The sequence below is a fragment of the Anolis sagrei genome, chromosome 3, assembly GCF_037176765.1.
Source record: "Anolis sagrei isolate rAnoSag1 chromosome 3, rAnoSag1.mat, whole genome shotgun sequence".
Taxonomy (NCBI): Eukaryota; Metazoa; Chordata; class Lepidosauria; order Squamata; family Dactyloidae; genus Anolis; species Anolis sagrei.
In genome coordinates, this window is record NC_090023.1 from 228896572 (window position 1) to 228968660 (window position 72089).

At 38.4% G+C, this 72089-nt stretch overlaps 1 protein-coding gene across 1 annotated transcript; it reads right to left on the reverse strand.

The window, feature by feature from the left end:
* Positions 1-4115: 4115 nt before the first annotated feature.
* On the reverse strand, positions 4116-58116 carry CAB39 (calcium binding protein 39). Its single transcript, XM_060767929.2, has 9 exons — positions 57908-58116; positions 24346-24504; positions 17554-17718; positions 14082-14200; positions 11891-12059; positions 10675-10734; positions 8524-8589; positions 7405-7548; positions 4116-6452 (listed from the first exon to the last, which is right to left on the reverse strand). The coding sequence occupies exons 2-9, from the start codon at positions 24457-24459 to the stop codon at positions 6264-6266; spliced, it is 1026 nt and encodes a 341-aa protein (XP_060623912.1). The 5' UTR covers positions 24460-24504; positions 57908-58116; the 3' UTR covers positions 4116-6263.
* Positions 58117-72089: the final 13973 nt, after the last annotated feature.

Here is a 72089-nt window from a genome sequence, read left to right on the forward strand (position 1 = left end):
AGTCTGGATTTTAAATGTTCTAAACCTTATCCCTAAAATAAGTGGATTGCCTTGGGCAGTTCGTTTAAGATCTGGACTAAAATGTGGAGCAGATTCAACATCCCATAGCAGAGAAAATGTATTCCGTAAGAGCCCCACAAAGTCACTCATTTTAACAGGGCTTCTGTATTTCACTTTAGAAATCTTAAACTTCAAAGGTTAAACACCCTAAACACCTATGATTCTATCTGATGGCCACCAGTCTAGATAACTCTTAAAAGGATATAACACACATTTCTAGGGAGACGATGCCATGGATGACAGTTTTGTTTTTTGTGTTTGTTTTTTGGTTGTGTCAGAAGTGACTCCTGGTGTGAGAGAATTGGCCGTCTGCAAGGACGTTGCCCAGGGGACGCCTGGATGATTTGATGTTTTTATCATCCTTGTGGGAGGCTTCTCATATGTCCCCGCATGAGGAGCTGGAGCTGATAGAGGGAGCTCATCTGTCTCTCCCCGGATTCGAACCTGCGACCTGTCGGTCTTCAGTCCTGCCGGCACAGGGGTTTAACCCACTGCGCCCCCGGGGGCTCTTATGGATGACAGTAAGACATGACGACGACCATATATTGCCTCAAGTAGACAATATGTCTCTTCATACAATCTGTGTTTGGAACATGTATAATGCCATCATAGGGAAGCAGAATACTCAACCGGAAAGGTTTTATGTTCTTACATTCTAGAATGGCTCCTGAATTCTTATGGCAGCTACTCAATTAACTTCTCACGAAGTTGTATGTCAGGTGAATCTTATAGTCACATCATAGCATTGACAAGCTTTCCTGATTAGGGAAATGTAATAGCAAAAATGTATGACAACTGAAGGTATCTGGTTTCTCAGTAAATTTTATTACATTATCACAGATCTTGGAGAACTCTTTTTTTTTTTTACACTATTGCTGGCAAGGGGGATTCTGTTGTCCCAACAAAGTAATTTCCCAAAAATATGTTGTACTGTATTTGAGGCACATGAACAAGAACGTGACTTGAACTTAAGCACTGAAACCAGAATAACTGACTAGAGACTGGGCTGGGGAAACATTTCAGATAAGACTGTGAAAGAGATACTCTTGCTTAACCTATGGCACTGTGCAGTCTTGGCTCTCCAAGTCTCTTCTTAAGCACTTAAATCAGCCTAATTGAGAGCCATTATCAACTTTCTGCATCTCTCAAGTTTGTGATACTGTATAATGCACTGATAATTTCACCTCATACAAAATACAAAAGTATACCATGGAGTAATTTTTACCCAATGCTACAGGAGTCCTGTACCACAGTTCTTCTAAGCTTGCAGAAATCTTCATAAGTGCAAAAAAGGAAACACTTAAAGGCTACCCATGTGGAAGGAAACGCCTCCAAGCTCTTCAGGGTCAAAGTATGATGGGAGTTGTACTTACCAGTTCCTCTCTCTCTCTCTCTCTCTCTCTCTCTCTCTGAGGCCGCAGCATTAGCAGTTAGGATGGAGAGAGGGCTTTCTTCAGCTGCTGGGCCTTATGTCAATATATCCAGAGATCTTTTTGCACCACATGAATGATCTTGACTATGAAGAACTGTTCTCATCAGAACAATATAAAGTACAAGATGTAGGGACTTAAAAACAGTATCTATGTATACCCAATTAATTGCCACCTACAATGTGTTTAGTGTTCTAGTAGTGTTTATGCACTGGACGACGATGTCCGAGACCTCGGTTCAAACCATTGCTCGGCTATGCAAACCCACTCAATGACCTGGAGTAAGTCATACTTTGTCAGCCTCAGATGAAAGCAAAGGTAAACCCCCACTGAATAAAGTTTGCCAAGACAATCCTATGATAGGTTCACCTTGGAGTTGCCATATGTTGGAAAAGACTTGAAGGTACACTGCAGCAGGGAAGAGTGTGTCCCAAAATGTCTGATATGAAAGACGAAAGGACTACAGTAAGCTCTGAACCTAAGCACTCTTCTTAGCCTGTCAGCAGCACCAAAAGCCTTGCTCAGGTGTTTTCTAATGTAAGGAAAGATGTGCCAGCCAAACCCAACAAGATTCTTCAGCAGTCAGGCATCCTTGTGCCCAATCCTTCATTTCTGTCACCCTCTACCAATCTCTTTTCATGAAAAATAGTTAATCAGCCTCTGAAGACTCCAGGAGTGGCCTGCTAGCCATTTTGCCCCATGTTCTTTGTCATTTTCAGGACTGTACACGTCTTCTCTCCTCCCTAAACAGAAAGTAATTGATTGCCCAGATCTAAATAGGGCGTGGAGAGAACAAAATTAGGGCAAGATAGCAGAGCTCACCAGTGCAATCTTTATAGAATTATTCCAAAATAATTTTTGCCCTTAGAATTAGTTTACATTTACTTTTAAACACTTTAAAAAAGAAAAAAAAATGTATATGTTTTATGGCACACATTTGGGAGCAAAGTATTGCAGTGATAATGTAGCATTCTGCAGTTTAGTTTGAAACCTGATCTGGTGTCTTTGCAATTAATAAATGCAGGATATATGGCTGTTCTGGCTGGATGTAGTTACACATTTTCTGTTGATTGTGCTAGAAACAGTGGCAAAAGAAGATACAAAACTGAATCAAGAATCCTGCAAAAATAAAAAATGTATTTCAAGACATAGGAAACGTTATATTTAATTCAGACCCTAGTAAAATAAAAAATTAAATCGTTAACAATATGCATGGAAAGGCGATCTATAATTAATTTTTAATATGTTTTGCATATGATGCCAGCAAAGTTTGTGTTGAGGAAAAGGTGTTTTTTATTACTTATAAGCAAGTATTTTTTTTAAATGCGTGAAACTGCAAAATGTCTGCCTCTAAACAGCAAGTACTGTGGGGAAAATAAAACTCTGTGTAATGAGTGTGTATTGATCACACATGATGAAACATAGCATCTTATTATTTACTTTATTTATATACCACTTTTCTCAGCCCTCAGGCGACTGGCAATCCCCTATGGCATCTCTATGGAACCTGTTTAATCTAGGTTAACATACTCTAAAGGTACCACTCCTGATCTTGGAAGCTAAGCAGAATCAGATCTAATTAGGATTAGGATGGGAGACCATAAATAAAAACCAGGTGCTGCAGGCTGTATTTTGACAAAGGTATCACCTCTAGGTATTTCTTGCCTAAGAAACCTTAAGAAATTCATGGAGTCACCAGAAGTGACTTGAAGGCACGTCTACAAATCTACCAGTCATTTCCTCTTTCTGAGCAGCTCCTGTTGTGTAAGAAGGGGCATAGATCTCTTTTAGTTCTCAGTATCCTCTCCTTGAATAGTTTGGAGAAAATACTATCAGTAAAATAAGCATAAATTGAACATGTTTCAAGATAGTGTTAGTCCTTCCCTCTTCGAAGTGTAACTCACAGTTCCCGTTAGCTGAATCAAAGTTCAGAATACAGTAACAAAGTTCTTCTTAAAGTTTAGTTGGAATATTTTTTTCCTTCAATTTGAATCCATTGCTCGTGTCTGGAGACTAGGACACAAAGCAATGAATTCGAATTGCAGGGGGAAAAAAGATTCTAACTACCAGGAAGAACTTTCTGATACTAACAGCTTTTCAGCAGTGAAATACACTGCCTTGAATGGAGGTGAAGTCTCCTTCTCTGGAGGATTTTTAAGCAGGGCTGGATGGCCATCTGCCAGGAGTGCTTTGATTGTGTGTTCCTGCATGGCAAGGGAATGGAATGGATGGTCCTTGGGGCCTCTTCCAACTCTGTGTTCAACGAAATAGTAACATACAAAGGCTGAGAAGTTTGGCTGGTTAGTCTTTTAAATGCAGTGGCAAAAGTTTACGGTTCACAGGAAGCACAGAAGTTCAAAATACCCCTAAACAGAAATATCAGGTGAACCTTTTTCCCCCTCTATAACTATCATAGAACACACAATTGTGTTTCTTGAAAATTTTATTTCAATTTAAGTTATGGGGCCAGCCGGATTTTCTAATAAGAAATGCATTCATTTAAAAGAATGAGATGCTTCTGTGGAAGAAGAATTACAATTGCATACATCTTTTTTTTTTAAAAAAAACTCACATTAAATAACTTTTAGTCATATCTGTAAGCCTTTCACACAGATAAGAAACCACTTCCAGTACAATATTTTTTTAATATGAATAGCACATCAAATGGTCTTAAATACAACTTTTTTTAATGCCAACAATCCAAGGATTAATGTTTTTAAAAAGTTTGAGCCACTTTCCCCATGCCGAAGAGCAGAGAAGCAAAACCAATATCCAAACCCATCTTTTAACTTCTTTATATACACACATACAGAACGTTTAGCATTTCTACTTTCCCCCCCTAAAATGGAAGCCTTACACATAATGGAGAATAACTTGCCAAGGAATATTTTCCTCCTCTTAACTACGATAAACCAAAATATAAAAAAGGACAGAGTACTGAACTACAATATCTCATGGCCCGTTTTATGGTCTATGTGAATGATTTAAGAGGTTTGCGATTACAGATTCTTCTTTCAATAGACATTTGAATCACTTTGCAAAGGACAGGTTATGTATGATTTCCAAGGAAGCATGACAATGCTGAGATATCCATTATTACCAGAATCACATTTGCTGGAGATATTTTCTTACTTCCTTCATGAAGGCTTTAAAAATTTGCTAAAATGTCAATCAGGATATTAGTTTAATTATTGATGAAATAATTTAACAAGAAAGAAGCTAGAAAGCAATAAATAATTGTATAGCATTCTCAGTCAGGTTCAATCATGCAGAATCTGAACGTTCATACTTTTTATCTGTAAGGTTGGTTGGTTGTGATTTCAGAACTACTATTTAGATTAATAGATACAATTTTGATAACATAGTTTAGATACACTTAGCATTTTTGTTATGATCACAGTAACAAAAAGTGGTGCAAAATCAGTCTTTTTAAAAATAAATACTGATAGTTTGCAGCATTAAGGAACAAGATATTGACATAAAGATAGTTATGAAATTATGGGTTCTGATGTAAAGGGCAATTGTAAGTTACTTACTGTCACAACTATGATACTGAATATTAGCTATATGAACAGAAGAGAGGTTCTCTATATACTCACAAGAAAAACAAACTGATATTAATTTAGCATAATCTTCATAATTTGTAATTGGCTGAACACAGCACTAATATGAATGGATAAGGCCAACACTGAAGAATATAGGTTAGTGGGTTCCAGCGCTACGTATTAGTCTATCCTAACGGATGGCACCCATTTAGACCAGAAAATACAGGAAAAAAGGGTTCTCTTCCTTTTGATGCTGCAGTATTTAAGAAATGTGAAATCAGCATTTTCATGTGATCCATTATAATGAGCTTTCATTTTGCAAAACTCAGTTATCAGGTAAAAGTTACAGACTAATACATTAACATTCCTCTGCTGTACAAATTAAATCATTTTAAAAGAAATGAGCAGCCCAGGAGTTATATACAAAAGAAAACAACAAGCGTTGAAATGAAATGCGAAGTGTCACTGCTAAGTTCTACTGCCTGAAACGCCTTTGAAGTAAGATGAACAAAAACCCTTATAACGCATTTCCAAGTCTATAACTCAGTTCTCAGAAAAATCACTCTTTCCAAAACAAAAACAAAGAAAACCCATAAAGCAGTGAAAGGCATATATACATTTTCCTTATGAACTTGGAGATTTCACTCTTCGAGAAGTTGCTATGTTTCTGTATCAGTTTTATTTGCAAGACAACTGTTCATCCCAGTAAGCTCACATCTTAAGATACATATCCCCTTTGATTACAAATAAAGCACTGCACATTTTTTTAAAAAATCAAGGCATACAATCTTATACTATGGTGCCAAATATGCACAGATCACATTGTGCTCGCATCTCATACAAGGTTAAGTGCAAACGTACGGATTGAATCAGATTTGCAAGCATGCACCCCATCACTTAAACTACTCTAACACCTTCTCTCCTATCTCAAACTACCATCTATAGGTTTGCTTTCATGAGCCAATCATCTCCCCCTCCCCCCAGACTTCTAAAAACAAGCAGTGTGCTTGAATTCAGACACAAATACCAAGAAAAGTCCACATTGTGCAAGAAAGCAGCAGCTAGGTTTGTCAACTTGGACTAAAAAATAAAGAGAGAAAAACAAACACTGTTCACTGAACAGCAGATTAGCAGTAATGTTCCTCATGAATTGATAAGAGTGCCTGATGCTGAATATCTAACAGCAAATGCTGAATTTGGATTTAATATTTTAGGGATTTATAGGAGATTAAGCTTCTTGCTGCGCTGGTCTTTTCAAATCCCTGATCTGTTTAACTAAATAGGTCTTCTCGTCATTAAATTGTTCGTCTTCGGTCCTGTCATTCTGAAACTTGCTGAGAAACTCAATAAGTTTGGTCTGGTTCTTTAGAAGAATATCTAAGATGGGCTGCGTCTTGTTTGGGTTGGCTACAAACACCTGCAAAAAGGAGGAAAATGAATGCAAGAAATGTTCAGTTAATGTATTGGGCACCATTATGAGCTGAATACAGATTTATACTTGATATAAAATTACAAGACAAGCCTATAATATACTAAAATGCCACAAGTAATACATGCATAATTACTGGCATGTGATTTCATCATACGTAGGGCCAAATCCACTTAAATTACATAATGGATTATTATTTTCAGGAATGTCATGTATTAATGGGATAAATTTCTGCCACAAGTCTAGTACAATTTATAAAATTGTGTAGTTTTTTGAAAATATGTATTTGCATCCATTAAAAATCTTTTTATTAGAAAGACATAGTGTTTTACTGAGTAAATTAGTGTTTTACTGAGTAAACTGAGTACCATGTGTTCAAGCAGTCATTATGATAATGAAAGGACAAATGCATGCAGAAATGTGGGCGTATTATATGACACTGGAAAAACATCAGGAATTATTAAGTGGCCCAGGTTACTCTGTCTTCAACAGTAAAACATTATCCTCAAAACAATGTTTATGTTGCCATGTTTACTCATGTTTTAGTGGATGGTTCTTTCATATTTTTATATTCTGATGCTTAATTCTTCATTGTAAGTCCACTGTTATTACTGTGCTTTACCATGTATTATTTTTGATGTGTTAGTACTCATCTGAAGCACTGAATGTTTGCCTTTTGTGTATGTAAACCGCCCTGAGTCCCTTCAGGAAGAAAAGGTGGTCTAGAAATAAAGATGATGATGATTATAACAAGGCTAGATGCAAAAGGGTAACGAAGTTAAAAGAGAAACTACTTTGCGTTACAGAACTGCCTGTCTACCACTTTCAAATTAGCAAGACGTCTCAAATTAATTGTTGCATTCTGAAGTATATTTAGGCTTGTGTAAACCTAGACATCCTTTGAACATCATTACAAATAGTTGAAAAGATTTTTTTTTACCTTAAAGACATGAAAGGCCTCAAACTGAATGTTGCGACTCTTGTCTCGTAAAAGGTTCATCATGAGCTTGAGATTTTCAGGTTTACTGATGTATTTTGTCATAATTGTAAAGTTGTGCCTATCCAACAACAATTCACCAAGCAGCTATAGAAACAAAAACAGTGTGGGGTTTTTTTTGGTTCATAAAGATCTGTACAGTCCAACACACCACCAGCAACCATTAACAAAAAGCAAAAGTGACATTCATAAACATGTTAGACTACAGTTATTTTTGTTTTGCAAAAGCTAGACACTTTGCCATTATGTGGTGTCATTATTATAAAATTCCCTCTGGATGCTATCTATATGAGCACTGCAAGGCAGTTAGGTTCATTTTGATGATTTTCAGGAAGATCTGGGTATAGGTGTGCAAGTTTCTTTTAAGATTAGACAAGAAAGATTATAGTGGGAGGGGGAGTTGGTGGTGGTACATAAAGGACATTGGAGTCTTCTCTATTTACATCCTTATACACAATAAAGTTCTGGTCATCTACAGAACTTAAGAAAGTTGTAGTATGCTACACAAATCTGTTGCAGGTCGAATGGGTGCAGTATCAGCAGCAGGTGGGGAAATGATCATGTCTGTGATATCTGAGGTTGGTTCTTCTGCATAACAGTTTCTACACCTTGAATTTAGTGATCAAAATGTTTGCTCTTACAGATGAATCAGCAAGAAAAAGTGGGTGTGTAGTTCAAAAACATGATGGGTTACAAAAAAGAGCTTTTGAACACAAACCACACTTCTGACATTGCTGTTAACAACTAAAGATAAGAGTTATTAATTAACAGAACTTAATAATTTTGCAGGATATGTATACTGAAATTCTCTTTAGTAAGGAACTTTCCATGGCAGCGGTACAATATCATCACCAGAAGAAATCTGTGGAAGACTCTTGGTATAAAAACTGAGGTAAAAACTAAATGACATTTAACATACTGGTTTCCAAAAGCATGAAATCCAGTTTGACATTCTTCAAATTTTTGTAAGCAGAGGCAAACAAGTTGCTCACACCACCCAATGGAAAGCATTATTACAAGAACACTGCTACAGTTAGGCTAATACCAGAAGTATCTTTTTACCTTAAGAGACTGTCGTTTTGTCACATAGTTTTCTGAGTGAAGCAACTTCTCATATTCACTGAAGAACTGAACGGAGAAAGGAAATAAAAATCAGGACTTTCCAACCTATCCAACTGTCTGATCCAAATGATTTCAATGACCTGGAAACACAACTATGAAACCCAGAAATAAAAAGAAATGAAGACTCAAAAATTCAATTATTTTGCTTTTTAAATGTTGTCAAAGTGTATACGTAAAGTCATACAGGCTCCTAAAAAATATTTAGGTAGGAAATCAGTCAATGACAAAAAAAAATGCTATAGTGATCTCAACGGAACATTTCTGGCAAACCTTTACGCAATTAAAGACCAGAGAAAACAAGCATCTAGCTATTGTTATTATCAGACACTGCCAGTAGATGGAGCAAAGTTGTTAAACATGCACTTGTGATTAGTCAGGAGAAGAAAATAATCAATACTGTTAGCTCTTTGTATCCATGTGTTCTGCATCCAAGGATTCAAACAACCACATCTTGAAATATATTTTGGGGGGGGGGGGGGAGCACACAGAGCACTATGCTGATGTGTAGGCAGACCCAACTGTAGCCTCCCATCATTTCACTGATCTTCAGGCTCTCTCCGGCAATCAGTGAAATTGTTTGCCATTTTATATATGGGATGCCATTTTAATACACCACTGTATACAATGGGACTTAAGTGTACCCACAAATTTTGTACCCATGAATGAATGAAAAATACATTCACTTTACTGGTATTAAAATAACAAGTCTATGATGTTTCAGAAAGTGTGGTGCGGGGGCTAGAACAGAGGTAGGCAAAATGCAGTCTGCAAATCATATGCATACTCTGTATCCTTTGTTATAGCTCCCCTGAATTCTTTTTTTAAAGCTTGCATTACAATTTGCCATCAACATTCAGTGGAAAACTAATGTACTACAGTGAATGGAGAAAAGGAACTGCTATATTTACTTGTTTATAAGTTGGCTTCTTGCATAAGTGGCTGAATGGCCATCTGCTGTCAGGGGTACTTTGATTGTGCTTTTCCTGCAAGGAAGGGAGTTGGACTACATGGCCCATGTGGTCTCTTCCAACTCTATGATTCTATGACAACTTGAAGCCAGGTTGTGAGGGCTAAAATTATGGAATTATATGACCTGTAGATAAGTCAAGAATTATTCTGTAGAAAGGGGGAAACACTAATGCCACCTCAGGGGGTGTGATGCTTTTACAAAACCCTCACAATATTCCTTTCGCTCCAAATGTACACTGGATGAATGAAAAGATTTATGATTTTTATTTCTGTTTAACCAGCAGAAAGGGAAATATGATCTAGGTGGATGGGGCAGATCATACAATGGCAGAGATGCCAACAGTTCAATATCCAGCATTTCCCAAGGAAGCACAAATTTAAATTGAGGGCAGGATTTGTGGACAAAATTATGGATTTTGACATGACCCATAAATAAGTTGGAGGCCATTCTATGGCAAGCGGAAAAACACTAATGTCACCTCAGGAGACCAGTTGCCCCTGGCTGCTGCCATTTCCCCACTCAGACGTTCAAAAAGAGCAGAAGCAGAAATGTAGTGAAGAAAGTCTAGGACCTTGTTTTACATTCATCTTTTGCTAATCTACTCAGTGGAGGTGATGGTTCCTTTGTTGATAAGAGGTAAGGTGCAGTACTCACACTGATTTTTAGACTTAGACATAAGGATATAGGGTGAATGCATTCATGTTCCTTCCACAGACTCTACAAAACACTTATTTGTGCTCAGGGAAATGAGAAATAGCAAAGAGCACCAAACAGTGGATCACCCAACAGCTTCAAAGTCTCTTACAGAACATGCAAATTGTGGTGGCCCCATTGAGGAAAACACATACACACACATTACTGTGACCAACTACCAGTTTCATAACTAAGCCTTCTTCCCTTAAGTTCTCTGTACGACACCATCCCCCTAAATCCAACAAATACATCTTTTGGAGTGTTCTGATTCAATCCACTTAGGAGCAGCATCTTGGAAATTAGTTTCAATTTGGACCTTGCTTCAGGATTTGATCAAATCGAAGAATATTTATAAAAGGAAGTATTTTATTAGTATATCATAAATAGCAACACTTCTGATACATGATGTCCGAAACAGAAATACATACCCTATCGTAATGCTGTTCCAAGAACTCTGCACTCAGCAACTTGTGCCTTGTAAGTAAATCCTGCAAACCAAAGATTTCAATGTTATTTAAATGTATACTATTGTTTAAGTTTGTCCCTTTCTCATGGAAATACCATTTTTCATATTAGGCAAAGGAGAAAATTAAAATATTTTAGAATCAAATATATGCATTCAGCTTTCAAAGTATGACAAATATAATTAGGATCTAATGAATATTTAGTGAATATCTGTCAATCACATATTCCTTTTAGTTCCTATACAGTTGATCCAAAGGTTCCATTGTGGGCTACAATGTGATAGTAAAATATATAATCCTGCCCCACCATTGAGAAAGGGTTAAGGTAAAGCAATGGACTGATTATTGAGACTGAAATTTATGTTTCTACTACCAAACTAGGGCTGACTTGGAAGTGAGAGAGACTTACTTGTAAGAAACGTTTCGATAGTGTTTGTCCTTTCACTGTCTTATCACATGATTAAATAAGTGTAGATGACATTTCATTCATACAACAAGCACGGCCCTTATTATTTATTTATTTGCCATACTTGTACCCCACCCTTCTCTACCCCACAGGGTGACTTGGGGTGGACGGGGGACTCAGGCCTTGGTCTGCATTTGCTTCCTTTACCTCCAGTGAAATTAACAGAACTAAGTCTGGCTAACTATGTAGCATGTTTATATTATCTCATCCACTATGTACAACTCCAAATTGTCTGGTATCACTTACAGTATATGACTACATGGGACTATTTAACAAAATTAGTAAATACCAGTTTGTTTTTGTTTGCTTAGCTCTTACGCTACAATAACCTTTTATGTTCATTCACAATGTTGGTGTCTTGTATACATCAAGTGGTAACACTGCCAGTTAAATCCATTTCAATTTTAGGTTTTGACACAACAAAATGTAGAAAAATCAAATGCTGTGGCTGAATACTTCTGTAAAGCATTGTGTCTTCTGGACAAGAAATCCATGTTCTAACAAGCTTTTCTGGTAAAATAAAATCCCTCCTAATGTTATTGCTATGATTTCATTAATACTAGTCTATAGCTGTTATCTTTCCTGGCATGAAAAGGCTAGTGTTATGCAATTTCCATATTTTTTAATCTGTTGTATAGTGTTTCTGGAGGTTAGTGGATAAAGCTTAGTATGTTTTTTAAATAAGCAGTTGTTTTTAAAAAAAGACCACACTACCTTAAAAGTGGCAAATGCATCTGAAGCAATATCAAATGTTGACATTTCCACGTATCTGAAGAAGTCATAAAACTGTTCCGACCACAAGATTATTTTTGCCAGTGGTTCGTGTCTGATGCACTCTCTTAACATGATTCCACAATTCAAAGCAATTTCTGGAGACTCGTATCTGTGAAATGAGAAATCAACATAAATACATGACATGACATGCAATCATAGCAAGATATCATATACATTTCCCAGAATAGACTGTACCTTACCTGTTTTAGTGTTTTTTTTAAACGAAATGTTATTTTTACAATACAAAAAATACATACCGTGCACACACAAAACATTTACAATTCCCACCACCAGCATGAGGATTATTTTCTTTCACATATTCATTTCTTTTTGAGACAATAATTATATCTTTATCTTTATACATTTCCATCCTGTATACTATATAACATGTGTATCTTATTTCTTATGGCTTGATCTCCAGAATGATTCATAATATAGTTCTTTACCTGTTTTAGTAACCTTAGATTTTAGTATACTCTTATCAGTATTAACACACTGGGATAAGGGGAGTAAAGAGTTTGAATGGATAAATAACATTTCATATATTTGGTGCTCACGTTGATCTTATAATTGTGCTTTGGGATAAAGCAGCATCCTAGTCAGGAAATAAAGGCTAGTATTCTAAAAAAGAGTGTCTTTCCCAGAATAAGAACTATAGTAACGATTGACAGAGTCACAAAAGTAAATCCTATGCCTTTCTTTATAGATAAAAGAAAGGAGGAGATGAACATTATTTATTTATTTATATCCCGTTTTTTTCTCTTTTTAAGGAGAGTAGCTACTATAAACACCATTACAATACAATTTAAAATATACAAATATTTATTGTAACTCTGATCACTATGTGACAAAAAACAAACAGTAAAGGAAAATAATTTGTTTCCAATTTATAAATAGCTTCCAACAGTCTTTTTAAATTGACAAATGTTTATAATTATGTGATTTCTTGAATTAATAAACTGACTTTATAGATTTTTAAACGAGAAATCAAGATTTCATATCCCTTTGGAACAAAACGAAGCTAAACATCTCTATGTTCCAAACAGACCCAAAACACTGAAGCTCACTTTTGTTTCATTGTGAAAGGATGCATAACAAAATATCAAGCATGATGCTCTGGTAGAACAATGCAGATGATATACGGAGAGGAAAACAGCAATCTGGCAGGGAGTATACACAATGAATTGCCCTTTATTTAGGCAAGCTTGGAGAAATAGTGTTATCATAGTTATGAGGATATGAGTTGTATAAAAAACCATGGGGTGAAATTGCGGTGTAAGATTTTATTCCTAAATCCTGCTTGGTGAACAAAAGACAAATAGCCAGTGTTTAAAGGCCAAGTTGTGCAACAAATTATACAAACAACTCTGGATGTTACATTTCCAAAGTCAAGCTTCAGCAACAGTGACTCCATCCACAAAGACAATCCAGGAGAGTTCATACAAAGGTATATTTCAGCTATATCTTTTTTATATCTGAATGGCACAGTGAACTGTCTTAGATTGAGAACATAAGCAAAATTTTCTAGACTCCTCCTTATAGCTGTTTTGATGCATGGTCATGCATACTATGAACCAGGAGTTCGGTTTAGCATTAATTTTGTTACTGTGTTGTTCACTGTATATTTTAGCTCTATTCCTCTTTTGTTTCTCCCAATCAGCTATAAGCAATGCACATCACACAGTAGGCATGTGTCTCTTGGTCAACTTTTAAGAACCCCAGTGGTCCGTCCTACCACAGATTTTTTCCACCAAACACTTAGTGGTGCAAGAGTGGGAAGAGCAGCATTTTAATAACTTTAATCAAGAGGGTTTCCAAGGGGATTCAGAAAATGTCCCCATCCCCAGACTTGAAGCAGCTCATCCTGCTCTGCATGAAGACTGACAACAGTAATGTCTATCATCACGATCTGTTTGTTTGTTTTCCCTTAAAAGCAGTGACAGAAGTGATATTGTATTAGTAAAGCCTAGATGTACAGATATAAGTAGACTGTATCAATTTTTACAACTCTGGGCGATGTAGAGAACTGCAGAGTAGGTCTCAAGATGCACTTGTAGAACACAGCTGCTTTATTAACTAATCTTATATAGAAACCACAGCAGTTACTAGTTACACAATATATTATACATACCCCTTCAACAGCATGAACAGTATATTTTGCTGAGTGCAGATATATTCAACTGTGGGTGTTCTTGTACCAATCTGTCTTCTCAGAATGTTGTTGAATATCTGAGCCACATCTTTTTTACCCTATCAAAATGCAAGCAATACAGCATTTTAACATTTGGGCTCCTATGAGGAGGAGTAACATTAGAATCAGGTTAACATCATGCCCTTAAAGTAGGAAACTGAATTAGCTCAGTACAATGCCTTGCATTTGCCAGTGCCCAAGAAAACTCCAAGCATGTGCTGAAGTGATAGCCATTTTAACATTATGTAAGCTTACAGTTAAACAAATGATATGCTTTCAGCCTACAGGATTTTATCTTCTAGGATAAAAATTACTATAATAGCTGCAGAAGCTTTCATTCTACAGCTATAAAAAAATGTTCCTGGTTGCTACTGGGAAAATCCTCCTTTTTCCAGCATGACTGAATTATGTTGAAAAGAGAAAAAACTTGTTATCGTTCAAGGTTTTATCCCATGACTTGTCATGGGTTGTTTTCTATTTATAAGGCAAACTTTGTGTTCTATGGTTATTCATATCAAAATGCAGCATTTATCATCTTTACGAGACAATTAGTAAAAACCATTTGGTTATCTTTTTACCTGAACACAATCCAGTCCACTGCGGGCAAATCTGCATGTGGATGGACTATATCAATTCAGATTTGTTTAGCTCTCTCTCCCTGTTTCTAAACCCAAGTGATAGTAGAAACAATTTTTTCATGCCCAGGATAAAAATTCATTTATGCCCATAATGCCCTTCAGAGAGTATGAGGCATTTTATTATGTTTTTTGTCTCCTGGACCAATCTGAGTCCAAGAGAGCCTTTCGATAAAACAGGAAGGGACATTCTTCACTTCCTGTTGTTTAAAAAGGCTTCTCATGGGCCTTTAAACATGAGGAAAATATCTCCCACACTCCTGAAGGGACATATCTTTTTATCATCCTTTTGTGGAGGGGTGCATTGGGGAATGCGGCCCTCAGTCTGCCACAGTCAGTGTAAATTATGGGGCTAGCAGCTTGTGAAAGATGAGAGGCTGCTTCCCTGAGAGAAAGACACAACATTAGCACTTTTCTAATTAAACAATACTGAAACAATGTCATGACTGCTCACAAGGCAGCAGTTAAAGTGTCACACCCAGCCAAAAGAGCTAAACATTTGACTAAGGTCAACATGCTCACCCTTTGCCGACCAGGCTGTTTTTTAAATTTTACTTCTATTGTAAGCTTGTCCTGAGCAGCACTAAAATTCTTTGTTCTACCAATGAGTACGGCAGTGTTTCTGAAAATTCCTCACCCAAACTCCGCATATCACAACAATCCTCCGTCATTCAGAAACTCGGCCAACTTTGCCCAGAATCCCATTATTTGTCCTGGACTTGCCACTAGCAACAGCATTTCCTTGTTAGTTACATAATGAACTTTGTGACGGTTCACAATAATAAACAATTCATTATTTGTATGAACTAGTTATTACTTCTAAGTGATGTAACTGTGGTCATGATGATAAGCATACCGTACTAGGAGAGGTGAAGAGTAAAAGTTACATGAACTGATCTAAACAGCAGAAGATGTTTAACAAATAATTTCCAGAGGAACCCATGAAAGATCATAACAGTAACTGAAACAGTACATATGGTAATTTATTTTCAATAGAGATAAAAGGCTTTCCTTTTATTTATATGCTGCATTCATGGAAGAATACAGAATATACACTTCAAATTTAAGCCATTTAACATTACAAAAGGAAATTAAACTAAACCTTTCTTTCAAAAGGGGGCTGCAATGAATTAGAAACACAAAATTCAAAACAATTCAAACAAAGGTCAAAGAGTTCTAAAGCCTTTGTAAGACCAATTCCAGGCAGTAAAAAACTACCCAACCATGTTTCATTATCTGCTAAGATCTCATATTGAAGTTGGAGAAGGCTTGTTTCTGCTGTTCTAGAGGCTAGGACATGGAGCAATGTATTCAAACTGCAGGAAAAAAGATTATACTTGAATATTAGGAAAAACTTTCTCATGGTTTGATGCTGCATCAAAGTATAATGAAGTCTACTTCTCTGGAGGTTTATAAGGGGAGGGTGGAAGGCCATCTATCAGAAATGCTTTGATTGATGGCTGAGGGCTGGACTGAATGGCCCTTGTGGTCTTTTCCAACTCTATAAATCTATGATTCTGTGATTCTAATTAATATACATGGTGGCACAGGGGATTAAACCACAGAGCTGCTGAACTTGCTGACTGAAAGGCCAGTGGTTCGAATTCAGGGAGCAGGGTGAGCTCCTGCTGTTAGCCCAGCTCCTGCCAACCTAGCAGTTCAAAAACATGCAAATGTGAGTAGATCAATAGGTATCACTTCTGTGGGAAGGTAAAGGCGCTTCATGCAGTCATGCTAGCCACATAACCTAGGAGGTATCTAAGCTCTTTAGCTTAGAAATGGAGGTGCGCACCTCTCCCCAGAGTCGGACACGACTAGATTAAACGTCAAGGGGAAAGTTTTATCTTTACCTTTACCATAAATGAAGTAGCCAGAATCTGAATCAGTAGAAAAGTTGGAGCTGAAGGTTTAATGTACTGACCCAATAACCCTGCATAAGACACTAATAATTAAGACACATGGTTCACTTCCTTATTAATCAATTCTGGAATGCACATCCAAGAGAAAACTGTCATTCATAATGATATCAAGTATAAAAAAGGCCAGAGAGACCTGACATTCCAAAGTAAATCCATCATTCCAAGGTTCATTTAAAGGAGAAACTTCAGCCTAGCTCACAGGGAGTGAAGCAATACTATTTCTCGGTACACCAGGATGGTTATAAAATTTCTCATGAGTACTTTTTGAAGCACTGCAGTAACAAAAAATACAGTGCATCAAGACAGAGAATCTAAACTATAGAGTTGACACCACCACATGAAAAAAGTCTGATGAACACCAAGAAGAACAATAAACATGCTTGTCACATTACCTTGAAGGCAGAAACATTCCAGCATATATTTGAGCTACCTAACCTTTAGGGCTTTTCTTTTAATTTAAACAAATGATTTTGCTCACATTAAAAAAGACATGGACATGCTCCCTCTATGGAGGCTAGTAAAGAGAGCAAATTCACTTTAGAATTGCCAGCCTAAGAATGGCAAGACCTATTGAAAAATATGATGGGGAAAACAGATATACAAAACTCCAACATATGCATCTACATATTAGTACGTTTTATTTCCGATCTTTGTGGATTCTGGGTGGCACATCTTTCCACTACAAGGTATTAAAATGCAAGGGGACTTAATACAGTGTAAAATAATTCAGTTTCTTGGTAGTTACTGACACAAATTTTGAAATACTGTATATTTGGTGTTTACAATTCCTAAACCCATAAACAGAAATTTGGAAAGATTACCTGAAACTAGTTTAAGTGCACGATAATATTTTCTTACCTCGAAATCAATCAGCTGCAGATCAGCCACAAGGGTGCTAAGAAGACCACTGTTGTATAGCTCCTGAGCTAGCTGGGCCACAGCTTCTGTCTGAGGCTCCTTTTCATTCGTGCCATATAAAATTTCTTTCATGGCAACTAGATTTTTTGAAACTTCTTCAGTTGCCTGAATAAAACAAAACAAAACAGAAATAACTCTATTTCTAAATCTAGCAACCATTATGCTGATTAGCATGTACTTTCCACTGCATTTTTAATAGCAATGTGCCATAGATACCATTTTGAGAACTAAGACAATGGCCAGAATGCTGTCAGGATACTAGATCAGCATAAAAATATTTGTACAAAGAGATACACTTTCTCAAAGAATGGGAAGCACTATAAACTAGTGCTGTCCATTCTCTAACCAGTAGCTGTCGCTACATTGTATTGAATATTTTATTTAAACTGAGTTGGGCTTTTATCTTTTATAAGTGTCTTTTATTGCAATGATGATGAATTTTACTTGCATTTTATGTGTTTTATGTGACTACTGCAACATGCTCTATGTGGAGCTGCCTTTGAAGACAGCCCCACATAAGAGCGATACAAAAGATACAAGTAGTCCAACGGGCGGCAGCCAGGCTGCTCACCAGAGCAACATACAGGGAGCATACAACCCCCCTACTACATCAGCTCCACTGCCTGCCAGTTTGCTATCGAGCACAATTCAATTAAATGGTTCTGGTCAACTTACCTGTTCGAACGTATCTCCCTCTATTAACCAATTAGAACATTCTGATCTGCCAAGGAGGCCCTGCTCTCAGTCCCACCCCCTTCACAAACGCCACTGGTGGGGACGAGAGACAAGGCCTTCATAGTGGTGGCCCCTCGGCTGTAGAACTCCCTCCCCAGTAACAGTAGATTGGCTCCCTCCCTCCTGGTGTTCAGGAAAAAGCTAAAGACCTGGCTCTGGAACCAGGTATTCAGGGAGGAGTGCAATATGGATTTGAATTAAACCCAGCACCATGAATAATGACTATGAGACTAGGCATTATGTTTTAATCTGTTTTAATTGTATTTATATGTTTTATTATTGCTTAATGTGTTGTATTTGTATTTATAATGCAGCATTGGGGTTTTCTTTAAGCTGCTCTGAGTCCCCTTTGGGGTGAGAACAGCAGGGTAGAAATGTAGTAAATAAAAATAAATAGATTTTATGAAACTATTATGTGTTGTCTGTAAGCTCCCGCAGTCCCTCTGGAGAGACTGTGGCAGTATATAAATAAAGTTGTTGTTGTTGTTATATTATTATTATTATTATTATTATTATTATTATAGATTATGCAAGTGGAGTCCCTAGAAGAGTCAATGACATTCACAGTCCTCTCTCACCTTTGAGTAAATGGGTGGGAACCTACATGATCAATTATGGATGCAAAAACCCCAACTGTCATATTAGTACATTCTAACAGAGGAATAAAGAATGACAGACTTTAGTTGAAAGACAGAACACAGCAGACTGATACAAGGTCAAAGAGAAAGAGGAGACAGAATGCTAGCAAAGCCTGGTTTATGACTAAGTAAATATTTACAGCACCAAGAGCAATTAAGTATACCACAGACCAGCACACTGGGAGCATAAAAATAAATGCTGAGGTAAACCAAGAAGATGGGAATAGATCAACATACATTTAAAAAGCAGGCTAAAATCTACCCTAACTGTTGATTTTTTTAAATCCAACGATTACATCCTATTAATGTCTGTGACAACTGACACAAAATGCCAGCTCATGGGATGAAAAAAAGGGCTGTCTGCATTGGCTGAACTGATGCAAGAACCTCAAATTCAAGTATTTTTGCCACTCTATGCAGAGCAGGTATCTAAAAATGCAAGATTAGTACCTGAGAGCAGCAATTTTTATACGAATTCCATAAGACGACAGTCTTCTCTACTCAACAAAGTGCCAACTCCACACCTTATCTGCAACCAGGGCCAGACAGTAATGAGCAAACACCTCTTGGCTTCCCTTGCCCCATCAGTTTGTCTCCATCACCCCCTCTCCAGTAATCTGTGACAGATTCACCCTTCACAAGACAACCAATTCACCTATCTTTCTGCATAGGGAGACATTATTAGTAACAATCACATAAAAAGGGATATGGATCTAACATGAAATACTGAATTCTGTTTTGTATTTTCATTTTGTTTATTTGATTTATACCACACTTTTCTCCCCAATAAAATTCAAAGTGTCTTACAATACTGTATTGTAAGACCCCTGTAACTATGGAAAACATATCAATTGTTTGCACCTGTGAAAAATAGACCAAAAATTGCTAGATTCTCCTGTTGATCCTAGGGTATACCAGAGGTTGCCACAGAGTCATACTGGAGGACCTAGCAAATGGCATTTTGTCGTATTCACAGTTTCATGTAACTTTCTCAGTCCAGCTGAGAAAGTATTTCCTGTGAATACGAGGGTTGTACTGTACTTTACTGTACTAACATGAGACACCCCCACACACATAAACATATGGACAAAACCTCACTATTTTTAGGCATGGAAGATTGCTATCTCTCCACAAATATGAACAAGTTGACTTAGAATTAATTCCAGAAAAATACTTTCTGAACACGTGACACTCTCTCCACTCAGCAGCGAATTATCTGGCTAATCAAGGTTTTGATTACCATAACAGAGCACAATAACAACCAGAAAGAGGAAGTACCAACTTCCTTTTAAAAGATCTAGCCCTCCCTTAACGAATTTGTAACCAAAAATATTTGTGACTATAGGACTAATAATCTGATATTCAAAATATCATTTTTACATCATGAAGAACAACTGAAAAGACCACTGCCAATACTGGATTAAGTAAAGAAAACAGGCTGCTTGAAAAAAATAGTCCAATCAATACACATAAGCATTCTGAAACAGGGCCCCAAAATGGTCTTATCTCCCTTAGGCTTCCTGCTTTCCCTTCTTTAAATAACAACTAGCTCCCCTGCCACAAAAATTTCAAGTTGCTACATTTCTTTCATAGCCAGAGTTGTAATAATCTCTTAATTTGATTGCACATTACAAGATGTTTCTAACCTAGTCTAAATCATATACTGTATATGATGGAGTGCTATGCCTGTGTAATTTTGTGTAATTGTACAAGGCTGTAACTTGTACAATTACACAGTTTACATTTGCATTGTATATATTTGTGGGCCTATCAAAGAACCTGTTGCTTGAGGAGAGGAGACCTGAGACACCAGAACCACAAAAAGTTCAAAAACTCTGTAGTGTAACATTGCAAGCACTGCAGTGAGGCTATTTATTCCTGTTAATGGAAAATTGCTCAGTTGGCTTACAGAAGAGCTGTTCAGTCTTGCCAGCAGTTAAGGGATCAGCATAATTCCATGTACAGTAGTTCAGTTGCATAATTTGTCAACAGGCAGGTTTATTCACAGAAAATATGTTAAATATTAGAGCCCAGGCCTTCCTCTGCCAATCTGATTCCATTGTTCCACCAGTGAAAGTGACCCACTGAAAAGCACCCAGTATTCCAGGTAGTGCAACAGAGCTTGGGTCACTTACAGGACTACATTATACAGTAATTAATGAGCATCGGTTAGGAAGACTATTTTTAAATGGTCACTCTTCCTCCAGGGAACTTATAGTGCTGTTTCTGCATCACTTAGTACTCTGCATTAAATCCCATGTTTGGAGGAAGGTGAGTTATAAATTAAACAATATTTTTAAAAAGCAAAGGCAATATTTGTCAATTAAGAAGAAGGAAAACTCAACAATAATTTTAATAGAAAAGGGTAGTTATATATTTATGGTTCCCTCCCTTTTTTCCCAATCTGGGCTTCTGTTATTCAGGCAAATAAGGAAGAACTTTAGATTGTGTTTGTTTCCCAAGATTGGATGCTAGCATGATTAACATCTTAGCAGCCAGAAACGAAAAGTCCATCTTGTATTATTATGAGATCCAAGTGAAATGGGAGATAGCTTACTGAGTGCAACATAAAACTCAGTGCACAAATTTCTTTTTAAATGTTTAATTCCCTGGTGTGATGTTTAGATATGGTTGTAGAAGCAGGTGAATTCAACTCCAAGGCAATGTAATTTAACTTTCCAAGACACAACCGGGATCAACAATTAGTAGCCACTAGGGTAGCAACCTCCATTCAAATGTTTCATTGAATGCATCTCTAAGAAACAAGAGCCCATAAGAAAGTTCCTCATTCTATAGAGGGGAATATTGTTATTCCCCCCCCCCCCCCCACACACACACACATCATGAATGCCTCTGCTTTGCAGTATTTGTGTATACCTGAAACATTTCCTGGTTACTGTCAAACAGTTTTTGATGAACATTTAACATGAAATATGTGGTTGGTTTTGCCTGTTTCTTTGTTTTCAGTCTACTATATTACTATTTCATTTTTTAGAAACAAGCAACAATGTAATGCCAGCAACATAATTCAATTCTTTTTTTTTTCTGCAGCCACAATTCACTGTAGCATTTGGTTGAAGATTACAATGAGGTTCAGAGAAGGCAATGTGTTACTCTTCCAAACTGTAATGACCGGTTGAGTGAAAATTTAACTTTACACATACCAGAGTGTAAATATTTTCCTCTTTAATCAATTGGGACACATTTAAAAACCTTTCCAAACAAGCAAAACAAAGTGAGAGAACTGCAATTTGTTGGAATACTGATTTTCTTGATAGCTCTTTTATTTCTTGTCTTCAAAAATTATTTTTGGACTGTTTTGTTACTAATAACTTAAAAATGTGTATGAGTCAAAGGACCAGTAGGAGAAATTCTGAACACAAGTCAAATTTGTTTAGGATATGTCGCCACAACTAAAAATAGATTCAAATTAAGCAACAAACCTTGGTCCTCAGTAGTGAACCTGGAAGTAACCTAGCATGTGCTTTGAAGGGAAAACTAATAAGTTTAAAAAGCTATTATGATGGCAGTGGCCTTCTTTGTTAAATGCTATTCTAATTTTTGAAACCTTTTCAAGTGAACTATCACCTTAAATTCCACTTTTTGGAGGGGTACTAAAAACAATTCCAGAGGAAGAAACTCCCTTCACTGGATACATCTCCCTGGACCCCAAACTTCCTGCGTTAGTCCTTTTCAAACAGCTCCTTTGTTCCCTTCTCTCAATTTCACCACCATCACCAACCAGTTGGTGAGGACGCAAGAGAACGCCTTCTCAGTGGCTTCCCCTGTACTCCCTTTCCAGAGAGACCAGAATGCCCAGAAGCAAGCTAACATCCTAACATCTCTTTATTCACACAAGCTTTAAAGTTTTTAAAGAACAAGCTGGGGGGGGGGGGGGGGCGCATTGCTGTAATGAAACATCTTTTTATATATTTATCTTAACTGAATTGTTGTAATAATTGTAACAAGTTTCGTTGTATTTTAGTATTGACCTTCTGTATGTTTTAATTGTATTGCTTTTAAAGTTGTGAACCGCTTTCAGTCTCAAAACCTGAGGAAAAAGGCAGAATGATGATGATACCTGAATAGGAAACACAGTGGTGTCCTTGGTATCAAAAACTATAGATGTTGAAATCCCATTATATACAAGAACACAATAAATGCCATACCTTATATAAAAAGGCATAATTAAAAGTTTGCCTTTTGGATTAAAAATATATTATTAACAGGTCCTAGATGGTTGGATTCATGGGTTTGTAGTTCTGATTGTATTAATCCTGTTGGACATTTCAAACTTCATCCCCCAAAGTGTCACACCCAAAGCTGTCCAGGAGTTCTAGCACTCTACTCTTCCCTTTCAATGATCCCAGTGCACTTATGAAACCACAGTTCAGGAAACAAACACTGATCTCAATTTTTATAAATGTTCTGCTGTTTGAATCTGAGCCCTGTTCTTATCTGATACCACCACTATGTCCCCAAACTGCTGAAGCTGACTTTAGAGTGGGGGTTCTTAACCCTTGGGTCCCCAGATGTTTTGGCCTTCAACTCTCAGGAATCCTAACAGCTGATAAACTAACTGGGATTTCTGGGAGTTGTAGGCCAAAACACCTGGGAACCCACAGGTTGAGAACCACTGCTTTAGAGCCACACTTTCTCTAGTTCAGCAATCCAGCCTGTGCACCTGTTTCAAAAACATATGTAGTCTCTTTTGAAGGGCAGCAAGTGGCAGTGATGGTACTGCAAATTTAATACTAGCTGAATATTTTAGGGCCTTGGGCTATATGAATAATAGAATAGGGAATTAGTGGCTAAGCATGAGAATTCACAAATCAGCCTGTTCTAAAGTGGTTCCTTGAACTCTTTTCTACAGTGTGATGCATTTGTGACTTAAGCAGAATAGACACTTGAACTCCCATCTAAAAATGGTGAGCAAATTCCATTCATTGACTAAGGGGAAGTATTCTGAGACATAAGAAAATCAAGGAACAATCAACATACATACAACATAAGGCTAAGGAAAGGTTTTACAGAAGAGCAGATTTTGATGTATTTATAAAAGTGGTTCAACAAACTGAGAGCAGAGACATTGTCCCAAACAGAAAACAGCACTGTAGAAAATGTGAAGATAGTGCTGATAGCAAGTAAGTGTGGGTTGGGAAGAACATCAGTATGAAGATTGTAATCACTTAGTTGCCAAGGTCAACAAGCAGATAGGCTGTAAGTAGACAGAAATGCTACTTTTAAAAGAGGAAAGGAGACATGAGTTTAGTGCATACATATAAAACAATTAAGCAGCCCTGCACTTCCTCTTCATATCAAGAGAAATACCCAAATAAGGAAATTAAAAAATATATACCTTTTCTACCTTCTTGTCAGAAATATCTTGCTTTTCTAGTACCGCCATACTCTCCTTTAGATTCTTCACTATGTCTGCAGGAGACTTGTGTGATTTGCCAAAGGGAAATGGCATGGTTGCAAGCTACTTGTGCCTCTTCTTCTAGAATTCCTCCTTCACCTGCAAAAACATTTTTAAAAGTATGTTAGGAATAATAAGATACAGTTCAGAACTGCGGAGCAAATAATGGACATTGTAATTTAACTCATTTTTTTTTTCAGGGGAAAAACAAACATTTCCAGTTCTAAAAGATAAAGCACATATGCAGTCATATTTAGAATGTCTATTTTTTCAGCATGAAATTCTGCAATTACACCCAGAATTTGGTGAAAGAGATAAATTCTGTATTATGTGGAAGACAAATGAATGTATTATGCTGCCTATGTCAATTTATTAATTAGATGTTTTGAGCAATGAAACCTACTGAATGTAGGGTCATTAAGTTCACATAATAAGTGGTCTTAATACCAGAAAAAGCCATTTGAAAGAAACATTTGCCTTTCCCTTGGGCCCATCACTAAAGGGAATATGGAATATTGTACTCATGTGGGATTTCAGTGCATAAGAGTGCCCCACAGAGATAGGATCAGATTATTTACATTATATCATATCCCAACCCTTTTATGATTAACATACTATGTCTTTAAAAAAAAGGGGGGGCCAACTTTTATTACTATTTTGGACAGAAAACTCTAATATGAGTCACAAAAGTCAGCTGTACTTCAATTGGCTGAAATGTACATCACAGGCATTTCAAACATGTAAAGTATTCTGTATCCTACCAAATCTTTCAAGGCAATGTTTACAGTCTGTTTATTTTAGTATATCGAGAATAATTTAAAAAATGCTTTAGCTGTCCCACTGTTAAATGTGTCTGTCCTAATTAATAAATAGCACATTCCCTTAGACTACTTAATGACTGGACCTCTAGAATTCTCGACGGGATATAAAGGAACAGAAAAGCCTGCTCTTCAAAAATGCTGATGGGTTGTTACTCCTGCAGCAAACAAAAGGATGGTTGAAGCTGACAGAGCAGAGGTCACAATGTCATTACAAAGAATGGCTGTCCCCACCTGACACAAATGAAAATATCCCACAGTCTGGGTCAGGAAGCAAATTGCTATTGCCCAGTTTAAAAATAAACAAAGATCTTCAGTAAAACAAAGTGGACAATGAAGAAACTTGGCAGAATTATCTGAACTTTATGGATTCCCAATTTCAAGCCTCAGTATATCCATCAGCCATTGAGTTGTTTTGAAATGATAATTTGCAAATACAATAAATGGGCACAAGTGAGGCAGCAGAATCACAGGTAGAGCCATTACATTTATGGAAGTCTCAAAAATTATCTTTACCCAGCTTTTTAATATAAAAACATCAACCGATGAAGCTTTTACTTTCAGCACTGTGAACATTTGCTCCCACATTTCAACATGACGTAAAAGAGAGGTGCATGAAATAAAGTATTGCAGTGCTTTAGAAACTAACAAAATACCACAACATGTTGTGGAAACTGGAGGAGAATTACTCAGCTCCCCACTAGGTGTTGTTACTTGCAGCAAGGGAATGTGCACATCACACCTTGCAACGCAATGAACATCCCTAGCATTTTTGGAAAGTACATCTCTAGCATTGGGATAATGTACATGTTGCTCTTTCAGATATCATACCAGGAGTACAAAAACATGTCTGCTACTTACACATTCCTTTAAAGTTGGAAGTAGATTCAAAAGAAAACAAACCAACAACAAAGAAAAAATGAGAGGGAGGGAAACTTTTTATACTTACTCCCTATTATTGTCCAAGAATCCAACAGCTCACAGACTCATGCAAGAAGCTTATGCTAGCTTGGATATTTTTAAGACCTTCTTTGAACAACAGCCTACCAGATGATTATATCGTCAACTGTTTTCAAACTCATTGTAGTCTCTGAAGCAGTTTGTTTTGATATAGGATGTTGATGTTCAAGAAAAACAAGTGCAACACACTCTTTTGCTCAACAAACTGATGCTGGGATTCTCTAGATATGAGCCACAGCCTACAAGTAAGAAAAACTTTTTGGACTGTGTTTTGTATCCCCAGCCCTATCTACAAAAATCAAGGATATTTAATTCTCAACCTGCAAATCTCAACCTGTATGTATTATAATTTCTGGCCAAACAACAGTGTAATGTGTCACTGGTGGCACTACCATACTATCACTAAATGCCCACAACTACTCACATCAACATTCATAAATAAGCTGCAGCCACTGAAAACAATGTATAACCCAAATAAAAATATATTTATCTACTCAAATTATCTTTTATATGCCTGCAATGGATAGCTTCCTATAGCAAACAAAACCAGGAAGGGAATCTTTCCATATATAACATTAAGGCTATCACATATAACTTTACATATAAGAAAAACATGCAGCAAGGACAGCTAAGGAAAAAGAAACTAAAATAAGTTTTAAGGACTGATTCTCTGCTTCTCAGAATAGTAAGCAATTCCAAATCCTAATTAAAACAACAGTTTTTTTAGAGCTGGAGTAATGCCTCTTTTCCAAAACAGCTGTCAATCGGTATTATGCATTTTTCAGACACCCATATTACATAGCACTGTGTGCACTATATTGGGATATGTGCATGAATGTTTTCTGTGTGAAGATTAAGCAACTGAATAGACTTATGTCCTAAATATCTGCTTATTTCTATGTATGCAGAATGGAATACAGAAAGGGAGGAAAAGTGATAGATAGTTAGAAGATACCTATGATTCTTTCTGGAGAAGGTGAAAAGGACCAAGTCATGATGTACAGTGTGATTTATGGCAACATTTGATGTTGTGAAAGAATACAATCCTGAAGTCAATCTGACAGAAAGAGGAATATGATGGCAGGCACCAGGATCAATTTGCTATTTCATGGAAAACAGCAAAACAAACACACCAAAGCGATATTTTACCAGACTTAGCTCCCAAATCTTTAAAACAGACTAACAGGAAGCCATCAAATTTATCAAAACATCACCATGTGCAGACACATGCTTTTCTATTTGGCATAATGCAAGGATGTCACAAACCTAATACTGATGATATTGGAGTCTAATGTAATAAACTGTTGGTTTGAAAATCAACATATGAGTTTATACTACAGATACTCTGACAAACACACACACAACTGTTACAACTTTTCAGAGTTCAATTTCTTCTTTTTGGTTTCTAAGGATATACATGTGCCACACTTAAGAGCTAGGAGGCATGTTCCTTCTGCAACAGCTCTTCAGAATGGCTTGCAATGTCTCCTTGAGCATATCCATTTAAAAAACAATGCAGTAAAAGCATATTTTCCCTTCAGCAATTATCAGTCCTCCAATGAAAAAAAATCACTTCCAGTAATAAACAACAGTATCCTTTTTTGGGACTTGACACAGTCTATAGCAGGCATGGGCAAACGTTTTATGCCTTGGGGCCATATTTTGGGCCTGGTCGTGAGGGCAGCCAGGCACTTGCTGGGTGGGACAGGCTTGGGAGGAGGAGGGCCTGGGAGAGGGAGAGCCAGGGTCACCCTCAGGTTGTGCTCCTGTCATAAGGACGGGGCTGCTCACCCCATCCTTATGTCGGGAGGAAAACTAGTCATGCAGTGATTGCCCTGATCCTTCTCCCTAATCATAATGCTGAGAGGACCGTCCCTCGATTTTCGGACTGTCCTCTCAGCATTATGCTAGGAGGAAGGAGCGACATGCAACGCCCAAGAGCACTCTGGAGAGCTCTCAAATGCTGCGTGTCTTCCTCGAGCTGTCCCCCCGGCATAAGGACAGGGCCGCTCACACCGTCCTTATGCCGGGAGGAGAGTGAGACATGTGGTGGCTGGGAGCACTCCAGAGGGCTCTCAACTGCTGTGTGCCTTGCTCCTCTGTCTTTTCTGCTGCATCCTTATGCCGAGAGAATAGGGAAAATGAGGGTCTGAGTTAAGCACCCAAGGGGCCGCATCCAACCCCCAGGCCTTACTTTGCCCATGCCTAGTCTATAGTATATACAAACCTGTGTAAAAGGTGACGCAGAAGTCCATATAAAATTCAAACCACACACGTTAATTCTTCTTTCTGCAATTCAATTCTTTTAACTTTAATAAGGTTACCTGACCAAAAAAGGATACACTCTTGAAGGACTCCACAATACTATTAAACCTCCTCTGAAATAAATGAAGTGGAAGCATAATACGATTTCAGTCCCATTGCACTACATTCATAGTATGGAATTCAAGGAGTGAAAAGATTACAAGAAAATCTGGAAGTGTTTGCTTATGGGTTGTTGTAGGTTTTTTTGGGCTATATGGCCATGTTCTAGAGTCATTCTCTCCTGACCTTTCACCTGCATCTATGGCAAGCATCCTCAGAGGTAGTGAGGTCTCTGGTAGTGAGGACCTCACTACCTCTGAGGATGCTTGCTATAGATGCAGGCGAAACATGAGGAGAGAATGCCTCTAGAACATGGCCATATAGCCCGAAAAAACCTACAACAACCCAGTGATTCCAGCCATGAAAGCCTTCGAAAATACATTGTTTGCTAATGTATATTACTACTCAAGAGAAGAGGAGATAAGGTAGCAGGCTTGAAAAGCCCCTATCTTTTCCATGCCAAACATAAATCAGTTTAAGGGTAACATGTTTCTATTCATAAGTAGCAATATGTGTTTTTTGACTGAGAATAGTAGCTCAGAACTGGTGAAACAAGCATTCGCTATCCATAAACATTTTCTCCATCACAAAGTTCAATTTTTACTCTGGAGAGTGAAAAACTGACTTTGGTTTGTAGAGTATAACAGTTGGTTCCCAAGCCCAGTGGCCACTGGAAAATCTCTAAAAATGGCAATATTCCTGATGGAAAGACACAAAATCTAGGATGACCAAAATTGGGTTGGCCTTAAACTTCCTTTTAAAGAGTCAGAGTCACAGTATGGGAATGCTTATTCTTCCAATTAACTGGGTTCGTTAATTGAAAACAATCAGTTTTATCAGCAGTTATGACCGTGTTTTAGGAATTTAGAATTTTAATTTTATTATGCGACATTTTATGGATGTCTGCTCATGCTTTTATCACTTTGATTTCTATGTAATTGTTTTTATTTTATGTGCGGCACTTTGGAATGTTTTGTTAGCCACCTTGAGTCAATTCGGGGAGATGGTGGCGGGGTACAAATAACATCTATTATTATCATTTTTCCATCATTATCATTAGCAGCTGAATCGATCACTGTGCCCTGAAGAACCTTTTATCAGTTTCAGCTTATATGTTAGCCGTGACCTTACTTGTATGGGGACTGTGTAACCTATGTTATTTAAGCTCTGATAAATAAAGTTAGTAGTTTGCTTGAGAGTTTATTTAAGCATTTAACTTATTTAACAATTTTAATATGTTTTACAATTTAGACTTTTAGATTGTATTTACTGCTGTAATGATGAACCACCCGGGGGGGGGGGGGGGAACGCTTTTGTTACGGTGCAGATAAATTCCAAAACAAATAAGGGTAAAGAACAGTCTGGAAGTGCAGAGAGATGTTACTCTGTGGGTTTTATATGAACAGTGTCATTGGTATGACCTGGATTCGCCACAAGGGAACCATGCTGAGGAGAATAGTATTCTACCACGAGATACAAACTCAAACATTTTTTCCTAAGCTGTTGTAAATGAATTAATAAAAGTTGTTGTACAACCAGTGCCTACAGAAGGAACACATACAAGTGGAACTCAAGGCAAGTATCAGACAAATGAACAGAAGCAATGATTGATACAATGTACAAATAAATGTTTAAATGTACACAATTGTGCAAAAAGTGACTCAAGATAATCACAAAATGTAATTCATTTTGAAGCCATAGAATTTAAACAGTTACAATCATTATAAAACATTTAAAGACAAAAGAGACTCAAACACGAAAGAAAAGTCAAACGTACAGAGATGTAACGGGTGCCCTGATAGCCTGACTTTTATAGCATTCATCTGATGGACCATAGAATCACAGAGTTGAAAGAGACCACAAGGACTATCTAGTTCAATCCCTAGCAGACAGAGCACTTATCACTTTTAAAATAATGTTAAGTTATAAATGGATCTAATGAACAGAAAATAGACATGTTCATTGGTATTACCTTTTTACCAGTACATTTAGTACAGCGTTTAGAAAGAAATAACATGGAAAGAAGACGGAAAGGTTCCCACATCACAAACATGAAAAGCTGCCCAACAGCATGTTTCAGCAAACTTTTAATGGGTTGGAATCATGTAGTAGTTAGAGATCTATCACCCAATGAGGGTGACCAGTGGGCAACGCTTCCAGATTCTTCAGAACTTTATATAATCCACAAGGAAACATGAGACTGGAGAGGACAAAGGAGGACAAATCCCTGGAGGGTCCTGTGTCTCACCTGGGGGAGATGTTCCTAGATTGAATATACCTAGGTTCCCAAGAAAATATCACATCCACAGGAGCAATTGTAGTTGTAAGTCATACCAGGGAAATTATAATTCTCTCAACCTCTGGCTGGATATGATTGAGACTGTTTTGAAACTTGGTAATTTCTAAGTATTCCTGATGGGTACTTCATGTAAGAGATATCTTTTTTGCCAATTAAAAGCGTCCTTTTCAAACTCCCCATCTCTCTTATTTATTTATTTACTTACTTACTTACAGTATTTATATCCCGCCCTTCTCACCCCACAGGGGACACAAGGAGGATTAGAATGCATATATACGTGGCAAACATTCAAAGCCAATTAGATATAACACATATATAGACAGACACAGAGGCAATTTAACATTTCAGCCTTCCAGCTTTATGAGAGTATGCTAGATTCCGGCCACAGGGGGAGCTGCCACTTTTCACCATTCACTTGTGACTCTGAGTCCTTGATGGAGTACTTCTTCTTACACACACTGCTGGAAGGTTTTATGGTGTCATTAATTAGTTAAATTAACCTCCCCACATAAAATGGTACCTAAATTTCCTACTTGACAGATGCAACTGTCTTTCAGGCTGCATAGGTCAACAGCAAGCTAGACTATTAATGATCAAGAGCTCACTCTGACCCGGGCTGGCTTCAAACTCATGACCTCTTGGTCAGTAGTGATCTAATGCATCTGGCTACTAACTAGCTGCGCCACAGCCCAGTCATATTCACCTTTCATGTGCCTTTTTTGCTCAATGGGCATGGCATATAGGATCTGTCCTTCCCCAATAATTTACCACTTAATTACTAATCAAGAAGTTTATTGATGTTGTTTTTATATTGAATGGCATTGAATTGTTGCCGACTGTTAGCCACTTTGAGTCCCTCAATTGAGGAGAGGGCAAGATATAAAAAAGTAAGTAAGTAAATAAATAAATAAATAAGTTTTAGATCAATGGCTCGTGGCAGCTAGTATACAGACAGTCCCTGAGTTACTAACATCTGACTTACAAAAGACTCATAGTTAAGAACAGGGTTGATAGAACAGAAAGTGAGAGAAATTTCCCTAGGAAGGGAAATTCACTCCTGAAGGAGTTATGAGGAAAAGGTCTCTCCATTGAAGCTTTATCATCAATCCTTGTTTCCACAACAAGCCAAAATTCTCAGAGGTACAAAATCCAATTCTCAGAGGTACAGAAAGTGAAGTGAAAGAGAGCAAAACTAGAACCACAGGTGTGATAACCCTTCTAATATATACATATCTTGTTCATAACTTGGGGAATAGAATAGAAATAAAAAGCCCATACAGGCTCTCTAGATGGTTTTGGACTGTAATCTCCACAGTCCCCTACTGGCTAATGAAAAGTATATTTCAATAGCCATAATTGCCAACCCTAAGTATTGCGGTGGCTGCAGCCCTTTGGATGTTTTTTGACAATAACATCAAACAGCTCTAGTCAGCATAGCAAATGATGAAGATGGATGGGGGTCATAGAGGGGCATCAAGAGGGGCACATATTCCCCACCCCTTCTTGTTTCTGGTTAAAGCCAAGTAGTGAACTTTCAAAGCCCAACTATTCTCCTTCACCAAGCACAAGTTCTACTTCACCACATTTCCTTCTAATTCCTCCTCTCTTTTTCTGTAGAATTGTCAAGGATCTCAAGTCATTACGTGTAATTAGGATGACATCACAAAAATCGAGCTAGCATTTCTCTGTGTATTAAGCAGAGAGTGTATCATATTGCACATACATACTATACCTTACATATCTTGTAATACAGTGCAGGAAAGAAGAAAGTATTTCCCTTTCTTTTTTCTGTTACAAAATCTTAGGATGGAGCTTCAGAATTGCTTCAAATTATATCAAGATGAAAATTCCTCAACCACATCACAAGGGAATGGAATACCGCCTGGATCAGGACTCTTGTTTGTCCTCTAAATCCCCGATTTAGTAAACCAACTTGCAATGACTTCTTGTGCCACTTTTCTTATTTCAGTATTCCCTTCACATAATCTTATTTCTGCCCAAGGGGCTGTTCACATAAACCAAGGCTGTTATCCAGGAGAAGCACATGTATTTTTGAAATAATTTAGTGTGCAGGTCACGAACCCACTAAAGGAAGGGGATTAAAATGTTATTATAAGAGCATCAAATCTTTACCATGGGTTATATTTTTTTCTGTTAAAGGCCACAATGGGAAAGAATAACTCTTGAACATTATATTGTTTTCTTAAACATGGCTTAAAGTGAGCTGTCAGTGACTAGTCATTTTGAAAATTTACTTATCTCTTATTTTGTTACATTCTATTTATTTTCTCTTCCCTACACCAAGTACAGTACTTAATATGTATTTGGTAGGTTTTAAACCTGCATTTCATCTACTACAGAAGTCATGATAGCACTCATGAGTTACTAGATGGTCCAGACCTGTTTAGTTTCACCAAGACAGTTGCATCATGTGCCCTCAGACACTTACGTATGCATATCTGTATACAATACATCAACTGTATCTTCAATATTTATAAGTGATCACTGTCCTTTTGGCAGTGTTTATAATCTTAACTGTGCAAAATTAGTAAATGTAACCACCAATACCTTCTGACATATGGAAAAAGCGGTCTTCTGTCAAAGACTTAAATAAAAGGGCTTAGATGTTAAGCTATGTTAGCTTAAGAAAGTTTGCCATTTCCTCCTCCTGCCAGCAACCCACTGTTCCCCTGAGAAAAAAATTCTTCAGAAGCCCAGGGGACTCTGTTATTTCAAATGGAATTGGGTTAGGAAAAGGGATAGAAATTTTTCTGTACACAAGAACTGAAGCTTAACTGAAAGTAAATCCTGTTGAACACAGTGGTACTTCCATTTGATAAGCATATACCTATATCCAGTTAGGCATCCCTTATCCAGAATTCTAAAATCCAAAATGGATGGATGAGATAGTGAGACTTTTGCTTTGTGATAGTTCAATGTAAAAAAAAATGTTTTATGGGCAAAATTATTGAGAATATTGTATAAAGCAGAATCCAGGGCAATGTTTTAAAAGCACATAAACATTCTGAAGTGATAATTTTCCTACTTTCTTAAAAAAGGAGGGCGCCAGCTTTGCTACCTACTCAGTGAATAAAATTGAAATGAATGAGGAATGGAGAATGGTTAAACAAAATCCTTATCTCTCCAAAATATACTATAACCTACCGAAAAGCTGATTCTGATACTGAGACAATGTATCTATAAACAGAATAAGCTGCTGATTGAAGTGAGCAAACTTTGGATTTACATGTCATGATATTTTACTCCATCCAGTAAATTCAGATATCTTTGTTACTTCCTTTTGAGCATCTCAATTCATCTACAAGAGGCTGGATGGTGTTAAATAACCGATGTTCTGAGTTTGTTGGGCAAGCAGGTAAAATTACAGAAAATTCAATACTAAAGGAGAAAGTTGGCTACATAAATGGGAATGGCACAAAAATAAGCAACTGAAGCAGAAACTGACAGAAAACAGTACTCTGGGTCCTTATGAAGTGAGGGAAGAGTGGATCTGCAGTGCTATTCAAAGAGCAATTTATGTACTTTTGCTGTTCAGATATTACAAAACAAGTCTCAAATTCAAATATCTTTGTGTTTAATTTCTCAATTGTAATGAAGTATATGTTATCGGTGTACTTTGTACACATTAAAAACTCACAATAAACTAAATGCCAACAATCATTATCACTATTAGTTTAGGGCGTGCACTGACATTTTAAAAGAAAAGTGGTGTATTGTTACTCTGGAGTTGATTTACCTGAACACTGCAAGCCACAAAGTTACTTAATATAGATATTCCAAATTACCTTCAAGGATACGATTTTAAAATGATATTTTAGATCAAGACATGATTACCTTGAGGTCAATAATATCAGATAAACAACATGGCACCATCTAGTTGTTTTAGACTACAATGCCCGTCATTTTCAAATATTGGATGTGCTGACGCGAGTTGGCATTTTATTCCAAAATGTATGGAGAACACAGGCCGCCAAACCCTGTATGGCACACTGCTAGACAAGATGAATAAATAAGCTACAAAACATACAGGTGCTAAAATGCATTTTCTAGTGTATATTATTACACAATGAGTTTTAGCTGTTCTTAAAATGACGGGGGAGGGGGGGGGAACAGTAGAGAGTCTTAGGGCTATTTATGTGTAGTATTGTAAAAGAAAATAAACACACACCGTATATAACTATTCCTCTCCAAATATCTTATTTTCTTTGTGGAACTTATCAGTGTAATCTGTAGCTTTACTGCAAGGCATGATAAAATGTCTTTAAGGGGAAAAAGCATTGACCAAACTACAACTTTTTTAAAAAAAACTTACTAAATTTTCAGTTTAGCAATTAAAACAATCCACAGTTATTTCTTTTTTCCATGTTCCAGCTCACCAAAATAGCACATCCATTAAATTCAACTGACTTGGAACTATCAAATAAGGAAGATTCAGTGTGAACGCACACAACAGATCATAGACACAAAGGAAAAGGCCATCAAGAAAGAATAAAATGTGTGCAAGTGAACAATTTACCAAGAGAAAAATTTAAGTCCTAGGTAATGGCATTTTAATAGAGCTGGACAAGATGGCACTACTAATCACACAAAACACTGTGGTTTCCCACAACAAACTAGCTCAACACATATAATTATAGCTTACGAGACTGAGCTAAGTCATTTTGACAGAGATAAAAGCTCATGGTGGACAAAATAATTTCATGCCTGTCGTCTATTTTCTTGAGAGCCACTCCCAAAATTCTTTTTGAGGAAGGGTTGTAACTACCGTTAAATAAACACTGCACATTTATGTTTATTATGCAACCAAAGTGGTCCATCCAAAGTTTTAGCACTCTTGTATGCACACATTATAGATTTTAAAATAAAATATAAAGTAGATTTCCAATCATTAGTAAAACATTAAGTCAGGACTACTAAATCAAATCAGGAATATAGAAATGGTATAGCTAATGATATAGCCAGAAAAAAAGAGTATAATATAATATCCATATAATCATCATGGCACAGAGTTTTAGAGTTATTTTAACAGCAACAAGGCTGAGTCTTTTCTACATTCATTCACTTGATCACCCATTCAGACAGCAACTTTTAGGCTATGTCAGCAGATAGAAATGCAAAGGTAAACAAGTGCTGAGACACTGGAAATTAAAAAAGTGTTCAACAACTAACTTTAATGCTTAGCATAGATTAGTCAGACTCAAGGCTTGTGCAGCTGTTTCTCTTGTGCTGGTAGAATTTTACACAGAGTTATATTTTTATCCACTGGCCCATCTTCATCATCTTTAACTGTTAGGCATAGCTTTTCTGCAACGATTGCAGATGGTTAGCCAGTGCTTGACATGTTAAATATAATAGCAGTTGTCTAGTACTAAACTCATTGCTACTTTTAAGAGATTAGGTAATGCAGAATGAGTCTCCCTTATCCAAAAGGCTTGAGATTTGAAGTTTCTGGATATTTGATTTTAAATATTTCTTTTGGAATACCTGCATTCTATTTACTAGTAGTGAATGAAAAATATGAGGGGAAAGGGGGCTAGTTATAAGTCCAGTGTCCACTGAGCTCTTCTTCAAGGAACCCTGACAGGGGAAAAGAGGAAACAGTGAGGGGGGGGTGAGAGAGTCTGCTGTACGAACCCTAAAAGCAGACATCGCTGATGCTTCCCCAGCTGTCCGTACACTTTCAACTCCTTTAGCCAAGTAGCCAGGAAGGAAGGAGGAACTCCTACCCTGAACTCCCTGTGAGCCTTTTTCATTTTCTCAGGGATTAATTTTAGTTTAATTTTTGATGGCATGTTTTTGTTTTAGCACAAAATAGCACCAAAAGATAGGAGTGTCATTCTGTACTAGTCTTGAAACATTCTGCATGTTATTTACAACAGTCCAAAAATGACGATGATGTAAATATCACAGAAGTATTGTGTTCATTATTCCAAAGAGGAATGTATCTAGAAATTTAGACCTTATCAACTGCAGTTTCTGTCTTTGCTCCACCACTACTTGGTATTGTACAAAGATGACATATAGGAGCTTACATAAGGTCAAAATCAGCTTTCTGTAATACTTCAGGATTGAACTGAAACGTACATTTCAGACATCCTCATTGAATTCAAAATCCTGAAAGAGAATACCATTCCAGACATCCCCTGAATTTATGGCTGATTACTTAAATTAAAAAGTTCTCAGATAAGCATGGATCAAAGCACCATGGTTCACTATGGCAAGTGTTTCACTGGGTAAAGGAACAATTTGGAGTTTATGCTGGACTTTACAAACACTGCGTGAATCTTTTACTCATTTCAGTGTGATCCAAAAAACACCTTACTTCTCCCTGCTATGGAATAGGCCAGGATAACTAAAGATTGAGTATTAGGGCCATCCAAAATCTGTGAAGCACAACTGAGAACCCAAGGCACTTGAATTCGAAAATACTACTGAGTAAGCCTTACTACAGTACCAGTGCTCTCCATGCCTTAAAACAATTTTATATTGCAAAAATCTGCCCAAGAATGTCACCAACCCCCACTCTTGGTGGCATTCAGTACTTTTTTTCAGGAATGATCTGATCAGTAATTAAGCCTGAACCGATCAGAGCTAAGCATCTGCTTTGCACAATCACATTTACTGCAATACATGGTAAAAATTCTAAGACAAGTAATGTCTTTCTTTCTCAATTGAAAGATATTTTAAAAGCAACCAGGGGAGAGGGGTCTCATGTTATTTTGTTAAAGAGAAATCATTCCCCAAACACAATTTTGATCACAACTTTCTTGCTTACTGTGTCAATGGGATATCTGTTTACATAGGCTTTGAGCAGACAGTTATAATTTAAACGTGAATGCACTGAAACATAACAAAACCTGATTTAGCATTATTTGCTTTAATGTTTCTAATCTTTAGCAGCTTTACACTTGAATTTTAGGCCAAATTACTGGGTTAAATTTTAAAAGCAATATGAATCCAACTTTATTTATTTTCATTCCGAAACTCATTATTGCATTCTCTTCAAGGTCAACAGAAAGCTAAGGTACATCTGTTATAAAGTTGAAACTTGGCATAGAAGTACAAATCTTTATGCTGTATGTTCCTACAAGCTTCTGTAGGTTTGTTCTTAAGTTGACTTTGTTTGTAAGTTGGAATAGGCATATTTCTTAAGTATAACTCTAGCCTCCCCCCCCCCCCCCCCACACACACACACACTTTGAGTAATATAGTGAAGGGTTAACATCCTTGTGGTGATTATATTGCTGTCTGGAATTCCCCCAATTTTTTGTTTCTGTAATAATTAGATTTTGAAAAATGTGGCTTATTGTGGAAACAAGGACTGGTAATAAAGTGGAGATACCTATGATAACAAGTGGAGATACCTATGATTTCCCCATGATAACAATTCCAGGAGAGAATTTCCTTTCTGAGGAGTAGATTTCTCCCATTTCCTGTTGTGTCACCTCCATTCTTAACTATGAGACATTTATAAGTCAGATGTTTGAAACTCGGGGACTGCCTGTATAGCATAATAAAGAACTGATCTCCTCAAAACAATATGAGCTATAAAAAAAAATGGGAGTCCACGCTATAATGTGTGATGGAAAGCAATGACTGCAATGACGCAGCTGCCCAACCAATGTCCTCAAAAGGCCCCCCAGGAAAGCAGATGACATGGCATCGGCTCATTTGAAATGGACTTGATTTTAAGCCAGAAGGTATTTTTGGACTAGTTCATAGGCAAGATTGATAGCCAATGTTACCCACTTCAAAAACTGCTGAGGTGAAAAAGCCAGCTTATTTGTTTGTTGTTGTTGTTATTGTTAGTATTGCTGCTGAGGCGGCAGAGGCCCTCTTTCCAAAATATAGCTGGCTCTCTATATGTGTGGATTCAACCATCCACAGCCTCAAAATATTTTTTAAGTATTCCAAAAGGGAAACCTTGATTTTGCAATTTTATATAGGAATCCTATTTTCCTACATCATTATAAATCATTGGAGCTGGGCACCCACAGATTTCAGTATACATGGAAGTAATTTAACCAAACCTCATAGACATCAAGGGCCCACTTGATGCCTTATTTTTCATGTTTTCTGCAGAAAGTCATACAGATGCAACAGGGAAATGGCTGTGATGGGCCATGAAATGAAATGGCGAATTGTTTAAATGTATTTATAATTGCTTTTAATGTAGGTTAAGTGTATTTTATGTTGTGTATTGTTTGACACCGAATGGTGCCTGCTGGTAGCCGTCCTGAGTCCCTCTTCGGAGGTGAGAAGGATGGGATACAAATGCTCTTAATAAATAAATAAATCACACATACATCAGCTATAGGAAATATGGAAAAAAATGAAGATTGTTTTGTCAATGTCTAATGGCCTCCAAGAAACTGAGAAGATAACATCAAGTCGATGAATCTACTCCAATCACAACCAGTCACATGCAAGATTTCAGTTCAAATCCCTTTACCTAACTTTAAGACTTCGTAAAAAGGAAACTAGAAAAAAAATCAAAAATGAAAAAAAAAATGATAGTAAACATATCAGAAATAGCAGAAATTGAAATTCTGACAGGATATCTTTAGATAAAAGACCCTTCAATATTCAAGAAAGACTGGGAGTCCTTCAAAAAAAATCCTGGAAGAAAAGAAAATTCCACTGGGGATTTCCTGTTGAAAATGTGAATCTATTACATTCTATTTTACACAATGAACTATGTAATATGGAAGCAACAAAAATTCTTATGTATATGAAAGAAGGATATATACAATGTTACAAGATATTTCAACTTCGAAAAAGAAACTAAAATAGACTTTGTATAAAGGAATAATGGTTGCTAATATTCTAATTCACTTAGTTGTCAGAATGAACCAATAGTTTAGAGATGGCAATAATGAAACATAAACTGCAAGGAAGGTGTGGCATCATCACCTCATCATGCGTAAGAAACATCATAGGCTTCTGTATTTCCAGCAGCAAAATACTTACCAAGATCACATATGAAGTGATAAGTAGCAACACTGTCAAGGTATGTCACAGGAGACTTACTTATAAAGATGTTTGACCAGTAGCACTTCTGGGAACCAAACATGCTGGTTAGTAATAGGTACATTTTTACATTGGCTCATTTACCCAGCTATTTTTTAAGGCACAAAGAGCACAAAGAAGTCTCTCCCAGTCTTCATATTGACTTCACAATTGATCTGAAAAAGACTGGTCTGAATGTTGGCCTGTTGCTTGGCAGGACAAGGTGAAGCCCCTCACCAGCCAGCTTAGGATTGGTTTCTCCACAATTCTGGTGGACTATGGAGGCAATGTAACCATCTTCAAAGCTAAATATGACATCATAATCAAAGACATACTGCTCTCGTTTTGGCCAAACAAAATGTGTAGATTTCCATATACATTAGTAATAAATACCTAGATGAAGAAATATGGTCTGATAGCAATGCTGTTGTCCACCATATTATGACTGATTAGTGGAGCAGTGATCAGAGGTAAAATCTGGTGGCACTGATGGGGAGCAATGTATGTTACATCATAGAACAAGCAGTAATAACAGCTACTCATCCAAGCTTTAAATGTTAAGCTGGCAGATGGCAATGCTGACACAATGATAGTATTCAGTGCCTTTGAGATTGCTGGTCATGGTCATCATGTGGCAACTGTTGGCAAGGATACAGATTCACTTTCTATTGTTTTGTATGCAGATTCAAAACAAGTAACCTTCCTGTTGAAGTCTGAAATAAACAGGCCAGAATACCTCTATAATTCACAAACAATGAAAAAAGATAGCAGAAAAATACTCCCATGTCCTTTGTGTTCATACTGCTACTGAGTGTCTTAGAACACTAATGCTGTTCAACCAAGGCGGGAAGGAAGCCACTGTTCCTGCAGAAAGAACTAGAGCTAGGTCTTTTCGCTTGCTATACCTAGTGTTTCCCAACCTTCAAACCACACAAGGCCATAGAAACTGCAGAAGTAGCCTTTTTTTTTTTTTTTTGCAAACAACACACCACGATGTAGATCAGCATCTCTCAACCTGGGGGTCAGGACCTGGGGGGGGGGGGGGCTGCGGAGGGTGTCAGAGAGGTCACCAAAGACCATCAGAAAACACAGTATTTTCTGTTGATCATGAGGGTTCTATGTGGTCAAGTCTGGCCCAATTTCATTATTTGTGGGGTTCAGAATGCTCTTTGATTGTAGATAAACTATAAATCCTGGCAACTGTAAGTCCCAAATATTAAGGTCTATTTTCCCTAAACTCCACTAGTATTCAAATTTGGACATATTGAGTATTCGTGTCAAGTTTGATCCAGATATATCATTGTTTGATTCTACGATGCAGTCTGGATGTAGATGAATTATAACTCCAAAACCAGACCCTTTCAGTATTTTCTGTTGGTCATGGGAGTCCTGTGTGCCAAGTTTGGTTCAATTCCATAATTGGCGGAGTTTAAAATGCTCTTTGATTGTAGGTGAACTATAAATCCCAGCAACTACAACTCCCAAATGACAAAATCAATCCCCCTCAACCCCAACAGTATTCAAATGTGGGCATATTGGGTATTTGTGCCAAATTTGATCCAGTGAATGAAAATATATCCCACATATCAGATATTTACATTACAATTCATATCAGTAGCAAAATTACAGTTATGAAGTAGCAATGAAAATAATGTTTATGGTTGGGGGTCACCACAACATGAGCATTAGGCATTAGGAAGGTTGAGAACCACTGATGTAGATACTTGTGACAAGTATCTCCCTACTTATGTCATCCCTGTCTTGACATGTGAATTCTACCATTACTTTTGCAACTACAGGACACATATGCAGGATTTGGCTTCCATGGGCATTTGTGAAAACAATGCAGTGGAATCTGGCTCAATAATGGCTAGTTAACACAGTTATTAGCATTGCAACTGTTAACTCTCCAAGAAACTCCTTAAACTATCTGTGTTTTTACAGTACATCTTCAACACATAACTGATATACCATCAATGGATATGAACTACGGTCCTCTGAGAGCTTGTAGAAACAATTCATGGCTGCACTGGACAACTAATCAATTAACACAAAGTAAATGCCATGATGACACCCAGAGTGGTATAGTGGTTTGAGTGCTGGGCTATGATTCTGGAGTCTATGTTTCAAATCCCTGCTTAGCCTGGGTGGCATTGTGTAATTCGCACTCTCTCAGCCTCAGAGGAAGGCAAAAGCAAACTTCTTCTGAACAAATCCTGCCACAAAACTCCATAAGAACTGCTCAAAATGATACTCCTTAGGGTTGCCATAAGTCAGAAAGGATTTTAAGGCATACAGTATACATAAGATGGTGATACCAATATCACTTTTCTTGAAACTCCCTTACTAGTTTACTGCATCAAATTATAACCTAAGCCTTAATCAATGCTATGCAATTTAGATTTATTGTAGACAGTGTAAACTAGCTATTTCTGCAACATATACTCAAGTGCTAATAATTTACTTGTGATATGTAAGTTAACATTTACGACTCGCATATTCTATCCACTTTTTCCTTGTATTTGAAGTTAGATCAATATTTAGTCTACTTAAACAATGAATTTTAAATTGTGGAGCAGAAGCAGATGTTTGAATCAAGTTAATAATGAATAGATGACATATGAGCAATGTGATGGATATAATGGCGAAAGCACAATTGACATTTTAATATGAGCCTAAGACCATCTGCAACAACTGGCTATGCAATTTTTCCCATGTTATGACTCAACATATTTTCATTCTATTGAGACTGGCTCTTCCCACATATTTTCCAAGCTTCCATACTAGAATTCAGAAAGAATAACAATGCAATTTCAAACACAACTAAAAAAAATTAACAAGTCATTTATTCAAATATCTAATTTACTTATCAGCACACTGCACATCTTTAGAGTACACCATATAACCTAACACAAAACATTATAATAACTTGACTAACAAGCTTTTAAATTGAAATATGCAACAGACCAATTAACAAGCTGATAAATCCTTGCACTACCAAGAGAGATAAAGGACACTAGAAGATTCAACTCAGGATGTAAAGTTTAACAATAGAGAATTCTGATAATCTTCCTTTAAAACATGTGAAAGGAAAAAGGTTTGAGTGGTATAGGCTTATTCTACTGCTAAGCAATTTCCCTTCTTTCATGGGTACCATCCTGTAATAAAACTACCTTTTTAGTCGGCTAGGCCGAAGCCTGCATAGCAGTGTTTGGCCTCCTGGTTGTTGAACAGAGAAGGAGGAGGAGTCAGGCTGACTGCAACAATGAGGGGTGGAGTCAGCTGGATGGAGGGAAAGGGAGCTGTCTTATCTGACAGGAGGAGAAGAGTCTGGGAGTGAGAAAGAGAGAGTTGGATTTTTAGAGCAGGGAACTGACAGAAGTGAGAGAACTTTTAGAGAATCTCTGAGGTTTTGGAATAAGGGGAAGGCAGGAAGCCAGAGCTTTACTGAGTTAGGAGAACTAGTAAAGGAGGGTTGTGATCGTGGTGTCCACCCTGCCTCGATATATCCTTCAACTTTATTATATTGGTGGCAGCGGTGGGATACCACGATCACACCTCCGCCCTTAGGTATAGCGTGGAACAAAAGGCTGACCCTAAGTGACCGAAGCACTTGAAAAAAATAATAACTGCCACCACCTCAGAAATACCGGCCTGAGGAACCAAAAAGGGTGTGATTATATTTAAAGTAAAAAGACGTTTGAGCACTGAGACTTTTATGGCTGACTGGAGAGTAAAGGTGTGTTGCGAAAATGATTTTTGGAGGGAAACGAATGGATTGAGGCGAACAACAGTTAAGAGTAAACTAATAAAGAGTTTATTTATAACTTGAGAATAACAACAACTCGTTGGAATTGAGTGGTACAAAATCTTGATGCAGTTGCAGTAACTTGGTTGCTTGAACACAAACAGTTCTCCTGACAGAATAACTTTTATATCTGAGAATCTCTTTAAACCACTGTTCTACTATTAGACACAGTATTCACTGGGATACAGACCCAAGACAAATGGCAATAAGGTATCTGTGAAACCTTTACAAGGCTCACTAAGGCACAACCCTCCTTTACTAGTTCTCCTAACTCAGTAAAGCTCTGGCTTCCTGCCTTCCCCTTATTCCAAAACCTCAGAGATTCTCTAAAAGTTCTCTCACTTCTGTCAGTTCCCTGCTCTAAAAATCCAACTCTCTCTGTCTCACTCCCAGACTCTTCTCCTCCTGTCAGATAAGACAGCTCCCTTTCCCTCCATCCAGCTGACTCCACCCCTCATTGTTGCAGTCAGCCTGACTCCTCCTCCTTCTCTGTTCAACAACCAGGAGGCCAAACACTGCTATGCAGGCTTCGGCCTAGCCGACTAAAAAGGTAGTTTTATTACACATCCCAACAAACCAAAGAAAGGAAGCTGCCCAGTGTCATAACAATACAGCTAAGCTCCATCATTTTTAGCTGCTGCTTCAGGCTGCTGCTACAATTGTGCATTCATGGTAAACCTTGACCCGTTTTGTGTCCCAGCTTTTGGTGGGGGTCCTGATCTGTTTTTTTGGAAGCCTCCCAAAATCAGGAGGGTAGCCATTTGTTTTTGGTTTGGGGCCCCAAAAGATTGGTTTTCTATTGGACCACCTACGTGTTCCATCTATTTTGGATGTATGTTCAGCAGAGCAGGCAATTGGACTGGGTGGCCCTTATGGTTTCTTCAAACACCATGATTCTATGAGCTGCCTAAGGAAGACATTGAGGAATTCCACTGTGTCCACCTCAACCCAGATTTTGAAAACTAGTAAATCAGAATTCCTCAATCTTAACACTAACATGTCTGAGTAAATTAGCAGACCACATATTTCACACCTATAAAGATGAAGGTGTACAATATTTTAAAAACTGTTCAGTGTTTGGATCTGTATTATGTTGCTTTAATATTGGGGTGGGCAAATTGCAGCCCACCAATGCTTTTTTTTGCCACCCACAACTACCTCATATCCAGACATGTCTATTCTCATTCCAATGTCATGGCTGAAGACTTTTCCTAAAGAAAGATATATCCTTTTTAATGGAAGCAGTTCAAATTATGTTTAAGACATGGTTATGGTAAAGGGATGCATCAATATTGTAGATTACAGTATGACACCACTTCAACTGCTAAGGCTCAATACAATGTGATTATGAGATTTGTAGTTTAGTGAGGCACTAACACTCTTTGGCAGCAAAGTCTAAAAACTTTGCAAAGCTACAACTCCCACGATTCCATAGAGCTTTGAATATAAGCAGTGGACACATTAGTGCAAAATATTAACTAACATTTATTTTGATAAGGTACAAATATTAACACCATAAAGATGTTTATCAATACTCTGCAAATTCTTTTAGTTATGCAATATGTCTAACAAGGCTAAAAGAAATTAAGTTGAAGAACAGAGATCAATGGTAATACGGAAGAATCTGGAATATGTAGCCCAAATTGGTAAAGCTGGAGGGCAATATGAATGAATACCTATCTATAAACAAAACATAGAACTATGACTACTATGCAGGCCTATTTTATTCATGTTTCCTCTTCCCTAACCTTGCTTTTATCACATGGAATGCAACTTTCTCTCCGAGCAGTTTTCACTTTGGAAGCCTGTACTTCTTGTCACAGTGTATGATGTGAATTTTTACATAGTTGATAAATCAAGCATTGAATAATGGTAATAGTTATACACTAAATGAATTACTCCAAAATACAGGTCTGTGAGTTCACAGAAAATGAACCACTATGTAAAGAATTATGTATAAAATAAATATGTTACTTTTTTGTAATCCACAGTAGCTGCTTTAGAATTTTTTTTAAAAAATCATGAGCATTGAAAACCCTTGGCTCTATGCGCTCATGCACTCAGAAATTCAATATGCTTTAAATTGGGGTGTCCTCTAGGTCCATTCAGAAACTTCAACTAGTGTATGGTGTAGGCTTTCTAACTCAATCAAGCTTGTGACTCGTTATTTGTTTAAGTTGCTTGAGGCAAGTAAAAATAATCCTTAGACAATTCTGGAGATTTTAGTAAATTAGTTGCTTTTCTCCTTACAACCATGTTTGAAATATAAATGAATAAAGCAAAAGCAAGCAGACATTGGCAACAGGCTAGCAATACTATACGGGAGCAGGTAATATATGTGAGTTGATGGCCTTTATGAGCTTGCTTGCAATGATGTGGTCTTTCTATCTGATTCTGAAGTCCAATTAAAATGGTAAATGGCATGTGTCTTCATTAAGCCTCCTTTAGTAGGAACAGCTGAATGGGCCTCACTTAGAATGTTTCTTTTGTAGAATATCTAGTTTGGGATAAAGGGTTTGTTCTGTGGTAATCTACTGACACTGAGTTCTTAAGCTGTTATGTGAGCCATCTCATATATTTTTCCAAATATACATGTTTTATGTCCACCATTCTAGACACTTAACAATTTTAGTAACCACTAGCCATTAAACAACTTCATGCAAACATTTCAACATGAACACCAGCATTTTTGATATTACATTCACAGTCCTAAAATAATGCTATATGTTTCTTCTCTTCTTCTTTCTATTACACAGAGGAACCCAAAAACTATTTTAACAAATGCAATTTGTATTTAATTGACAGCAGTTCCTTGATCTCTCACCCTAACATTTAATTCTCAAACTTTCAATAATAATTTCTTTATGAAGCAAGGCAGTGACCCCAGAAAAACAGGTGATCCTAAAGTAAAAGAGATACTATATATTCATGCCTCCTGAACAAAATGTTAGCAATTTACAATAGAACTAACAACAAAAACTGCAAAACATACAAGAAGACAAAGTTTTAACAAAATATTTATTAAGACTAAGTCAATATTTATCACTATTTGTTAATTTTTTTCACTTGGAAACATTTATGAACATTTTGACCTAGGAAATTTTAACATTATGATAAAGAAACTGAAGGAACTTTAACTCTCATGTGAAATACCACGGCTATCTCTCTCGGCCATAATGTAATTACTTGAGATCTCCGTAGATCTCAAGTATTAGAACCAAAGATCAAAAGGTGGACTTTGAGACACTTTCTGAATTTCCTTTTATAAGTTATAGAAGAAAGTTTCTAATTGTACTGAGGAATTTTGTAGGTGCATTAGAAACTCCATTCCTTCTAGATTGGGGTGGGGGGAATAAATATGGGACAAATCATAGCTCAATCGGACACTTCTGATATTTCTCCATCCTTCAACTAGAAATAACCGCCCGTAATTGACATCACTAAGACTGTGTAAATGAAGTCTCTTAATGGTCAGAATTATCATCAGAAGTAAACTCCAACTGAAGTTGAATTTAATGTAGATTAAGAATGAAGCTGATTCTTTTTTCAGGCTGCCAAGATGTCACAAACAACTAACACGTATTTTTAGAAAAGAGGTGGAGGGGAAGGAGGGAAGGGAAGACAAGTTTGCTTATAGCTGCTGAGGTCAAAAACTCACCACTGCACAGGTAAGTACAAATGTAACTGGCAGTCTGAGTTTAGGAAGTGAAAGGGCCACTTGGGAGTCTTTGGTGTTAGAGAGGATACCACAAATTCCACATTGTTTCAGTATTTGTTATTTTTAAAGTGCATATGCCAAAATTAGACAGATTGCTTCAAAAGCACCCCCTGTAGTTGAACTACACAGTACATCTCTCTAGCTGGGGATATGAGGCACAATTTTTCAGCTTTCCTAGACATCCTGGAGCCAGATGTCCAAGTTGCAAATAGTACAAGTTTCAAAGCAAAAACAGTACATCTTGCTCTGCTGCACAAAAGAATATCAGTGGAGTTACAGTATAAAGCCCTGCATAATTTGGTATTTGCAATTACAATTGTAATTCAGTATTTTTGGTTGCCTAAGGTGAATAATCTCCTGTAGGCAACAACTGCATCTTTACTTCATACTGCTGACACCATAAATGAGCCAGTAAATTGCCCTAACATAGCTAGATTGGTAAATCAATTCTCACTGTAGCCCTACTGCCAATCTGTGCTTAAAAGACCCATGAATAACCTTAAAGGAGGAAGCTGGTTACATGGACTAAACAGAAGTAGAAAAAAGAGAATGGACACAGGGAAACAAAGGAACAGATGGCCAATCACCCCTGCATTTTCTATAAAGCTGTGCAAAAGTACACTATATTCAGAAACCTTAGTTTTTAGTAATCAGCTTCCCGACATAAATTCACAGGTGGCTGACATCTTTGTGTTTATCTGAACAAGATGGAGTCCATATGAGAAATCAAATGGTATAACCACTCATGATCAGATCATAACCAGGTCACAGGAGGGAACTTCCCAAGTTACTAGCCTGGGGATCTTTAAAAAAAAAAAAAAAGGTTTCCCTCAGTCCCACAGAAGTTCTTTATTAACAGATTCCTGTACAGTTAGTTGTTGGATTAAATGGCCTATAGAGATTATTCCAACTTTATAATTCCTAGTTGGATATGTTTAAAATACACTGATTATAGGTACTTTAGAAGCTTTTAGCTCCAAAGATCTATGGTGAAATCCTCTGAACATTTACTCAGGAGACAGCAAAGCCTAGAGAAGACAATTATGCTGGGGAAAGTAGAAGGAAAAAGGAAGAGGGGCCGACCAAGGGCAAGATGGATGGATGGTATCCTTGAAGTGACTGGACTGACCTTGAAGGAGCTGGGGGTGGCGACGGCCGACAGGGAGCTCTGGCGTGGGCTGGTCCATGAGGTCACGAAGAGTCGGAGACGACTGAACGAATGAACAACAACAAAGTCCCAATTTAATGAGACCTAACCTAATGTGTGCATAGGACTGTAGGCTTAGAATACCAAACTTGAGGAAATTTCTGTTCTGACAGCTCAAAGTTTTTCATGCCTGATTTAGATTTAAGAGTTATTCTATTACCTTTCACCAGTATGATATTATGATTTAAGAGCCGCAGTGTTTGAATGTACTTCATGTGATGTAAGACATGAATGGCCAAGCAGAAAAACAAGTATTACAGGCAGAACAAGTTTCTGACATTCACAGATAGATATAGAAGGCCCCATGTGCCTGGCTAATGTGCTAGTGACTGTTCTACAGTTGAAACAAGAGAAAAACCACCTGTGGCTAGGAAAGTTGCCAACTTGTAATCATTGTATTGAGAAGACAGATTTGACTAAGTTATGATGTTTAGGTGCAAGATGACTTGATTGTCATTTCCATCAAAAATTCAACTACAACTCGGAAATGTAAGCTTCTCTCTGCATGCAGAGTGCTTTTTAAATGTAAGTTTATTTCTACGTACAGGATTTCAATTTAAGATAGAACAGGTGTCAAGAATGAATACAGTATTTCCATGTATATTCTTAGGCGATATTACTGTTAGGTGACTGTTTCCGAACAAAGATAAACAGATGTGGTGGTCATTTTGGGACTATGTGTAATGCAGTACAGTATTAAAACTGTACACATTAAAACCTCAGTATAATAAAAGGAACTCAGCGGTTTCCCTGAAATGTATGTCAACTTAATTTGAACTTTTCTTTATTTTAAGGCTTTTAACAAAAATCCTTCAATTAAAAAGACCTTCAAATCCCATCTATAAAAGGATTGCACTCCAAAATATCCAGAGTAATAAACACTTCAAATGAAACCAATAGCGCAAGACTGTCATTACTAAGGCCTATAAAAACAGCAATGCTGAATCTACGATTATTTGGATTGAGTTAATATTGCTTGAACTTTAAAACAACTAAAAAGGTACACTGAGTAACTGATCAGTTTGTTTTAAAGTATTAGTTCTACTGAGTCAATCTGCTGTTGCTGTGTGCCTTCAGGTTGTTTTTGGCTTATAGGAACTCTAAGGTAAAGTTATTGTGGTGTTTTCTTGACAAGATTTGTTCAGAGATGGTTTGCTTTTCCTTCCCTCCAAGGATAAAAAGTGTGTCTTGTCCAGATCACCCAATGGGTTTTCGTTGCAACAAATGTAACCAATTGACCAAAGTTATCTAAAAGTAATATAATTAAAAGATTACAATTTCTCTAAACAGATTGCATGCTTAACTTCCACATTTGTTTTCAAAACTCGCTACAAGAGAAAACACCCTTTCTAGAAATAGGAAATTCAGTGACAATATGTATTTTTCTTTCCATTATGCACTATACACTTGCCTTTTATAGCTGTTAAGTAGCATCTTAAGACTGGAATACCTCAGAACTACTCCACTATTTTCCAGCACAATTCTGTGTGTTTTATGTTACACTGCAAAAAACAGTGCTAACTTGCTAGAAGATTAATTCTCAATTGTAGATCTACAGATGGTGGCCTACAAGATCCTGTTTATAATGTGTGAGGCATCTGGAATCTGAACCATAACAAAATTAATTTATGACAATTTGAGTAACCCGTATTTAAAATGCTTGGGATAAGAAAGGTTTTGGATTTTGGATAAGGGATACGCAATCTGTATACTCAATCTGTAAAGGTAATTTGTTTTGATACATACTGTATATTACAGATGAAGTTGAGTGTGGGGGGGGGGCAGAGGGGTGAGAGACTGGTATGATGAAAATGAGTGGTGACTGAAGAAAGGTCTGAGAGGATTTGAATAAGGATAGTGAATGGTCAGGTAGATGTTCCTAGACAGTAAGGGTAGTTAGAAAAAAGTGAGGGAATCAGTGAATCAGGGGTAAAAATGTATTATTTCTGTATTTATCTGCCATTGTGTCTGTGGTGGCAATAGTGAATAAAGAGGGGTGGTGACCAGTGAGGTAGAAATTTCATAATAACTCACACAGGTACCTTTAGGTGGTGGCCACAGCAACAGGATAGAAGGAGGTCCTTGGTAGCAGATAGGTAGACATGGGAAAATGCACCCAATGTGATATGTGGAAGACTTACATTTGGTAGCTGTAAAGGTTTAAGCAGAAAAGTGGTAAGCCCTTACAGCTGCCCTAAAAACTATGCTTAGTAGAACATATAAAGCCTTCAACCCAAAACTCAACTACAATTGATCATCCATATCCATGATTCAACAACCCACAGCTTGAAAATATTCTCAAAAATTCCAAAAAGCAAATATAGATTTCATATAATTAACACCATTTTACTACACCATTGCATTTAATGGGACTTGGGCATCCATGGATTTTGCCATCGACAGAACCAAACCCCAGCAGATACCAAGGAATCACTGTATGCAGTTTTAAGAGACATTCAGCTGTTTTTAAAAATGAAGACAGTATATAGAACTGGGCACAACACAATTATCTCCTCTGCCCTAAATAGATCTCACATGTTTGAGAAACTGCTACAGTCATTTCTGCATAAATTAAGAGGCTCTCCCTTTTTGGCACAATTCTGAATCTGGTCATTTACACAACATTAAGGGGCTGATTTAAACTAGGAACATAACTAATAAAGCACAAATCCTAAGTTTAAAATACGGATCTCGTTTTCTATTTATACTGCTTTAATAACAATAAATAACACTGATTTACAAGTGAAATAGTACCTCTGCACTACATCTTTCATGTATTCATTAACTAAGAGGGCTTATCTACTTCATCTATTTGAGCAATGTTTCATGAATCATGCTCCTCTCCCTCAGCTCCCAGGCTAACAGAGGAGTTGCTGCTAAGGGCCACAGCCACTGCCACTGCCAGTTCTGAAGCTCATCATAGGTGTCCTGCTGACCAAGGGAAATGCGCCAGTGTCAAAACAGGAGCATGCGTACAGGGCCTTGCCAACCAAAGAACAGCAGCAGCAATTGGTGTGAGATGGAAGGCAATCTGGACAAAGGGAAGAAGAGAAACATGCCTTTTATTTGCTTACTCATGAGTAAACATTCCAATTCTGAGCAGCCCAGAAGTGAAGATTCAGCAAAGTGATTGTGGTACAAGAAGATGTCCATAGGAACGAAACCTACCCTAGTGACACCACTGTCTTTTGCCACTCTACTCAGGAAAGGGAGTGGTTCCATCTTTTTGGTAAGTTTATACTGTATCTTTCCCTCTATTAAAAAAAAACCCCATTCTATTCTAGTTGAGTGATGAAAGGCAAGAACTTAATCTACCCCAAGAGTAATTTAGTCTGTCCTGGGGGAAAGCACCAACTCCCTCTACTCTTTCTGGCATGGTAACAAAGTGCTTAAGAGCCATTGCCGCCATCACTTTCATCACCCAAGATAATACTGTACCTTACATTGAGTCATGGATACAATGACCCAAATTTTGAGGTTGCTTTTTTTTTGTCTAAAATTATTCAACTTAGTTTACCTACACCTACATTCATTCTGATGAAACCTTAAGATTATACAAAACCGAACACTAAGTCTAATATCTCTTTAAAGATGAACTTTTCCAAATAGTTTTGTTTTGAGTATATGCTTTAAGGAATTCATAGGCAACTTATAATTTTAAATGAATATATGTATTTCTCATTTATGAACCAGAGAGTGACAAGAGTACAATATATTTAGAATCAGCCAAATCTTTACCATTGAGATAGTATACTGCCAAATGTTAAAAAGCTCCTTATAAGAAGGCTCAGTATAGGATACTGAAACAAGTTTATTTGAACTAAATTAGTGAATGTTTATTATTGATAGTAAACTGCCTTACAATGACTTAAGTTTAGTTAAGGAAACCGTCAACATGATCCTATATACTTATACTACTGTGCCTGCCAGAAGTGAACCAGAATGGTACAGGAATAATAATAATAATAATAATACATTATTTGTATACCGCCCTATCTCCTCAAGGGGACTCGGGGCAGTTTCCAACATATAAGCAAAACATTCAATTGCCAGAAAAGAAAACCATACAGACAAATTAAAATAAATATCATAAAACATAAAACCTGCTAAAATACACACACACACAATTAAAAAAACTATCTGAGCATTGGACTAGGACCCAAGGAGACCACTGTTTAAATCCACTGCCACAGGAACTCACCGGGTTACCTTGAGCAAATTACATTCTCTTGACTTCAGCAGAAAGGAATCTGAAAAAATCTCAACAAGAAAACCCTGTGATATAATTACTACAGTTACTAGACTAGCAACTGGAAATGGCAGATGTTGCTTATCATATAACCAGGAATCAAGCAACATCTGCTGGAATGCTCTCTTATACAAAACAACTGAAGGTGTAAAAGCCCTTTTCAGTTTTCACCTGGCACACTTAGGAGAATCTCAACTGGAAATGAGGGCACCAAGAAATGTCTGCCAGTAACCTCATACTTTGTGGCCTTGTACTAGAATAACAATTGTGTATTCAAGGCACTTGTTGATAGGTGTAGGATGCGTTCCTGATTTTAAGAAGAAAGAGGTCTTCCTTCACATTCTTATTGATGATTGTGTTTTATTGTTAAAAAAGGTTTTGTGATTATTCAATAATAAATGCACTGAGCTTTTAACATAACAGGATAAGTATGAAACCTTTTTAAAGAATATAATACAACAATCAATAAGCACGTGAAGGCCTCTTTCTTCTTTTACCTAATACATGCTTTCCAGTACCTGACTGTGATCTCAATGTTAAGAAGTCTACTGTCCTTAATTGTGAAAAATAGCTATAAGGAGTGAATTCATTGTAAACTCTGAAGTAATTTCTTTATTCCTAACAATTTTGTGAATTTAAAGAAGAATGTTGCTTTTAAATGAGGTTTTAAATGTCACTATGCTTATCTCGATGTTCTTTTTAATGCTAGGTTTATTCCTTTAAAAGGCAAATTAATTACTGCACAGCAATAGGTTACATCTGGCTCTTCTGAAATTATTAATCTTGCTTTGACACTAATAAGTCAGGTCATAAGCAAAGAAGTAGAAAAAATAGCACATACACCATTCAGGATAACTATTTTCTGGGAAAATTCCTTTAGGGCGTAAGTGTCAGCCTGCTGCTGAAAAAAAAAGCCTTCTGACAATAAAGCCTATTTCATCAGCTCTGAAGAAGTAGGGTTTAGTCCTTGAAACTATGATGTATCATTGTTTTGAAGTAATTTAGTTATATAACCTTAAGTATATTGGTGATCCCCACTACTCTTTAATTATGGGAAAGTGCTATTGTGTATACCGAGCATTATTTAAAATCAGAAGTACTGAACAATCATTACTAAGGCCTGTAACTGCAATGTGAACACTCACAAAAATCAATGAGATATAGTTTCAAGTCTGACTTGAAACTCAAATCTGATAAGTCACAAGATCTCCATCTCCCAAAGAGACCTTGAAAACGTTTGTAAGACTAAACTATCCAGAACCAGGCCTTCTCATGTATTAAATAAGTGACATATTACATTCATTTAACAATCTGAAGGATCTAGTTTTTGAATAATTGATAAACACAGAACTCGACGAACTATATATAGCACCACAAAACAAATGTCAAGGAAAAGCAGTAGTACGAGTAGTACAATTTGTTATTCTAGCATTACAAACATCTACCATTTCAGAATATAAAAAATAGAAATCCTTCCGTGCTCAAACAAACATTCTATATTAGGTATCTAGACATTTTAAGGAGGGGGGCATTTTTGACATTTCATAGAAACAGGCATAGCCTCATGTCTGTGAGTAAGTCTTAAGAAAACAGCATTTTCATATAACACTTGAATAGCTGATGGGTAAATACAAAGGAGTATATTACACAAGAATGTAATGGTTGTAGGTTCTCCAATCTAAATGTATCTGCTTAACAAATATTTACAGAAACACTACAAATATCATGGATCTAAAAACAACACATCAAAGAACCTTTTGATGAACCCATAAGTGCAGGCATTCAGACACACCCTGAAAAACCACCCCATGGATCGATCTATAGCAATGAGGCACTAGAATAGTAAACTCTGCTTCTTGAATGTTAAATGCAAACACACAATATATTAATGAACTAGAGACAATGATTTTGTTTTAAGCAGTACACAGTTGCTAATTATGATTTCTACCAGAATCAAGACAAAAATAAGACACTTCCATCTATACCTCTGATCATGCTTATCAAGGTAATAATATCACCTCAAACAACAAAGTACTGTTTTATTTGAAATGTTACTATACTTAACTGACTTGTCACACTACCCATTGTTAACTCTAAAACAAACTTCTTCTTCTATAAAGCAAAACTTCAACAATTCTGTTAACAGGCTGGTAACATTTTATGAACACCGACAATCTTGTCATCTTACAATCTTGTCACCTTCAGTAACAACTGTGATGTGGCAAATAGAATAACTAAAAGGTTATGCTTCTGAAGTCTGAATTCTACTTAGGTTTGTGAACTAAATCCAACTCTTGGTTCCAAGCAGAACAGATTTACTGGAACAACATTATTTTAATAGTTATATTCAAGTTTCCTCTTCCTGAACTTTAAATAATTTAGTTTGATGAATTTCAAATCATGTTTACATTATTATGCTTTATTTAGTTATAAAAACCCATTTCCATAGCCACGGGGATCTACTAGAAGCCATGAGAATTTTACTACTAGTGCTTTGGAGTGTCCATTATTTTATCAGAATTTTATAATATGACAATCTAGAACATTCCTGTGTAGTATTAAAACAGTTGGATTCAAAAATGTATAAGCCACTTTGCATTAGTACTCTAGAAACGTATCAGTTTAAAACATCAGCAGCTGGTTTATAAACAATATAAACTTTCTCTTACATTATACGTTATCTTGGAATGAATGCTTCAACAAGCAAATCCTGCATAACATTTTGCATGTGAATTTATTTAGGAATACATTTTCATTAACTGTGTAGGCTTCAGATTTAGAAAACCTAACTAAGGCTTAAAATGAACAACATATATTCTTAATACAGCAGTATTATTCTTCGAGCAATTTCACAAGAATTAAAGAAGTATCTTGTATTGATCATCACATACTATTTTTGCAGAGCACTCAAGTGTCATTTCCCCCTTAAGTTTACAGTGGGATGCTACGAAATAAAACAGGCCAATTAAATAGAAAGGAAACCAACACTGTCCAAAAGATCTTGGGAATTACTTTCACTCTTATGATTTCCTATGATGATGCAATGATTTGGGGGGGGGGGGATGACTGAAAAAGTGTACAAGCCTAAGAATTCATAATACATATGGAAATATCCTAGCAGTTCAGAAGAGTGCAGTGAAATTAACTCAAACTGGGCCTCTTCCTGGACAATGCAGTATTGCAAAAGCAAAGCAAATAGGCTTTCATTTTTCTTTGGTGTTGGCTGTATAAAAGGCCATGTTGAAAAAAAACAGAGGGAAAGAAAGAAAGAAAGAAAGAAAGAAAGAAAGAAAGAAAAGGTTACTAATATTTCCGGTTTGGAGTAATCACCTCACCACCTCCCTTCCTCCTTCAATCCTGACATGTTTTGAGATGTGAGCTCCTTCAGCCAAGAAAGTTTATTTAAAAATGGAGGCACTCACAAAGACAACAACGCTGAGAAGGAGGCACTGGGTGTTCCACGCCACCAAAAGGGACGTCTACACTGTAGAAGATGTTTTGGCCTTCAACTCCCAGGAATCCTAACAGCTGGTAAACTGGCTGGGATTTCTGGGAGTAGTAGCCCAATACACCTAGAGACCCACAGGTCGAGAACTGCTGCTGTAGAAGGAAAACAGCCTGGCATTTTTAAATGCTACTTATAATAATTTATATTTATAATAATAATAACAACAACTTTATCGAAGGCTTTCATGGCTGGAATCACTGGGTTGTTGTAGGTTTTTTCATGCTGTATGGCCATGTTCTAGAGGCATTCTCTCCTGACGTTTTGCCTGCATCTTTGGCAAGCATCCTTAGAGATGGGAGTCCCCGGTGGCGCAGTGGATTAAACTCCTGTGCCGGCAGGACTGAAGACTGACAGGTTGCAGGTTTGAATCCAGGGAGAGGTGGATGAGCTCCCTCTATCAGCTCCAGCTCCTCATACGGGTACATGAGAGAAGCCTTCCACAAGGATGATAAAAACTTCAAATCATCCGGGCGTCCCCTGGGCAACGTCCTTGCAGACAGCCAATTTTCTCACACCAGAAGCAACTTGCAGTTTCTCAAGTTGCTCCTGACACAACAACAAAAAATATCCTCAGAGATTGTGAGGTCTACATAGATGTAGCGAAACGTCAGGAGAGAATGCCTCTAGAACATGGACATATAGCCCGAAAAAACCTACAACAACAACCCAATAACAACTTTATTTTTGTACCACACCTCCATCTCTCCAAAGGGATTCAGGGTGGCTTACATATGGCACAAAGTGCCTAAAACAACACATAAAACAAACACACAATACATTACAAGATAAACCAGTAGTATATAAAACAACAATTTGACGCCCAATAACCTATAGTGTCGACTGTCCTAAAAACATGGTCAACTGTAAACAAGAAGAAGAGAAAGAGATAATGCAAGTTGTAGCTAAGAAGCAAGGGCATAAGATGAAAGTGGAGTACGTTTTACTAATGGCTTCTTATGTTTTTTTATTTGTGTCTTTGATGGTTGACGATTTTGCGTTGTATTTTAACATGTTGGAAGCCACTTGGTGGGAGAAAAGTGGGAAATAAATGAAGATTTATTATGATTATGAATCCCCTCAGTTCCAGTTAGGATGTGGAGAAGGTTAAAGGAAGACCCACAGGCCTGGGCCAACTTGGGCCCTCCAGGCGTTTTGGACTTCAACTCCCACAATTCCTAACAGCCTACCGGCTGTTAGGAATTGTGGGAGTTGAAGTCCAAAACGCCTGGAGGGCCCAAGTTGGCCCAGGCCTGGTCTCTAGCGTTCATTTTCCAAACGGCGTTATCTGGCAGCGTCGGCGGCGAGACAAGGTTACCTAATGGAAGGGGAGAGGGAGGAGGGGTGACGACACCGAACGCGCGTCAAGTTCCCGTGAGGACACACCCTGTGCTTTCCCTCAGACAAGGGGCCTCCTCCGCCGCCGCCGCCGCTACTGTCCTCGAAAGGAGGAAGAGGCGCTCCCTTTCCTTCCGAGGCCAGACTAGGCCTCGACGAGCCCTCAGAGCGAACGCCACCCACAAGGCCCGAAGCCAGGACGGTACCTTCGCTGGTGGCGAGGAGACGTCCAAAGGCGCCCTCTCCCTTCTGCCTTCTCTTCCTCCTCCTCCTCGTCTCCTCGTCGTCGTCGTCGTCTGCGGGCCTTCTCGCGACGCCTCGGCCGCCCTCCTCCTCCTCCTCCTCCTCTTCTCCTGCCGGGCTGCTGGTGTTTGCTGCCTGCCTGCTTGCCTAGCCCCTCCCTCCCCCGCCCCGCGCGCCTCCGCTCTTCCCTTCCCTTCCCTTCCCGGCGGCGGATACCAGCGGATGAGACAGCGGACGACGAGAGGCGGCTAAGCAAGAGGGAGCCCGCCAGCGCATTCCGCGCGCTCTCTGCCGCCCCCTGCGGCCGGGAGGGAGAAGTGCCGCCAGCGTTTCCCACGCTGAACTGCATTCCATGGTCATTCGAGACCAGGCGTGGTGTTTCAGATCTGAAGGTGTTTGAGATCTAGGAGGGAGGTGCTAGGCCTGTAGCTGGAGGGGAGGGGGGGTGTTGGTGTGTTAGGGGTTCACCCCCCCCCCCAATTTTTCAGGTTAAAAAAAAATGGTTTACTCATGAATTTTAACTGGTTAACCCAATCCCCATGCTAAGTCTATTAGACACAAAAAATTAAGACTCCCTCCAGAACTGTCAGCACTATTATTATTAATATTATTATTAACTTTATTTGTACCCCGCTAGCATCTCCCGAAGGACTCGATGCGGCTTACAAAGGCCAAGGCCTCAAAACACAACACAACAATATAACACCAAAAGCAAAATTAGAAACAGTAAAGCAATATTGACGACATGCAATAAACAGTACATCAAGACACAATACAAACTGGGCCGGGCCAGAGTAATGGGTACAGGATTAAAAGTGCTGATGTGGCAGGTGGTATACGAGGATTATAGGGCAAGTGCAGTGTGTGGTGTGCAATAATCTTAGTTCTACTAAAAGTGCTTTGAGGACTTGTTATTGGAGATTCCTATTCTGGAAAGGCACATCGGAACAGCCAGGTCTTCAAGTTCTTTCTAAAGACTGCCAATGTAGGGGCCTGTCTAAGATCTTTTGGGAGGGTGTTCCAGAGTTGGGGGGGCCACCACAGACAAGGCCCTGTCTCGTGTCCCCACCAGCCACGCTTGTGACGCAGGCGGAATCACGAGCAGGGCCTCACCAGATGACCGAAGTGAACGTGTGGGTTCGTAGATGGAGATGCGGTCATGCAGATAGGATGGTCCCAAACCATTCAGGGCTTTGTAGGTAAGCACCTGCACCTTGAATTGGGCTCGGAAAATAAATGGCAGCCAGTGGAGCTCCTTGAACAGGAGGGTTGACCTCTCTCTGTAAGGACATAATTGACAATTTATTCCCACTGTCATTGTGCTGGTACAGCTATACCAGAAGCTCCAATTTTGTTTGCTTTGCATTGAATGTTTGTTGCAGTCCTAAGTTTCAGGGACTCTGCAGATAGGTGGCTTCTTTTGGCTGCAATCATAGGGCAAGCCACCTGTCAATTATCGTTAGGTTCCCTGGTCCCGCCCCCTTTGGGTTTTTGGAGGGAATAGGAGCATTTTTGAGTCAGTCCACACAGAGAAGCCTTTCACACAGGACATAAAACGAAAAGCTCCTGTAGAAAGCTTCGTCTTCTACGGCTTGGCCGGGGAGATACAGCCCACAGCTTGGCTGAGGATTTTGCAGCCTTACAGCTCCTTTGCTGAGAGACTTCAGCCAGCCGTCACCGAAACCTGAACTCCTTTCCCCTGGAAGTCTACAAAGCTCTGCTTGGTAAGGGTCACTCACGGAAGCCAGACGCAGTTGGTACCGGGTGCAGGGGCTCCACGCCAACAGAGGCAAAGACAGACTGCCCAGATTAGAAGTTAAGGATTTCCCCATTAGTTAATTACAGTTAAGAAGATAGTGCCTGTTCCCAGTGAACAAGATTGCAAGAGCCAATAGACTGTTAAGAAAGCTTGAAAGTACCTGTTTGTTTTCATCAATAAAGAACTTTGTTGGATTTACTTTAAGCAATCTAAAGACTCTGTTTGGGGGAATCTAAGGGCTTTTAATCTGTGGCAGCCCCCGCATCCCGTTGGGCACACAGAATTTATGTCCTGTCTACAGTCTAATGCACAGGCCCAGCGTGTGACAGCACAGTCATTACTTGCAGTGATAGCCGATGTAGCAAAGCAACCAAGTTTGGGGGGGGGGGGGTGTTGAATGCTCTCATTAAGGAGGCCAGACTTGGTGGAGGTGGTGGACAGGGGCGGAGCTGCAGGCTATTAAAGGCTGCTCTGTCCCCTGCTGTGCTTTTTGCTTCAGCGTGAGCTAGGAGGCAGGTTTCAACCCCCCACACACACCAAAATTTAACCCCCCCTGAAATTTTCAACCCCCCCCCCCCAATTTTCAAACCCCTCCCCATTTTTTTCTGGCTACGGCCTTGGGAGGTGCTGTGGTTTTGTGTGCTTTTATGGTTTTAACGTGAATTGTTTTAAAAAACGGATGATGTTTAATACCGTCTTAATATTTGTATATGTGTATATATTAAATTGCATTGTAATGCAATAGATAATCTATCTATATAAATAAAAATGTAATGTTTGTTTGTGGGATTAACATAACTCAAAAACCACAGGACGAATTGACACCAAATTTGGACAACGTACACCTAACAACCCAATGTATGTCCTTCACTCAAAAAACTGATTTCGTCATTTGGGAGTTGTAGTTGCTGGGATTTATAGTTCACCTATAAATCCCAAAGAGCATTCTGAACCCCACCAACGATGGAATTGAGCCAAACTTGGCACACAGTTCTCCCATGACCAACAGAAAATACTGGAAGGGTTTGGTGGGCATTGACCTTGAGTTTTGGAGTTGTAGTTCACCTACATCCAGAAAGCACCGTGGACTCAAACAATGATGGATCTGGACCACGTTTGGCATGAATATTCCATATGCCCAAATACGAACACAGATGGAGTTTGGGGAAAATAGACCTTGACATTTGGGAGTTATAGTTACTGGGATTTATAAATCACCTATAATCAAAGAGCATTCTGAACCCCACCACTGACAGAATTGGGGCAAATTTCCCACACAGAATCCCCATACTTAAGGCCATCCAGTCCAACTCCCTTCACCAGGACAAGAAAACGTAATCAAAGCCCTCCTGACAAAGAACCATCCAGCCATAGGTATAGTTAGATATATACGATTCACACACACACGTAGTATCATAGATTTGAAAGGGACCCCTAAAGAAGGACAATTATATGTTGCCTGTTCCAGAGTAGGCTGGCAGTCTTTGCTTCTTCCAGCATGCTGACATTTGTCTGCCTGTCTTCCCAAGAGATTTCCAGAATTTTTCGGAGGCAACGCTGATGGAATCATTCTAGAAGTTGCATGTGACGTCTTCCACTGTTCCACCAGGGGCTCCATTTAGCTGGATTTACACTTATTTCTCATGCCAATAAGGTAGTGGTTCCCAACCTTTTTTTGACCAGGGACCACTTTGAAAAGGGAACACTCTCCAACATTAGTACCAAAAGGGCTACAAAACAGTTTTTGGTCAACTTTAGATTCGTTTTGGGATTCTGATTCAGATGATTTTCGTCCTCGTTGCCCACTGGTGGTCCACGGCCCACAGGTTAAGAACCACTGCAGTAAGGCAGGCATGTAGCCGGGGGGGGGGGGGGGGCTTGAGGGGCTTCATGGTGGTTTGCAAAAAGGTGGTGCATTATTTAAACTGCTATGTTTATTCATATCATGATCTGATCACTATACTCAATATATCCCATATGCATGGGGGTATTGGGGTAACGATACTAAAGGTTTGCTAAAGTAGACCCTCTTTCACTCAGACTCAGCCCCCCCCCCCGAAACAAACTCAGCCCCCCCCCCCCCCGAATTGAAGTCCTGGCTACAGGCCTGCAGTAAGGTAATGCTCAAGATCCTGCAAGGTAGACTCAAGATCCTGCAAGGTAGACTCTCCAATGCATGGAGAGAGAAAGTTGCCAGATGTAAAAACTAGATTTAGAAAAGGCAGAGGAACGAGAGACCAAATGGCAAATATCCGCTGGATAATGGAGAAAGGCAGGGAGTTTCAGAGAAGCATCTATTGCTGTTTTATTTACTATTGTAAATCCTTGGACCGTGTGGATCATAATAAGTTCTTGGTGGTATGAGAATACCAAGCTACCCTGTCTGTCTCCTGAGGAATCTGTATAACGATCAAGTAGCAACATTAAGAACATACCACAGAACAACAGACTTGTTCAAGATTGGGAAAGGAGTATGGCAGGGCCATATTCCAGGAAATAATACCCAACTGCTCACTGGAGGGAAGGATTTTAGAGGTAAAAATGAAGTACGTTGGTCACAAAATAAGACAGGAAAGGTTGGAGAAGATAAGGATGCTGGAGGAAATGGAAGGAAAGGGGAAGAGGGGCCGAACAAGGGCAAGATGAATGGATGGTATCTTGGAAGTGGCTGGCTTGATCTTGAAGGAGCTGGGGGTGGCGATGGCTGACAGGGAGCTCTGGCATGGGCTGGTCCGTGAGGTCAAGAAGAGTCGGAAGCAACAACAAAAACACACTTAAGAAATGTACCTGTTCCAACTTACATACAAATTCAACTTCAGAGCAAACCTATAGAACCTATCTTGTTTGTAACTTGGGGACTGCCCGTATATGGTCATTATAGACCCATATAATTCAGTTCAAATCTCATAGGGGTCTACACTGGCCATATCATACTGTTCAAACTGCATTCTATGGCAGTGTAGATCCAGCCTAAGGGTGCCTCTACTATAGAACGAATGCAGTTTGACATACCTGAACTGCCACAGCTCAGTGCTATGGAAACATGGGAGTTTAGTTTTGCAAAGATCTTGAGCCTTCTCTGTCAAAGAGTGTTGGCCATTAGCATTAAGTCACAGCCGTTGAAGTGGTGTCGAACTGCGTTCAATCTACAGTGTAGATGTACCCTTAGAGGGATCCGCGAATTGCACCAGATAACACCACGGGTGCACCTCTACATTGTAGAATGAGAATGTGGATTGCGATCTTTTACGTGCTAATCTGGAAATAAACACCATTGAATTCAATGGTTCCTATCATTCCAAGTAGACTGATTTGAAGTAGATTGCAGTTTTCACTGAAATAAAACGTTACGTAAAAATGCTTCATTTTGTTTGGATCATGCCCATTGTTTTTACCGATCCCTTTACAAGAAGAAAAGGTAGTTGGATAATTCACTTTCCAAAACAGACTGATAACAACGTTTTCACCTCTGTGAGGGCGTTCCTCTGCAGGTGTGTTTCACTCTCCTGGGACTCAGGCTGTTGTTTTCAATCTTTCTCCACTGTATTTGTGAGAGGGAGGCCAACGCTTTCAAAGGCAACATTGCAAGGGTGTGTATGCATGATTTAAAACACTATTAGGTTGTCATTATGGTAAAACGTTCAAGTTTAAACAAATACTGTATCTGGAGTTGAATGGGAAGTATATAGTAAAGTCAAGAAGAAACTATGATTAATTTATTTTCAAACGGTAACTTTCAAACTTAAAGCTAGGTTTTCTTCCCTCATTATTTTTCAGAAAGTCAAACAAATTGCATTTGATGGAAAACTTTCTGCTAGTTGTACAGGTCTCCAAAATCTGAAGGGTCATGAGAACAACCTTTCTCTTTTACTTGGATGTAGATATTCCCAGAATATATGCTTCCATACGTACCCCATATACATTCCTGAACTTACAGTGGAAACCAATAACCGTGGATAATAGCAAACCCTACTGAAATGAATATTTTTCAGATGTTAATGTAGAGTCACCCTGGAGGACCTCAAAAACCTTTTGACAGTTATCTTCTAAAAGTTTGCTAGGTCTTCCAATGTGACTCTGTGGTAACTTCAGGCAGAAATATACCATCAAATCACATGGAGGATGTTGAAAATTTGACATATTTCTCTGCTCAGAAAAACCGCTTGTATTTCTGTGCTTAATATCTTGAATCTTATAATTACTGCTACTTTCTCCCCCTTTCAGGCACAAAATGAATAAAAATTACTAATATTAAATATCACAAAACTCTACTTTGTAAAGTTTACTCAGCAAACTGTCATGTCATCTACTGCCATAGGAATCACAAAACCATTCTGATGCATTAGGAAAAGACCTATCAACCCCCGCCCCCCAGGAGTCACACTGAGTTGCAGAACCCATAAGAACTGGTGTTCTAGTGTAGACACAGATAGCATCTCCTGCACAGTTGTAAACACTGTGCTCAAATATGTAGCTTGTTTTTTTATTATTTCCAGAGAAAATAATTGAATCAGACACAAAAAAAAAAAAAACCCCTCTCCCAAATGTTTTGATTCATGCCATTGGGAGAATTTTCTTGGCCTAGCCAATGTGACGTATTGGGCTGCAGGGGAATGTCCCGTGTTGTTTTTCAGTAAACTGTAATGCACCCAAACAGAAGTAATATGCTTTGGTTGTCAGCAGGTTATCAGCATTCAGGGAATTCAGCATTTCTTCCATGGAGGAATCACTGGAATTTATTAGAGCCAGGAAATATATCACAATACACGGAGAATATGTTTTGCTTTACTATTATTCTACCTTGAGTTTTATAGCTATAAATATTTGTGTGGAATGCATTTTATTCTGTCATGTAAACACTCCTACTGTCATGGGGTATTTTATACCCTACTACTTGAATGCAGGTTTGTGTTTCATCCTATTGCAGGAAGATTAATAAAAGTTATAGAAAGCCACTAGCCAAATTTCCAAAGTATTTCCAAATATCTTGCTGGTACAGTGGGTCAGAACCTTAAACAAGATAAAGGCTTAAAGTCTTGATGCCACTTTTTGATGAAAATAATCTAATTGGCATCACCTGGCATTACAAGATAGCAGTTGGGTCTCATCATCACTCATCCTCTAACTGTCCCAATTGGGCACTTTAGTTCTTTCTGGTACCACTCTTCCAGATCTTTCAGACTTCCTACTTTCTTCCATCATTTCCAACTTATCATACTTCAGCGCTTGCCATTTGATTTTCCCAGTAAGCTCAGGCAAAAGCAAATTGCTATAGCCTCTCCTATCTCATGCCTCATTAATAGCAGTTTCTGTGTTGACTACACCAATGTTGCTTCACATACATGCCCTGGTTTTCACCTGTGTAATATTAAAGGCATGAATTCATCATTACTGGAGCATTCACAACATACAATTGGCTCTATAAAGATTGGTGCTGTGCACCTTCAAGCTGTCTCCAATTTTGGGTGACTGACTGTATCTTGGGTTTTTCTTATCAAGATCTATTCAGAAGAGGTTTTTCATTTGCTTCCTCTTAGACTAAGAGAATACAAGTTGCTCCAGGTCCACCACTGGGCTTCCATTTTTGAATGGAGATTCAATATCTAATATCCCAGAGTCCTATAATCTCATCACATGGTCTTTCAGCCCCGTCCTAGGATGCTGCTGTGATGGAGGCAGGATGGAACCCAATGGAGCCCATCACATGATGCAGGGCTACTTCTGGCAGGACTCTGTGCAGGCTCTGTTTATGCTGCGTCTCGGTAGTCCTGAGAACACAGGTGACTACTTGTGTTCTCATAGGACAAGCTGGGGTTAGATGGATAACAGTGTGGGATGGCAAGAGGGCGATGCAGGGTGCTGCCCAATGATTCACCCTGCTGCCAAATGCTGCCCCACAGATGCCTCCCCCCCCCCTGTCCCCCGGCTTAAAGACCTCCATGTCATGAGGTCTCTAGTCCCATCACTCAAACTACTATACCTCACTGGCTGTCTACCACCACTATCATCAAATGAAACCGAAGATTCGGAACATAAAGAGTCCTACTAGACTAGAGTAACTAGAGGGCACATGGATTTTGTATAGACTGCAGCTGGTCCTAAATGCAAACATTGCTCCCATCATGCACCATGTTCCCAATGAGCTGCATTTGAAAGCTGCAGCGAGTAACAGTGCAGATGAAGCTTTCCTACACTGAATCAGAGCCATGATCATAATCCTCAAGCACCCATTGTGTACTTTAGATTAATCATTGTGTTCAACCCAAAATGCATGGTATTCAGGGGTAAGTTATTTTCCAAGGCATGGGTCAAGATCCGCCCCCACCTCCACCCCCACCCCCATTCAACCTACACATATGCTAGCCTAAAGGTCACGGGACTGACAAGATTCTCATACTTCCCACAATCTATACACCCTCCAGTTTTTCTGATTTGGCAAAGACTGAGCGCATATACAGTGTATAATGAATGCAGTTTGACACCACTTTAACTGCCATGGCTCAGTGCTATGGAATCATGGGAAGTGTAGTTTTACAAGGCTTCAGCCTTCTCTGCCAAAGAGCGTTGGTGCCTACAGATCCCAGGATTCCATAGCTTCGAGCCTACAGTCCTGATTAAACCACTGCAGACCCGCTTTTGAAGATGCTGTAAATAATGTCCCAATTTCTGTTTTCCCCTTCTCACATTTCTACCTTGTCTTCAGCTTATTTCAGTTATTGCAAATTGAGTTCAAGATGCGAAACCACTTCATTTATTAATTTTTATTATTTGCAGTATTTATATTCCACCCTTCTCACCCTGCAGGCAACTCAGGGCAGAATACAATGCACATATATATGGCACACATTCAATGACAATTAGACATACAACATATATAGACAGACACAGAGGCAATTTAACATTCCAGCTTTTTCCAGCTTCATGAAGGTATGCTCAATTCCAGCCACAGGGGGAGCTGCTGCTTCACCGTCCATTTGTGACACCGAGTCCTTTGATGGAGTACTTCCTCATTCTTCTGCACACTGCTGGAAGGTTTTTATGGCATCATAAATTAGTTAAATTAGTCTCCTCACATAAAGCAGTGCCTAAATTTCCTACTTGACAGATGCAACTGTCTTTTGGGCTGTATAGGTCAACAGCAAGCTAGACTAATGGCCAGAATTTCACTCTGACCCGGGCTGGCTTCGAACTCATAACCTCTCTGTCTGTAGTGATTTAATGCAGCTGGCTGCCAGCTAGCTGTACCACAGCCTGGTCCTTTTACTCACCTAATCTCAATTACCTCAGCAGTATGTATAGCCAAGATTTCTCTGCACAAAATAGTAATTTTGTTTGTTGTTCATCATTAATAACTTTATCTCTCTTGCTTGGCCTTACTCTTTCAATTGTACTTTGATGTGGTTTGCCTATGTCAACTAGTTTTAATCTGTGAAACGTTGGGGGGTATTCCAAGCTGCTGCCTAGCTGGCAAAATTGGGTCCAATGACATTGCTTCTATATGTCCAGACCTTTCACAGTGCAGTCCTCCCTCCACACTCACTGGGGTTAGGAGTGCAGAGCCCCTGCAGAAGTGGAAAAAATACATTTTAAAAAACACATTTTTAAAATATGAGACAACACTTCAGAGTAATTTTTACATCTTCCAGCGTGACTCGTGTTCAAATTCTTCTGGACGTTGACTATAACTTCACTCTGGGGAACTTACAAATTTCTAAAGAGACTATATTAATCAAATCTACAACGTGAACACCCAAAAATGTGAAGCGCTATAATTGAACACAATTATAGCTATAGTAAAGGTAAAGGTTTTCCCTTGACAATAAGTCTAATTGAGTCCGACTCTGGGGGTTGGTGCCCATCTCCATTTCTGTCAAAGAGCCGGTGTTGACCATAGACAACTCCTAGGTCATGTAGCCAGCATGACTGCATGGAGCACCGTTACCTTCCCACCGAAGCGGTACCTATTGATCTACTCACATTTGCATGTTCTGCCAACCTAGCAGTTTGAAAACATGCAAATGTAAGTAGATCAATAGGTGCCACTTCTGTGAGAAGGTAATGCCGGCCACATGACCTTGGAGGTGTCTACGGGTATAATGCCGGCTCTTTGGCTTAGAAATGGAGATGAGTACCACCCCCCAAAGTCAGACACAGCTAGATTTAAGGTCAGGGAAACCTTTACCTTTATTAATACAATGTATAAATTACAGTGATTGTGTCAAGCTGAAACACTCACTTTCTGAAACTGAATAAATTGTGCAGTTTCAAGTTAGATTTGAAACTTAAATTTAAAGCACACTAAAGTATGATTACCCGCATGTGAAATCTGTTCAAAAGAGAAAATTAAATTCTGAGTGATAACGTCTCTTGGCAATTTAATTTATTGCATAGTTTGAACAAACTGAAAACAGGAAGGATGAAACTCATGATATTAATGTTTAAAGATGCTTTAAAACGTATCTTTAGAAGTCAAAGAATGGCACAACATGCTAAAAAAAAATGGTATTTTTTTACTGAGTATTTAAGTTTAATCAAAAGAGGATTACTTGAGTTAATTATTTCAGACAGGTAAATATCAATATCCAGAATCCATTACTGAGCATGTTTAACAGTGAAACAAAACAGCAAAATAGAGAACATTATTTGGCCAACAAAGAGAAATCATAAAGAAAGTGGAGGCTGCTGAAAGAAAAATAGTAATCCCTGGATGTACTTTGGAAAGAGCTTTCAAGTGGCCTGTAGTTTTTGTCCACTATTGCAAGGCTTACTTGAGCTGGTTGTTTAATTTCAAATGAACATATTCCAGACAAGAATCAATCAGGGCCAGCTAACACCTCCCAACAAAGGATTCCCCCAGACAGCAACCAGCCAGACCTTGAAACTGCAGGCCATTATGTGCTAGTCAAGGTGGTAATGCGTGCAACATTCACGCATACCTCTAGCAGACAAGATTTCTTTCCCCCACCCTGGACATTCCACAGATATATAAATGTCACTTACTTAGTTTCCAACAGACCCTTCAACCTCTGAGGATGCCTGTCATAGATATGGGCAAAACATCAGGAGAGAATGCTTCTGGAATATGGTCATACAGCCCGGAAAACTCAAAGCAATCCAATGTCAATATTGTTAATTTTGAAGAAAAAGCTTGCTGAAACATGTTGAGATAGATAGATAGATAGATAGATAGATAGATAGATAGATAGATTCTGGTGGAGAACTGTCTTCTTTCCATGTTAATTTTGCCTCTGGTACCAAATTTGCTGTTATAGAAGTAATTCCCTATTAACAAATACTTGTATTAGCCTTCTCCTGGGATTTAAAAACCATTGCATAAAACCCAGTTAATATAATATAATATAATAGAGGAGAGATGGTATTGCATTACTTAAAATAGTACTTGGACAGATTTGGAAGATCATCTCTCCAGAAGACCTTGGAGACCAACACCAGTTCCAGAAAGAAAGAAAGAAAGAAAGAAAGAAAGAAAGAAAGAAAGAAAGAAAGTCCAAAATACCCTGAAACACCCCCACTAATGGACATGGGGGGCATGTTTTTTGGGCCTTTCTCACAGGGGGGCTCCAAAGGGGGTGGAAATGAGCATTTCGTATCAATAAATGTTGACATTTGAATGCAATTTTCCTGCATCTTGGCAGGGGGTTGGACTGGATGGCCCATGAGGTCTCTTCCAATTCTATGATTCAGAGAACACATGTGGTCTATGGATCATAATTTGCCTACCCCTGGCTTAAATCAAACCCACCAACAGGGAAACACTCTTTGGTTACAATCATTATACCCACTTATCTAAAGTCAAGTCTCACTGAGCTCAGTTCAATTGATAGAGGTTGCTCGGCTTGCTAGTTTCTACTGGAAACCTGCCCTATAAAGCAAAATGAAAGTCAAATGTCTTGCCCTTGAAATGTGTAACAGGACTCCCTTAAGAGAGCCAAACAAAACAAAAGTGTTCCCATGCTATGCCTTTAAAAAAACCTTTCCAGGATAATTAGAGTGTCCCATGATTCTGTTTTTTAAAAATAAAAACTGCATAAAATGCTCAAGGGTTTTAAAAAATAGCACATTGCTTACAAGCTGAAAGACATTAGTTTTTAGAGAGGAAATAAAAGCTAGTATTTCTACAGCTTGCTGTATTCTGTCTTCAATAGTGAGAAAGCCCTTTGCAGATGCTCAGATATTGTCTTTGATTGAACTCCCCCCTCCATGTGTCTTAATTTTCAAGGGAGACAGAAGAAAGAAGCCAGACAAGTCGAGATAGAAACATCCAACCCCGGCCTCTGGAAGAGAAGGATATAAAATAGAAAAAAAAATCTGTTTAGCCCCATATTTTCCCAGTCAACAATGACCCTACCGTAACCCACTAACATCACACACATTATAGTGAGATCGTCATAACTTACTACACATTTCCTCCTACTGAACTCACGTCACTGCTAAGAGGTGGTCTGCATTTATAATCTTTCACATTATCTTTGGCCACATGGTGGGTGAGACTCCATTTTTCTTTTGTTCCATCATGCAAGTGGCATATCAGTACTGTATACTATCGATACACTAATATCAGTGTATCAGTAATATACTGTAGTGTCCAGTTCTGGGCACCACAATTGAAGGGATATGTTGACAAGCTGGAATGTGTCCAGAGGAAGGCAAGTAAAATAATCAAGGGTCTGGAGAACAAGTCCTATGAGGAGCGGCTTAAAGAGCTAAGTATGTTTAGCCTGAAGAAGAGAAGCCTGAGAAGAGACATGATGGCCATGTATAAATATGTAAGGGGAAGTCATAGGGAGAAGGGAGCAAGCTTGTTTTCTGCTGCCCTGGAGACTAGGACGCAGAACAATGGCTTCAAACTTCAGGAAAGGAGATTCCACATGAACACTAGGAAGAACTGTTTGGCAATGGAATTCTCTGCCCCGGAGTGTGGTGGAGGCTCCTTCTTTGGAGGCTTTTAAACAGAGGCTGGATGGCCATATGTCAGGGGTGCTTTGAATACAATTTTTCCGCTTCTTGGCAGGGGGTTCTCCCAGCTGGCCCATGAGATCTTTTCCAACTCTATGATTATATGATTCTATATGCAAGTATCAATACAGAAACATTCTTTAAAATAAAATCTAAAATTCAACATGAGAAAGAATCCAGGGGCAAATGATGCTCACAGTCAATTTTCAGTTGCATCAACTGAAACAAGCTGAGGATTAAGGGGTAGAGTGTAAGGAAGAGAGAGAAACTGGGCTTGGAAAGGCATCTAAAAAAGTGGGGTGACAGAGGATTAACATGGGCCATCGCTGCCAAGCCAGAACTATTGGAGAATACAATAGATGGATGGATGTGGGAAGACATTTTCACTTATTCATCATTTCCCTTGGTGGTCTCCTATGCCACCTCCCACACTATTGCAAGTCATCTTTTAGCTTGCTAGAGCAGAATTTTAGAAAGCAACAGAACAGTGGTTTGAGTATGCTTGGCCATGAAATCCTGTTGGTTGACCCTGGGCAGGTCACTCTCAGCACCAGAAAACCTTATAGGGTCACCATATATCAGAAATGACAACAACAATAACAACAACAGAGACCTGCTTCCCATGTGTTGGTGAGGACTAGAAATCCACCCTTAAAATGGTTCTGGCCCAGCTTACCTGTCCGAAGGAATCTTCTCCTATGAACCATCCCGGGTGCTAAGATTTTCTGCAGGAGCCCTGCTTTTGGCCCCAACTTCTTCAAAGATGCGGCTGACAGAGGCGCCGGACAGGGCCTTCTCAGTGGTGGCCCCTCGACTGTGGAACACCCATCCCAGTGAAATTAGATCAGCTCCCTCCCTCCTATCCTTTAGAAAACAAGTTAAAACCTGGCTATGGATCCAAGCATTTGGAGAGAAGCACAGGGTTAGATACAGCTATGAAGTGAATGGCAATATGATTGGAGCAGCTGATGGATAGTGATTTTTAGTCCATGTGTAACAGCTTATTTATGTATTTATATGTTAGTGTTTTATTATTTTCATGATTTAACACACAACGTATTTTGTATTTTGTTTGTCTTATATTAATGTGGCATTGAATTCTTGCCAATTTGGAAGGTGCTCTGAGTCCCCTTCAGAGTTGAGATAGAGCGGGGTAAAAATACAGTAAATAAATAAATAAATAAATAAATAAATAAGACCTAGAAATCAACTTAGTCAGAGGACTCCAGAGGTAATGATGTGTGATATACTTTAATGTCCCAAGATAATATGCAGGTCTGATGATGTGCTACTTAACCTCATATATGCTGCATACAACATGATTTGTTGCAGACCTAAGATTCATTGTTCTTGGTATTGCTTTTTGGGAAGTTTATTGCTGCAATGCCTAGCAACCAGCTGAAGTGCCG

Coding starts and splice junctions, on each gene's coding strand:
- CAB39 (XM_060767929.2), bottom strand. CDS start 24,459: ATGCCATTTCCCTTTGGCAAATCACACAAGTCTCCTGCAGACATAGTG. Junction 14,201..17,553: donor TGCAGCTGATTGATTTCGAG/GTAAGAAAATAT, acceptor GCATTTTGATAG/GGTAAAAAAGATGTGGCTCA. Junction 7,549..8,523: donor CAAAACGACAGTCTCTTAAG/GTAAAAAGATAC, acceptor TTGTTTCTATAG/CTGCTTGGTGAATTGTTGTT.